The sequence below is a fragment of the Cornus florida genome, unplaced genomic scaffold (assembly GCF_030987335.1).
Source record: "Cornus florida cultivar Cherokee Brave unplaced genomic scaffold, ASM3098733v1 CherokeeBrave_3.0.0_Hap2_Chr05, whole genome shotgun sequence".
NCBI lineage: Eukaryota > Viridiplantae > Streptophyta > Magnoliopsida > Cornales > Cornaceae > Cornus > Cornus florida.
Genome location: NW_026775575.1, coordinates 65,817,654 through 65,878,601, shown reverse-complemented (window position 1 = coordinate 65,878,601; position 60,948 = coordinate 65,817,654). Strand labels below are relative to the sequence as shown.

At 34.8% G+C, this 60,948-nt stretch overlaps 3 protein-coding genes and 1 pseudogene across 3 annotated transcripts; 3 read left to right on the top strand and 1 right to left on the bottom strand.

Moving 5' to 3' along the window:
* Nucleotides 1-7,518: 7,518 nt before the first annotated feature.
* On the bottom strand, nucleotides 7,519-8,346 carry LOC132309392 (uncharacterized). The gene is made up of 2 exons (XM_059807706.1): nucleotides 8,036-8,346; nucleotides 7,519-7,618 (listed from the first exon to the last, which is right to left on the bottom strand). The coding sequence occupies exons 1-2, from the start codon at nucleotides 8,344-8,346 to the stop codon at nucleotides 7,519-7,521; spliced, it is 411 nt and encodes a 136-aa protein (XP_059663689.1).
* A 13,799-nt stretch (nucleotides 8,347-22,145) lies between these two features.
* On the top strand, nucleotides 22,146-23,936 carry LOC132309391 (protein FAR1-RELATED SEQUENCE 5-like). Its single transcript, XM_059807704.1, has 3 exons — nucleotides 22,146-22,218; nucleotides 22,605-22,638; nucleotides 23,135-23,936. The coding sequence occupies exons 1-3, from the start codon at nucleotides 22,146-22,148 to the stop codon at nucleotides 23,934-23,936; spliced, it is 909 nt and encodes a 302-aa protein (XP_059663687.1).
* Nucleotides 23,937-24,258: 322 nt separating this feature from the next.
* On the top strand, nucleotides 24,259-25,355 carry LOC132309390 (protein FAR-RED IMPAIRED RESPONSE 1-like). Its single transcript, XM_059807703.1, has 2 exons — nucleotides 24,259-25,200; nucleotides 25,302-25,355. Exons 1-2 carry the CDS (start codon nucleotides 24,259-24,261, stop codon nucleotides 25,353-25,355), a joined length of 996 nt encoding a protein of 331 aa, XP_059663686.1.
* A 10,332-nt stretch (nucleotides 25,356-35,687) lies between these two features.
* On the top strand, nucleotides 35,688-35,786 carry LOC132310734 (small nucleolar RNA R71; annotated as a pseudogene).
* The last annotated feature ends 25,162 nt before the right edge of the window (nucleotides 35,787-60,948 follow it).

Sequence of the window (60,948 nt, the reverse complement as noted above, 5' to 3'; positions counted from 1 at the left end):
ATCTCTATAAATAGTGGGCCAAAAGAGCCCACTTTGAAGAACCTTCAAGGTGGTCTTCTTTGCACTAAAATGCCCACCATATGCAAGAGTGTGACAAAACACTAGAACACTTGGAATTTCACTCTCTGGAATGCATCTCCTCACAATTTGATCCGGACAATATCGGTACAAGACAGGGTCTTCCCAATAGTAATTTCGGATGTTGGCAAAGAAACGATTCTTTTCGTTCTTCGACCAAGAAGTTGGTAGCTTTCCTATTGCCAAATAATTCACAATGTCGGCAAACCAAGGCATTTTTCTATTGGAAATTTGAAAGAGTTGTTCATCCGGAAAAGAGTCACAAATTGGTAGACTAGGGAAATGCTCTATCGATAACCTAGAAAGATGATCGACAACCACATTTTCGGTGCCTTTCTTGTCCTTAATTTCAAAATCGAATTCCTGAAGAAGCAAAATCCATCTAATTAACCTAGGTTTTGTTTCCCTTTTTGTCAATAGATGTCTCAAGGTGGCATGATCAGAATAAACAATAACCTTGGACCCTAAGAGATAGGAACGAAATTTATCAAGAGCACACACTACGGCAAGTAATTCTTTCTCGGTAGTGGAGTAATTCAATTGAGCTCCTGAGAAAGTTTTACTTGCATAGTAGATGGCACAAGGAAGCTTACCCACTCTTTGTCCCAAAACTGCTCCCATGGCATAATCAGAAGTATCACACATAATTTCAAATGGCAATGACCAATTGAGAGGTTGCATAATAGGAGCAGATGATAATAATTCACGCAATTTATGAAAAGCGTCTAAGCATGCTTGATCAAAGACAAAAGGAGTTTCCTTGGCAAGAAGATTGCACAAGGGTCGAGCAATTTTGCTAAAGTCTTTGATAAAACGGCGATAAAAGCCAGCATGACCTAGAAAGGAGCGAACCTCTCTCACCGTTGAAGGTGGAAGCAATTCAGAAATAAGCTCAACCTTCGCTTTATCTACCTCTATTCCTCTCTTTGAGATAACGTGACCCAAAACAATACCCTCTTGAACTATGAAATGGCTCTTTTCCCAACTAAGTACAAGGTTAGTTTCACGACATCTCTTAAGCACTAGATCTAAAATTTTGAGGCATGCATTAAATGAAGACCAAAAAACAGAAAAATCATCTATGAAAATCTCTAGATACTCTTCCACCATATCCGAGAAAATTGACATCATACACCTTTGGAATGTGGCGGGTGCATTGTACAAACCAAAAGGCATCCGTCTATAAGTAAATGTGCCGAATGGACATGTAAATGTGGTTTTCTCTTGGTCTAATGGGTCGATGGCTACTTGATTGTACCCCGAATAGTCATCAAGGAAGCAATAATATTGTTGCCCGGCCAATCTCACTAGAATTTGATCAATGAATGGCAAGGGGAAGTGATCCTTTCTAGTGGCGACATTCAATTTACAGTAATCAATGCATACACGCCATGAATTGGCGGTACGCTTAGAGATTTCCTTACCCTTTGCATTCTCAACCACCGTAATCCCCAACTTTTTGGGAACTACTTGAGTTGGACTCACCCATTTGCTATCGGAGATTGGGTAAATGATTCCGGCATCTAAGAGTTTGACAACTTTTTTCTTAACTACCTCTTTCATGTTTGGATTAAGTCTCCTTTGGCCATCCCTAAAGGGTTTTGCATCATCTTCCATAAGTATGCGATGCATACAAATAGAAGGGTCAATTCCCTTAAGATTCGCTACACTCCATCCTATGGCTTCCTTATTTTCTTTAAGTATACTTAAGAGAGCATCTTCTTGGTCTTTTTCAAGACTTGAAGAAATGATAACTGGAAGAGTCTCTTTTGGTCCTAAGAATGCATACTTGAGATTGGAAGGTAGAGTTTTAAACTCAAGAGTTGGTGGAGAAACTAAAGATGAGACCGGTGGAGTGCTAGAGAGTGGAGGAAGAGGTTCTATTGGAGTTTTCCAAGATGGAAAATCTAAGCTTGCAATAGATTCCATGAGATTGCTTATTTCATTTATTGATCTTTCATCATCAAACCCACAATTTCCATACATTTCAAGAAGACAAGAAGCAAGAGGATCATTGGATAAAAGAGATGAAAGACTATCCTCAATTAGTTGTTTCATTACCATCGTTGGAATTGATTCCTCAAGAACCTCATCTAACACATCAACAAGACAACACTCATCTTCATCTATAGGATGTCGACTTGCATGGAAAACATTAAGTTTGACCATCATATTGCCAAAAGAAAGGTCCATAATCCCGGATCTACAATTAATTGTTGCATTTGCAGTGGCAAGGAATGGTCTTCCCAAGATGATTGGGATGTGGTTGGTAGGATTAGCAACCGGTTCGGTATCAAGAACTACAAAGTCAACCAGAAAGTAGAATTTATCCACTTTGATGAGGATGTCTTCAACCATGCCCCTAGGTGTTGTGATGAATCTATCGGCCATTTGAAGCACCACCGAGGTTGGCTTTAACTCATTCAACCCTAATTGGACATATACGGAATAAGGAATCAAATTAACACTTGCACCTAAGTCAAGAAGAGCTCTACGAATTTCATGGTTTCCAATTACACAAGAAATAGTCGGAGCACCGGGATCTTTAAACTTAAGTGGAGTGTGTTGTTGAAGAATAGAGCTCACTTGCTTCGTGAGGAACACTTTTTTAGGGCTTGGTCCCTTGCTCCTTCTCTTTTATGTGCAAAGATCTTTTAGAAATTTTGCATAAGGTGGAATTTGCTTAATGGCATCCAAAAGAGGAAGATTTATGTTGACTTACTTAAAAACTTCCATCATGTCATGTATTTTCCCTTCTTGCCTCCCATAAGACGAAGTTTCTTTTAAAGCATAAGGGAATGGAGTTTTTGGCTCACAAGACTTTGTAATTTGAGAGGATGATGGAGACGATTGAGAATTTCGGTTAGGAACCTTTTCATTTAAGGAAGTAGGAATAGAATCGGGAATTGAATGGGTAACAACTTTTGGTTGCACCGGTTCACTATCTTCTTTTGGTAGATCAACCCTATTATCCACTTGTTTGCCACTTCTCAAAGTGGTGATGGCTTGCACTTGAGCTTGGGAAGAACATCCCGATGTAGGGTTTGCTTTCGACACAAAATTGGGCTTTTGGATTCCTTTCAGGTTGACTAGTTAATTTCCCATTTTCTCTTGCATTCAATGCATTAGCTATGGTCCCAATTTGGGATTCAAGCTTTGATATGGATTGAGAGTGGGAATGCAACAAGTTAGTATCCTTCTTTAAGCTACCCAAGGCCATCAAAACCTTATCTTCAAATGTAGAATTATTAGAAAATGCTTGAGGATAATGAAAGCCAACTTGGGAATCATACATTTGAGGATGTGAGAAGTCATTCATTCTTTGATGATGGAAAGAAGAAGAAACAAACCCTTGAGAACTTTCATTTCTTTTATGAGGTGGAATGTATTTTCTTTGAAAATTTTTAGCTTGATAAGGGCTTGAGCTTTCATTCCACAATGGAACATATGCATTTGAATAAGGGTGAGCAAATGTAGCATTAACTTGTTCAAAGTGTTCATTAACAATATGTCCATGGGGACAATCAAAAGTAGTATGCAAAACACTTGAACATGCCATGCAAGGCTCACAAAGATGAGTTGTATGATGAAAAGGAGATGAATTGATAGCCGGTTTTTGATTCAACAAGAATTGATCAAGTTTTTGAGAAAGAGTTTTAACCTCGGCTACAATTTTCCTTGAACTTTCAATTTGACACACCATTACACTTTTTTTTTTTTTTTTTTTAAAACCATGATCAAGCCGAGAAGTGTAATATTTATGTAAAGAGTTTTCACTCAATTTTTCAAAAAGGTGCCAAATGTCATCTTCATGTTTCCAAAATACGAACCTCCACATGAGGTATCAACTATGTCCTTTTGCATGTCAGATAGGCTTCCATAGAAGTATTGGACAACTTGCCATTTTGGAATACCATGACGTGGACACTTTCTTAGCAAGTCATTCAATCTCTCCCAAGCCTCATGCAACAACTCTCCTTCTCTTTGAGAATATTCTCTAATTGAAGCACGCATTACATTGGTCAAACTTACGGGTTAAATTTTTTTTAAAAACTCATTTTACATTTGTGCTCAAGATGTTATTGAATTTACCCCTGAAGTATTGAATCAATGCTTTGCTTTATTTTTAAGCGTGAAAGGGAAGAAAAGTAATTTAAAAACTTCCCCTGGGACATCCATGTACCTTACGGTGGAACATAGTTCAAGAAATTCATTAAGATGCCTATATGGTTTCTCTTTATCTAAGCCATAAAAGAGTGGACACATTTGAATGGTCTCGGGCTTGATTTCATATTGATTAGCCTCAAAATTAGGCAACATGATGCAATTAGGTGCATGGTATGCATGAAGATTATAATGATCATGAAGGACCATTGGAGGAATTGGAGCTTGAACTCCGGGGCCATGTTGATTAAGAGGGGGATTTTGCATGAAACGTGGGTCTAAGTAGCCAAGATTACCCTTTAGATTTTCCATGCGAATGCCTAGAATGAATGATATGACAAGGTCTATACAAGACTACAAGCGACACACAAATCACAACAAAGCAAGCACTCTTCCTTCGCAACAAGTCAAAATTCAACAAGCTTCCTCCACATATAATGATCCCATACTCTCATTCTTTGATAACAATGCAAAGAATAATTAAAATGCCTCCACGCGGGCTTACGATTTAACTAAGAATTGAAATACAAGCCTCCATGTGGGCTGACGATTTAACTAAGGGATTGAGTAAAGAAAACCTCACAAAGGTTCTTTAGCACTTCAACTCCAAATTTTTAGCTTAGCTTAGCAAATTTTTTAGATTTTTAGCATTTTTCCTTGCTTGCTTAGCTCCTTTGCTTGAATGCTCCTTTGCTTGATTCCTAGCTCAATGCACCTTGTCAAAGATGAACAAACACAATAAGTAATCAAAAGAAAAATAAAAACAAAGTAAAGACACGATCAAAAGAGTACTAATTCCTAATTGATTCCATAAATACGACGTTGCCAATCAATCAATCCCCGGCAACGGCTCCAAAAACTATGGTGTCTTCACGGGCATGTGCACAAATGGACGCATAAAACTTTGAGTTTGGAAATTAGTGTCAAGTGGGCACCATAATTTAAATTTATAAACCGCTTAACACCTATACTATGTAGTATGAGTGAGAATGGATCGTCCCAAGGGATTGCATTGTCGTACTAGCTTGAGGAATCAAAATTAGGGTTAGTAGGGCGAGTGATCAAATAAATAATTGGTTGTTTGATTAAACTAGAGAACAAATTAAACTAAATAATTGAATGCAATAAAGAGTAAGTAAGAGAGAGAGATCTTGGGGTTTAGAGGTCACCACCAAACAATACTTTTTTACACCCTTAACAAGTGACTCATGAGGGAAATGTGTGTTGTAATATTTATGTGTGTGTGTGTTTGGTTGATTCAATTAGTAAGGATGACCAATTAAGTATATATTGTCTAAGCAATATGTGAAAAACACAATATATCTAGCAATTAACTATATATTGTCTAAGTAGCATGTGAAAAACATAATATATCTAGCAAGTCATTAATTCTTTCATTAAGCTCACAAGCCAAATACACCATAAGGTTAGAGACATATGCTACTTGCATTCAAAAGTATGGAACATCAAACAACAAGCATGGATTGTCCTCCCATCTAACAACTATACTACAATTAAGCTAATGACATGAAATTAAACTAAGGTAGAGGCACAATCCATCAAGAAATAAGCATGAACCATCAAGAAAATTACAAGAACATTCTATTAAGCACTATGTTTTGACAATCTCTAGATCTATGACATCAATACACATAGACATGCATCAATAACACAAGAAATAGAGACAAACACATGAACATCTATTCTAGTATACATAGACATATGGATAGAATGAAATGGTCAATTGGAAGCATTAAACCACATAAATCATTGAATAAACAAGATATATATATATATATATATATATATATATATATAAGTGCCAAAACATGTATTACAACACTAATCCCTCAATAATACACAAAATCAAGATGTAGAAAGCATTCTTGGGGCTAACTCTAGCCCCAAGAGGATGTCTAGCCACTCATGGTAATGCTTCTCCAACCCTCAAGGGCAAACTCAATGGAAGAAATCTACTCCTTGGTTGATGAAGAGCTCCCAAGCTTGTGTCTTTAGCCTTCTCCTCCTTTCTTCCTCCCTAATAATAGCCTCTATTGTGATGGATGGATCTCCCTCAAAAAGTGTATCATATTCTATATATAGGTAAGTCAAGTGACATACAAAATGAGCTGGGGTCGTGCACAAAATATTCCCCAATGATTAGATAATGACAGCTTTCAATGAGCTGGAAATTTAACTTTTTCGCACTGGAGGAAGTTCGATCGATCGAACCTTGGACTTGGATTGATCGAACATAGTTGAGATCTATCGAACTGAAGTTGGATCAATCCTCAATGGTGGCGCCGTTTTGGATAAAAACAAATCTGAGATATTTCGAAGATATTTTTGGGAAAAGGACAAAAGTGGTTGGTAGGGTGGTACAACTGGATAAGATCAATCATTTGGATAAGGACAAGGTAGTTCGATCAATCGAAGAATGATGTTGGATTGATCGAAGATGTTGAATTCCACCTTTTGCTTCCTTTTGTTTCCACTTGGGTCCTTTCTTTGATTCATCCCAGAAGTGATTTATTTCTGCTCTGATTTGGCTAAGTTAGCTTATTTTCGGGATAAGTGCTTGAAAATGGAAATAACACGAAATCAATCTAAAACGGTAAAGTAAGATAGATAAAGGTACTAGAATACCTAAGCTTAAGGGGTTTAAATACGCACTTTTTAGCGCTCATCATTCATTAAGTCTATGAATACCGCTGGCGTATTAGTCAAGCCAAAGGGCATAACAAGGAACTCATAATATCCATACTGTGTACGGAATGCTGTCTTTGGGATATCTTTATCTCTAACCCGCAACTGATAGTAGCCTGATCTCAAGTCAATCTTCGAAAAACAACTGGCTCTTCTTAACTTATCAAACAAATCATCTATCCTTGGTAAATGATATTTGTTCTTGATTGTGGTATGATTCAACTTCCGGTAATCAATGTACAACCTCAAAGAACCATCTTTTTTCTTAGCAAACGAGACAGGTACGCCCCACGGTAACACACTCGGTCGGATGAAACCTTTCATCCTCAAATCATCGAGCTGCCTTTTCAATTCTTCCAACTCAACTGTTGCCATACGATACGGTGTCATAAAAATCAGCGCGGTACTGGGCATCAAATCAATAATAAACTCCACCTCTCGATGTGGAGGCAACTCTGTTAAATCCTCCGGAAACACATCCAGAAAATCACGAACAACTGCCGGATAAACCCTTTCTGCAACACCATCTTCTTCAGCTAAAAGACTAGCCAAGAAGTAATCACTACGACTTCATCCACTAATTCCATACATTGATGAAGGTTGGAAATCACTTCGATCTCCCATGAAAAAGAAGCAATCTCCCTCGGGAGTGCAAACTGTGACTCTTCCTCTGAAACAATCGATAGTAGCACGAAATGAAGCTAACCAATCCATCCAGAGAATGACATCAAAGCTAGTCATCTCTAGGAGGATAAGGTCAAATACAAAAGTCCGCCCGGTTATCACGATGGAGCAATCCCTCACAATTCTGCTCAAAGACACTGAAACCCCAACTAGCGTATCAACACATAACGCCTGATCCATAAAACTAACCTTTAACCCCGAGGCAAGTGCAAATGATGATGAAATGAATGAATGAGATGCACCAGAGTCAAACAAAACATGGGCCCAAAAACCAAACATTGGAAATATACCTCAAAGAACTAATGGACCAGAAGAAGCATCGGCCTGTGCAAGTGCAAAGACACGTCCCTGTGGTGCCTATGCTTGAGAACTGCCAACCTGAACACTTGACTGCTGCACTGACATAGTAGGAGTATCCCTCCTAACTGGCCGTGAACCCTGAGAGGACATGGCAGACTGTGGTGGTGGTGGCGGTCTAAAACCTGATTGAGCTGTAGCCGACTGCGACAGCCTCTGCTGTGACCCTCTGCCACTACCCATTTCTATTCCCCGATTCGGGTAATCCCGAATCAAATGATCTGGCTGGCCACACCCATAACAAGCTCTCGATGCTGTAGGAACTGCAGATGATTTCATAGGACAGTTGGACTTGTAATGTCCAGGTTGCTGATATTGAAAACAAACAACTCCACTCTTCTCTGACCCAGCTGGCATAGGAGTAGTAGGACCGGATCGTGCAGACTGCCACCACTGAAACTGAGATGAACTACCCCTGTTCCTCTTCTATGACTGTCCTTCTGAAGATGATCCTGCATTTCTATCTTTAGCTTCTGCCTCTAGCATCAATGCTCTTTCCACTGCCTCTGAATAAACTTTGAATTACTGTGCCATTATCAACGGCCTAATTTTGTAATCAAGACCAGAAACAAACTTTCGAGTCTTTTCAACCTCATTTCTCACTAACTCAGGAACAAAGCGAGAAAGAGAAGTGAACTTGTTCTTGTATTCCGTAACTGACATATTGCCTTGGATAAGGCCATTAAACTATTCCCTTAGCTCTCACCTCTTAGTAACTGGAAAATACTTCTACCTCTTGATTAGTGACTGACTTCCACCAAAGCTTAGCATCCTTTGAAAAATTGTAAGTGGCTAGGATGATTTTCACATGATCATCCGTCACATCCATAGAAGTCAAATGGGTTTCTACTTGAACCAAGTAGTTGTCCGTTACCATTGGATCTGCACCACCCTCAAACATCACTGGCATCAACTTAGAAAACCCTAAAATCAACTTGAGACACTTCTGTGCTGGCGTCTCTTCTACCTGAACTACTGGTTGCGGAATAATAGCAATTGTAGCCCTCAAGGCACTCTGTAGCAAACGGTTCAGTACCAGCTCAACTGAGCCTTCACCCGCTTCAACGGGTGCGTCAATATTGCGCCTTAGTGTGGAGACACCTCTAGGGGGAATCAAGTCCTTTTCAACTTGCTCCGCTAGATTGGAGCTAGAAATTTCACCAACATCGCCTCTTGTCGGCCTAGGGCCAACTCCCCTTGGTTCCTTTCGTGGTGGCATCGTGTTATAAAACAAGAAAACGGTTTAATAACGATAACACTAAGGTCCAACCGTGAACAACTCAACACAAAAGGATACTCCACAAACACTTAGCATGCAAGACTATGCAATTAACACATTAATATAAGCATATAAGCACGTAAGCATGTAAGCAAATAAATAGTTAAGCATGTTTTTTTACATAGCAAAACACTTTAACAATAATCACATAAACTATGCAAATGACTTCCCATGCAACCCTATGTAGGCCTCTACCTGTCGTCCTAATGGTTTTTGAACCGTAACTCTGATACCAAATTTGTAACGACCCTAAAATGATACCAATTAAAAAAAAAATTCGGCATGACCTCTACTAAAAAGGGTCCTACAGCAACCTGCTTAAATGCATAAAAATGTAATAGCGTCTCTTGGACCTTTAAAATTTATCTAACCTGTTCTAACACACAATGCAAATAATATAAAACATTCTCAAAACAACAACATCAACAACCTCCTCAAAATAGCCCATCATTATCATCTCATTCATCCAGAACAAAGGAGTACCTGTCTTATACATAGTCCCATGCTCACATACTAGAATTTTACTCCAATTATATCAACTTACAGTCCATGAAGCAAAATTACAATAACAAGAGTTCATAAGTCTCTATACCGAATATAACAAATTAAGGTTTTACAAAAAAAATGATGGGACTTAGATACAAAAATAGCAAAATGATCCTCTAATCTAAATTAGGTCTATGGTAGAACGTCATTCGCCACTTCTTTCCCATGTCTTGAAAAATGTTAAATAATAGGGTGAGCATAAAGATCAGTAGGTAGTGCCTAAGACACACCTCTTGTGACCTCGTGAATCCAAACAATAAATAGAAATATAGAAATCGGGATTATGCTATGCCAGGAGAGAATACAACAAATTACAAGGCCAAAATGGGCAATGTGATGCTATGGAATGCTATGCCATGCTATGTTGCTCCCCATTTTCAAAATCACTCCTATTATCCACTTTTCAAACCGTTAACATAACCCGTCCCTCGGTAACTCCTTGGTGACACGAGAGAAGGATTGGCTATTGTCCCTGACCCTTAGTAACCCCGCGACGTCATTTGGGACCCAGTTAGCTCAACCATGCTAGGGTGATTTTCCTAATTCTCTTTAGGTTATATTAACGCCATGGCCCTTCGGTAACTCCTCGGTGACCGGGTTTTTCAAAAAAAATTCTTTAATCAAAACTTTATCGCAAACCCCCTTTTTCATTCACTTCAAATCATTTTGCCCTTTTTCATGCCCAATGCTATGCATGAATATCATTTGCTTTACCAATACTATGAACATGAAGAATTTATACTACACAAATTAACATGCTTTCTTATAACAATTTCCAACAAGTTAATAAACACTATAGGCATGGAAATTTAATACTTGGACATGCTTTACAACATAAAAATTTCTAAAATTTTATTTTATACTTTCTAATCACCAAACTAGCACTAAAGGCACCAAGGACTTGAATTAATCAACAATGAACATACTTCGTAAGAATTTTTTATTTTTATTTTTTATATATATGTATTTTTATATAATTCATGTTTTATTATTACAAACATAATAATTTAATACCATGGATATGAAAATTCATCAATTAAGCATGCTTTCATGATCATATATCACATGAAACATAACCACACCTTTTCACATAGCAAGTAAGTAAAATTTACATGGAATTTCACAATTTAAGCATGCTAAACCACAAATTTTTAGAAATTAACTCACAAAAGCCCAAGAATATGTGGATTAGAGACCCTTACCTCTTAATGGATCAAAATCCCCAATTTTGTGCCTTAAATTTGAAATCCAAGGGTTGGCCAAAATAGTGAATTGCTCCTATCAAATCGACAGTCTCGACGAGCTCTCTGACTTTGCTTCACAAGGTTGTAACAAATTCCAAAGGGATAAAGCTAGATCAAGCCTAAAATATGAAGGAAAAGAAAAAAAAAACTGAACTGCCGAGAGAAAGAGAGAAAGAGCTATTGACAAGAGGGAGAGATGAATTGTGTTTATTTGATGGCGCCTTAAGGCCATTAGTAAAAACATAAAAAGGGTGGGTCCCATTGGCCACCAAATATCTCATTTTACCATAATATATATATATATATATATATATATATATATATATATATATAAACATTACAAACATTAAGACGATCTCAAAGAGAAAGGAGATCTGCAATTCCAGATGACTATGTGATATATCTGCAAGAATCTGATTTTGATATATAGTGAGATATATACGGATCCGGTTACATATTCACAAGCTATTAACAATAATAATTTTACTAAATGGATTAGTGCCATGAATGAAGAGATAATAAAGAAACCTTCTTTCCAGTAACTAAGAAGAAATCTTTTAAAATGTTATGGTATTAGTAGCTTATTATGATTTAGAGTTATATCAAATGGATGTGAATATAACTTTTATGAATGGGAGTTTATAAGAGGAAGTCCATATGGAACAACCTGAAGGCTTCACATTAGAGAGTAAATGTAATACCCCTAATTTAACAAGGATAATTCTGAAATTTATTTAATTATTTAAATTGTGTTTTATTGATTTAGTTGTGAATTTGTTGATTTCATTATGAATTATTTAAATGACTTGTTTTTGTTTGATTATTTTATTTAATTGTTTATTTAATTGGGTTTTAATTATTGGATGAAATTGTTTTCTTTAAATAGAATTAATTATTAAATGATTTAATTAAGTAAATGAGTTTTTACGTTAGTAGGATTAACTAGGGTTTTGGTTTTAGAAGTCACGTATGTAACCGACATAATTAAGCATTAATTAGGTTTCATATGGGCCGACAAAGGATTTAGTTTAGGGTTTAAATTAAACTAGGGTTTTGTGTAAACTTATAAACCTATAAATATATCTGTATAAGGCGGTCAAGGGTTTAGAACCCTAACCACGTTGTGGAGACAGAAGAAACAGAGAGGAGGAAAACCAAAGGGGCGTCGGGAAAACTTAGAAGAAAGACGTTGAGATTTCTGAACCGAGTCTCACAGGCAAGTTTTATAACTAGCTCTACCTCTTTGACCTGTGTTCTTTGCATCTCTAACACAATCTCAGGATGAAATAAGGATTAAAACAAATCTGGTTCGCATGCTTGCATTGTTTAATAGACATATGTTTATGATCTGTTAAATTGTTTGTTTTACAGTGTTGTTGTTTTACTGTTTTGTTTTACTTAATTCATGATTTTAATGATGTCAATTGATGGATTAAGAATTTTAATAGTTCTAAAACATAATGGGAAATCTTAAAATTAATCTGGGACGCAGGGCTAGATACCTGAAACAGTATGTGTTCTTGTATGGATTTTAATCCACTTAGGAGCTGTTTTGTGTAACTCTTGTTCCAATTGAATTCAATTAATGAATGATGAATTTAAATTACTCTAGAATACCCTAAATTACTCTGGAATACCCTAGGACTTAGTTTTAAATCAACAAGAAACTTGGGTTGGAAGAACAAAGTTGCCGGAGTTGGAGAAGAAGTTGAACAGTATGTTTTCTTTTAGGTGCATGTTAATCGTTTTTAAATTATTTTGTTTAATTCTTGTTCCCACTGAATGTGATTATTAATCAAGGAAGTTAATTAACTTTTGAACACCCAAGGACTTAATTTTAATCAGCAAGAAATTTGGTTTGGAGGATCAACACAGCCGGACACCGCCGGAATTGGAAAAACGACGCACAGGGGAAGGAGCCTGCTCTATTTCAAGTAGAGCAGGCTCAATTAAAAAGTGGAGCAGGCTCTACTTTGTAGTAGAGCCTGCTCTACTTGGTGATGAAGGCGGCTCCACTTTGGGTGGAGACGGCTCCTTTGTGGGTTTTCATTTTTTTTGGTTTTCTGTGAGACTGCTAGCTACTGTGCTTGGGTTAATGGGTTTCCAGGGGCAACTGAGAGTTTAATTAGAGGTTCTCAGTGATGTTTAAATTCTACTAAAACTTCAAAAGGCATGGAAATACATATTATACCATAGAAGGTTAGTAGAAAGGATGTTATGAAACTGTTAAGAAAGTTTATATGGTTGCCTTGTGCGGATGATTCAAGTTGTTTAATTTTAATTTAGCAATTGAATTAGGAGTTTGATATGTAAATCATATAACAGGGGTATGGGATTAAGCCTATTAACTAATATAAATTCAGTTAATACTTAATAAGGAACTAGTTGATGGTTACCAAAACAATTGTTTATGTCAACTTGTGGGATGTTGTGGAGTAATTACAAGTAAGCATGTAGATATTGTTAATGTAATTATTATGCTTATTGTGAGTTACAGGATGGTTATATTTATTCTCTGCATTTAAAATTCGTTAGAGAATCAGGTACTGGATGTATTGAACAAGCATGCTAATTAAACATTCTTGTTATGCTTATGGTTGGGTATGTTGATATTGATATGTTATGCTGTCATATATATATTATCAATTCGGGATGGATGTTTTTGTATGCACCGGTATGGGACGGTGACATACTAGGGGGATTAGCTTAAAAATGCTAAGTCCTACCTACTCTGGAATAAAGGATGGATTAACTATAAAAGTTAAGTCCTACCTGTCTTCTGTGTCAGATCAATAAATAATTGAGTGACACTTTGGTTTGGAATAGAATTTAATTATATTTTTATGATGCCACGATATGAGCCTGAGTCTTAGAGTCGTTGGTTAGGGAGCGTATATGCATTGGGATGCATAGCTGGCTATGATGGTTGGATGTGTACCCTGCTAGGACTTGGTAGTCATGCCCACCTTTGGGTGCGCTTTCGCATGGTGCCTACTAGTCAGGTTGAGACGGGCCTGTAATCCAGTGAGAGTCCTGTAGTGTGATTATATATATATATTTATCTACGGACTATTAGCTATTGTTGGATTGGTTAGGATGTACATGCGTATCGGGTCTCTGCTTGGGTAGTAGTAATATAGAACTAACATGTGGGCCTGACCCACTCATCATTTTTTAGGTATCGGACATTTCCAGTCTAGAGCTTGTTCGTGCTGAGCAGGGATGATCTTCCATTCTACCGATGACGTAGGACTTCTTTCCAAATATTAGATTTGGATTTTATTTTCAGTTTTTACTTTCATGCAGTTTGGGATTTTTATTAGGGGTCCACTAGAGATGGATTCCCGAGTTGTTAAACTGATGGAGTTTTGGATTATCAGATTCTAAGTATTTAATTATAAAGGATTTTACTTTTAGTTTCTTCCAGCTTAAACTTTATTTATTAAATTCATTTTGTCATCTGTGTTCGTATTACATATAAATTGTTTGATATCCCTCGGATCTGTGCTCGGACTTGATCACCCGTGGCTTTAGAATCGAGGGGTATTACAGTAAAGAATTCATGGTCTGTAAACTTAAGATGTCAATATATGGATTTATATAAGCTTCTTAACAATAGTATATTAAGTTTAATGATACCATTATTTCTTTTAATTTTAAGAAAAATACTGTTGATCAGTGTATATACTGTAAGGTTAGTGGGAGTAAGTTTACATTTCTGTATCTATATATATTGATGATATTTTATTTGGTAATAGTATCTTAGTTTATTATATGAAACTAGAAGTTATCTCTAAGAATTTTGAAATAAAATATATGGATAAGGTATCTTACATGATAGGAATAGATCATGTGAATTTTAGAATTGTCTCAGAAAGCATATATTGAAAGAGTTCTAGAAAGATTTAGTATGGAACATTGTTCAACTAGTATTGCTTCATACATAAAAGGGGATAAATTCAGTCTAATGTAATCCCAAAGAATGAGTTAGCTAGAAGGTAAAAAAACGAAAAATATTCCTTATGCATATATTGTGGAGTTTGATGTATATACAAGTTGGTAGGGGATAAAAAATTATATGCTCACACTTAAGGAAGACATTTTTATGAATATGTGGATAATTATTAATTCTCAATTGGTTATTTGTTCCTTTTGGCAAGATGAACAATATTATGAAAAAGTGTAAAGTAATTTATTATTATTTTGTCTATTATGAATTTTTAATTTGTAGCATGCTTTGAGGCTACAATTTGTGGTTGCAGAATTTATTTCAGGATTTGGAGTTATGGGTACCATTTTCAGATTGCTAAAAATTTATGCTGTAATTGTTGATCTTCTTGTATGAAAAATGATAGGTATTCTAAAGTTGAAATACTTTATCATTAAAGAAGATATTTAGAAATAACGAATGTCTATTGAACATATAAGTACACAACTTATGATTGCAATTCATTAATGAATGGACTACCAAGAATGGGTCTTGAATGTAGTCAATGATGATTATTTTTTAATTGTAGATTGCTTAAACAGTGCTTATATATATTTGACATTTTGCACTAATTAAATGTGTTTATGATATTTCCTATTAATTAATGTAAATGTACGTATTGCTTTAATAAATGCTAATAGGAATAGTATTGGAAAAGACATTATTGTTAGATCATTATTGATACTTCTCATTTATAGACTATGTTGAATAGGTTACTAGTGTTGTGGTACATGGAAGAGATTGTGTCATTTAGGGACATATAACTGCCATGACTTGCATTGATAGTTTATTTACGATGGCATTTATGATGACCAACTTAATGAGTCAATTTGATTTATGGTGTACACTAATGACTATTTTACTAAATCACTACAGAAGTGATCATATGGGCCAAGTGAGAGACTGTAAGATATTTTCTTATATTTGTGACCCACATGATTTGAACACATGATTTACTTCTACTATTTGGTGGTTAAATAAAATAGGTATTAGATTAATATTATATTATTTGGACTTATAAATTACCTTTTTGGTAATTAATTATTAGAGAAGTGTTTTCCTATTTATTCCTTACTTTAAAAAACTGATCCTCTCTGCCTTTATAAAAGAAATTACAGAAAAGTGGAATTAAAGTTACTAAAAGAAAAACTGATCCTCTCTACCTTTATAAAAGTGCATATTTCCATCAGTTATGTACGCTAATGAAATAACACGTACAATGTTTATGTGCAAAAGGGCAAGAGAGAGAAATCAGTTTCCTTACACTTTGCTATTGTTTATATTTGAAGTGAAAAAAATATATAAAGGATTAAAAATATATAAGAATTATTTTATGTACTTTTAAACTTTATTAATCAAATCACGATGAAATCAAATGGTCCATATAGTGTATCTATACAATTAAAGCTGCAATGTGAGTCAACATTGATTAAATTCTTAATTTGTAGAGTGGCAGTGATCATAAATAAATATAATGAGATCATTTATGAATTTGAGTTACTGCAGAAGTCGGAGACTTATATATATACTAGTAAAATGCACGTGTGATGTACGTGAACAAAATTGTTTGTATAACCATAGTGAAAAAATTACATAAGAATTTTTTGCATACTTTTAAACTTTATTAATCAAATTATGATGAAAGTAGACCGTCCATATAGTATATCTGTATGATTGGTGAATTTACATGATTACCTAACCCAAAAAAGAATACTCAAAACACATTCTTACCATAATATGGGTGTATTTTTCGAATTTTTAGATAAGACACAATCTAATGGAGGGCAATTTCAATAACTTGTGCTTCAATGAGCTTTTAAATTCACCACACAATCCTAAATTCTTAAATAAGAGAAATGAAATGGGTATTAGAATAACCAAAAAAATCAGGTATAGGTGGTGGCACAAATAGGGGTATATGTAGTGAATTATATGTATTTATTTATATAAATATGGCTTGGTGGCCTCCACAATCTCACACAATCTAGATATACTTTCTCTTAAGGTTAGTACACAGCTCTAAAAACTATTAGGGTTTCATTTTTTTAAAAGGCTATTAAGGTTTCATTTCCTTTCTAATAAAGTTAAAAATTGCTTTGTTGATTATTTTGCAGTTGATCGGATGAGGAAGAAATGGAAATTTTCTAGTATTTTTATATATATTTTTAAAAATTTATTTGATTTATTTTCCTGTATTTTTGGAAAATTATATATACAAACTGTTTGTATATACACTGGAGGCAGCTTAACAAAAATAACAATGCCTTGCGTTGCCTTTGTACCATAAAAAGCCTCCCATTGTTGGCAAACTTTTGCCATGATATATCCATCAGACCTTCCCTGCCCATTGCTTCACATGATGCCTGGAGGAAATGTTTGAATATGTTTCAAAATATTATTATAATGTTTTTGAAAATATATAGGTATATAATTAAAGTCTAATTATTTTGATTCATTCCCCTTGAGTAATTAAGTTTTAAGTGTGTTCACATATATATGCATGTAGTTGGTTGGTTTATGCATCAACAAATGAGATATATTTAGATTTATTCATACTTGACATTTAGTATTCTTAGTGATTATAATTGACTCAGCTAATTCTATGATAAACTATGTTAAGTTCATTTCATCACATTTATGGGATACATTTTGATTAATGTAATACATGAATGTATTTATCTAAATTAATTGTCTTGAAACATGAATCTTCTTAATTCATCTACCTTGAAGGTTGTCCACGTCTATATGGGTCATCTTGAGAGGTCCTATATAAGGACTATATTTCTCTCACTTAAATATGGATCAAGTATGGCCAAGTTCAATCATATCTCATATTCAATTTTTCTTAAGTCTAAGTTTAGAAGTTTTCTCTTTTGTTTATCATATTTGGGCATTCTGTAAAGAGATTAAGTGTTGCACCCAATAGTTTATCATGCAAAAATGTTGTAATTGGATCGAGTCCAGTCTTGGTTTAATCTCGGAGATAGAGCTACCACAATTCTTTGCACTTTATGGGTGGGTTCGACTATCTTCAAGAAATGATTACACGCCTCCAAGCTATATTGTGGGTTTTTGAAAATTTTATTTTCGCATATATGTAAGTGCAAGTGATTTTCATGATTTGTCAAAATCATCTTTCCAACTAGAAACCCTACTTGCCCAACCATGGTGGGGCCTAAAGCAATGGAACCAAGCCTTATATGCAACCATTTAATGGCAAAAGCAATCCTCCTCCTCTAGATGATAAGAACATGATATTCACAATTTGACGTAAGCAGAAGCAATAAATTTATTCACAAGGAACAATTTACTTTGAATACACAAAGTATATGTTTTGAATCCATAAAACGAAGAGATAATTAAGAGAAATATGATATATTATTGATAATTGAATGAATAAAAGTTTTTTCTGTACTTGGGAGTACACATATTTATAATAAAAGAAAACCTAACTTTATAAGAAAAGTAAAACATAAAGAAACCTAATATCAAAAGGAAAACAATTTGGTGCTCCTGGAGGGGGTCCGTAAGGGTCTTGTCTTGGGAAGTTCTGGGTTATAAAAAAAAAAAAGAAAAAAAAAGGAAAACAATTTCAAGAAAAATAATTAAAACTAAACTTCCAATAAAAATTATAAAAAATAATAATGAGAAGAAGTCTAAAATAAAAATAAAAGTGTCCTACATCAATTCTATCCACTTCAAAAAAAAAAAAAAAGAACCTCAGTTTTGTATCATATATTAATATGAACAAAATTGTATACCATTTAATACTGAATCTTAACCTTGCATAAACTTGTACCTTAATTATCTAATTCCAAAAGAACACCAATGGTGACACATCTCTTATCTTCCTTGGAGGCTCAAAAGTAAAGAAAATTTCGGAGTCATAATACCCCATCTTATTCAAGCCTAATTTATTAAATTCTAAAATCAGCAAAATCAACTTAGAACAACTCCCTGGTCAATTAAGGATAAAATGTTGGAAACTCATGGAGAAGGAAAAGGTAATGGAATTGATAAAGAAATTCATAAATAGTGTCCACCTGTGCAATCTCTTCCTGTGTAATTGCCACCACTGGGTAGCAATCATCACGTACGTAGCTTTTAAATAGAACAAGACTAGTACTAGTAATATGGGTTAAGGGTGTTTAAAAAATTCGGTAAACTAAAAAATTGGATCAGATCGAACTGAATTGGGCAGTTTGATTCAGTTGTATAGCGGTTTAGTCTGATCTTGGATCCAAACTTATGGAACCGTAATTTTTCGGTTTGGTCCTAGTTTAGAGTCGTGCTAGACCGGACCAACCCGGACCGAACCGTTACTATATTATATAATATATATATATATATATATATATATATATATATATATTTATATATGTATATCGTATCCTAAACCTAAATCAAGTAAAGTTCTCACGTGTCCCATTTATTTCTTTTTATTCTTTAAATTTCTTTTAAAAAAAGTCAAATTTCTCTTTTCAAATATATCTCAATTTTCTTTCTTTTATTTCTTCTTAATTTTATTATTATTTTATTTTTATTATTATTATTATTATTTTTTTTGCGTGTTATATCAATGTTAGTTGATTTTTTTTTTTTTTTTTTTTTCAAAAAACTTTGCCCCCTCTGAATTAAAATAAAATAAAAAGGAAATCGACTTAAACTAACAAACCCAACCAACCAAACCGGTTTTTTGCACTTTGGTTTGGTTTGGTTCCATGGACATTATGGTTCGGTTTGGTTTGAAAAATAGTGGAACCATTATAAATGGTTTAGTCCCAAAATACTCCTAATTCGGTCCAAAGCGGACCGTGTGCACCCCTACTATGGGTTATCTTGAGGACACCTGGTGTTGCCAAGATGATCTATGCTCTCAACCTTAAACATAAATAATTGTTACATCTACCATTCTTTGAAAGGTCTTTTTCTCCTGTTTCCACATAATTGACTGCGCATTCAACACATGAACTGACTGTCTTGCCAACAAAGGAGTCCCCATACTTGGACGATGCAATTGAGTAAATTTTTTATTTATTTTTATTATGGGTAGTTTCTGGTTTTTGGGGGGTGGGGTGGGGTGGTGCTGCCTAAACTCGTCCACTGGGTCTTGGACATGCAACATGGAAATATCAATGACCATATCATCAACTGATTTATATTGGTCACTTTCAACATCAAAAATTACTAAACATGGTAAAAGTAAATTTATATGTATATATGGAGTTTGGTGGTGTCAAGAATTTTGTTGTTGAAAGTGACCAATATAAATCAGTTGATGATATGGTCATTGATATTTCCATGTTGCATGTCCAATATTCTAAATTTATTTTATTGTTGAGCCACATTATGATGCATTTATTATGAGGATATGTATGTGGATGGAATTTGCTATATATATATATATATATATATATATATATATATATATACACACACACGTGGATGAAATGTTTTTGTTGTTGGTCCACTTTTTGGGATAATGCCATGGGACCAGAATCCTCTCCTGTGGAATAGTATAATCTGTTCCCGCCTGTTCGCACTGTTCAGCCATTATAGCAGTGGTAAAAAGGTCCAAACAGGACTTTGGGTAAAAAAAGTATATACACACATAGATACATATACAAACAATACACACACAGACGAAATTATACATACACACAGATATGAAATTGCAGAAATTGAAACTCATGTTTAAGCGGCAAATTGAAAATTCTAGAACAAATTTAGCGCCTCTTCTTCTAAGCTTCTTTCTTGTTTCTTCTTCTTCTCTCCCAATTTTTCTTTCTTCTTTCCAAATCTACAATTTCCGCGCCTCTTCTTCTAATCTTCTTTCTTTTTCTTCTCTCCCAAATTTTCTTTCTTCTTTCCAAATTTACAATTTATTTCCAAAGGTTTGGTTTGGTTGGTTTGGTTGAACGTCAGAGAAGAGGAATCTACAGTGACGAATCACCTCTTCTAAATATTTAATTTTATTTATTGTTTTTCTCTCCTGATTTTTCTTCCTTGTTTCCAAATTGACAATTTTTTTCAAAGGTTTGATTCAAGGGCGGAGAAGAGGAAGCTACAGTGACAAAGGTATAGCGCCTGTTCTAAATCTTCTTTCTTCTTCTCTCCCAAAATATAGAAAGAAATAAATTGGTCTTTCCTACATTGTCCCAACTTTCTTTAATTTTGGTCTTTCCAAAATTACAATTTCTTTGAAAGGATTGATTGAACGGTGGGGAAGAGGAAGGTGCAGTGTCGTGTGGTTGATTTATGGCCGAGGAAGACGAAGCTACAGTTTACTGGTTTTGTAAGTGAATTTGTGGATCGTATAACGTTGTGTTTCATTAGTTTTGTTTGGTTATTATTGAAGTATTATTAAATTGTGAAAAATTGAATCAGAAATTGTGAAAATTATATCATGAAATTGTGAAAAAGTTGTTATATTCTGTATTATATGTTATGTTTTAAACTTCCAATTAAAGATGTTAGAATAAAATTTCCATTGTATTCCTGTAATGCAGTGTTTCATTCGTGATAAGTAGTACAATATATTTGGGATATTCTGTATAATAAGAAATGGAGGTTTTACACTTCTAATTGAATATGTTAGAATAAAGTTTCCAGTGTATGACATGTAAGTTTCCATTGAGAGTTATGATTGTTCATTATAAATAACTTAACATGGTTGTAATGTTTTTCAAAATAAGCCGAAGACCTTCCCATCATTTCCCACAAACTAATGCTCCCACATTTCATCATTGTCAGTTATACAAGTGGGAAAAGTAAGGAAACAAATAAACAATGAAGTAAAAAAAAACCTATTGAGTAAATAAGATATATGAAAGAGTGAAGGAGAACTAATGCAGATTCTTTTCACCACAATGTTCTGTTGTTGTTGGTGGTAACAGTGATTTGGATTTCAAAGCGCCCATCTTTTCATGTGTATTGACATTGATAGTTGGCTTGTTCATGTCCTTTTGACCCTTTATTTCTATGTTCCCCTGTTTCTGCATGTTTGTGAAGAAGTGAGCAGTGGGTTAGGAATTAAAGTCACTGTGTTTGTGTGTGTGTGTGTGTGTGTGAGAGAGAGAGAGAGAGAGAGAGAAAGACAATGGGTTCTCTGGGACTTGAAGTTGCAAAGAAGGCAATGTGGCTTTATCCAAAGGTCATGGGTTTTAATCCTTGTGAGAGATGAGGGCACTATGATTGCTACTCCAATGGATTTGTCTATATCTTTGGGGTATGTATCTTTCTTTAAAATAAGAGAAATGAACTTGTTAGTTTATTTTTTTGCTTCTCATTATTCATTAATAATAATGCTATTTGGAGTGTATTTTCTTTGATCATGATATTTGGATTCCTTCTCTTATTTTACTTAATTAACTTTGTTACTATCTGTGTGGTAGCTTTCATGATGTTCTCTTGTTATTCTTATTATTAGTATTATTATTATTAATTTTTATCTATTTAGTTTTTAGTTTTGGGTAAAAATTTATGCTCTTTTTTGTTCTAGTCTGTTGGTATAGTTATCTTTGGCTAATAACATGTTAACTTTCTACAAATGTTATAGTTCCTGTTCTTTCTCAAATATTTGATTCTTGTTGGTTTGTCTTTGTTTTAATTTGTCAAATTAGTTGGGATGTTGATTGGTTGCATGATTAGCTGCATCACACTACTACTCTTGGTTTGTTGACATGGAAATGTTTTTTCAATTCTTATTGTTGTTTCTTCTTGGACCCCTAAGTTAACATGGTTGTAATGTTTCTCAAAATAAGCTAAAAAAAGTTTGCAAGTCTATGTTTGATTTGGAAAAAGTTAAATGAATACTTGAACATAGTTGTAATTAGTTTGAAAATAGGAGGCCCAAAAAGGTTGGAAGTGCATGTTTGAGATGGAAAAAGTGAAATAAATCATTTATTTTGTTAGTCGTAGCAAAATTATGATGAGTGCAGTTGAGGAAGTTGGTTCCCTGATACATTATACTATCTTGAATTATGTTAATGGGTCAAAATATTTCGAATTAATAATTCATACTTGCAACACAGGCCTTCGTTGAAACGTTTTTTTTATTTTTATTTTTATTTATTTTTTATTTTTTAGTAAGAGCAAGAAGACTGGTAAACTGTCATCGAGATTGTTAACATGCTGCAAGGAGGGTTTCAGGGGTGATGACATTTGGGACAGTAATACAAAGACTCCCAGGGCCGAAACACAAACTGGTTGCCTTACTCGAATGCTTATTCAAGTTTGCAAGTATACACATAAGTTTGAAGTTACAAAATTTGTTGAAAGCCACAACCATCCATTGATGATTGATGAATGCATGCACATGCTGCTGTCGCAGCGTAGAATTAGCCGCGTTCAGGCCATTGATTTGGAATTGGCTTCTGATTCAGGAATAAGCCCTCACAATTCATATGACTTGATGGGAAGGCAAGCTGGTGGAAAAGAATCAGTCGGGTACATGAAGTTGGATTTGCTAAACTATATAAGGACCCGAAGACAAACTGAGCTCGAATATGGAGAGGCAGCATGGCTAATGAATTATTTTGAGACTCAGTCTTGTGAAGATCTATCTTTCTTTTATGCATTCCAATTGGATAGTGATCAAATGATTACTAACATATTCTGGGCTGATTCAAAAATGGTAGTTGATTATTGCAATTTTGGAGATGTTGTAAGTTTTGACACAATACACAAAGTTGTACATGGCAACAGTCCATTTGGAAGTTTCTTGGGGTTGAATCATCACCGGGAGACCGCTGTGTTTGGAGCAGCGTTCATGTATGATGAGACTGCAGAGTCGTTTGTCTGGTTGTTTGAAACATTTTTGAAAGCAATGTCTGGTAAAGCGCCAAAGACGATTTCACTGATCAAGATGCTGCAATGGGAAAGGCATTGATGCAGGTGATTTCAATTTAGATCTTCACTCTTTGCATTTCCTATTGCATTATTATGTAGTTATATTACAGAAAATAATTATGCAGGTGATGCCAGGGACAAAACATTATTTGTGTGTTTGGCACCTAATGCAAAATGCACAAAAGCATCTAGGGTTCTTGTTTAGACGTGTGCAAGGCTTTAAGAAGGTGTTATCAAAATTAATGTTTCAAATTGAGGAGGAGGAAGAATTTACCAGGGAATGGAATTTAATGATAACGGAATATAGTGTTGTTGGTAACACGTGGCTTACAAATCTGTTAGGTTTAAAACATAGATGGGCCATGGCATTTATTAAACATGCCTGGTTCGCGGGTATCCACAGCACACAACTGAGTGAAAACTTCAATGGTTGCTTGAAGGCATACTTATCCAGGCAACTAATTCTTCCAGATTTTTTCACACACTTTGAAAGGCTGTTGTCTGACAAACATTACAAGGAGTGTGTAGCCAAGTATGGGTTGCTCCACAATCTACCTCAACTGAAAATAAACTGTAACATATTAGTAAAGGCGGCAAACCTGTACACAAAGGTTATATTTAATTGTTTCCAGGAGGAGTTCTTAGCAGCTGGTGCCAGTCAGAGGATCATTGGTTGCAGTCCTATCGAGGGCAACGGAGGCCATGTTTACAAAGTTGTTGGTGAGGATGGAATGCAACGCGATGTCACGAGGACATCAAAAGATGAATTGTTTTGTTCTTGTTGTAAATTTGAAAGGGAGGGTATTATGTGCAGGCATAGTTTGAAAATCCTAAAGGACTCCATGTTTGCCAATACATTGTCTCGTCGATATATATTAAGAAGGTGGACTAGAAGTGCAAGAGATGGCAGCTTGGAGGAAAATCTTTCCGGTGAAGTGATTGCTGATGCTGATCCAAAAATTGAGGTTAGGAGACGGCACAGGGTACTTTGTCGTATTCTAACTGAAATTTCGTCCATTGTATCGGAGGATAAGGACAGATACAATGATTTGTTAGTGAAAGCCATGGAGTGGAAAAAAATTGCCCAATCAAGTTGTAGGCATAGGTTTGCTGAGAGGAATGCAATTTATATTGCTGGTAAAGGCAAAAACCAATATCACGGGAGCAATATAAATACTGACAAAATCCCCAATGGCCTCAAGCGTAAAGATACACGGAAAGGAAAATTTAAGAGGTTAAAACCGACCATGGAGCTAAAGAGTCTCGATAAGAGAAAATCACTTAAACGAACAGTTCAGCTTCAGGTACTTTTATCCCTTTACTGTTTTCCAAGTAGTTTCATAAGTAATACCAGTTGTGTGTATTAAATTATGTATACGTAATACTTCTCATAATTGTGTTGTAGAATTGCAATGAAGCCCTTCAATCCGGAGATGCAGGTGCCAGTAGTCATAGTTGAACAATCCCCTACCACGTGTTAGTGAATGTGAGTATTGTTGCATAACTATTTTCAGCACATTACTTAACATTCGTTTTTTTTTTTTTTCCCCTAAATGATAGGAGTGTATTGAATATAAACAAAACCTTTGTCATATAAAATAAACAGGGGAGGGGTGAAATGGTCTAATTAAAAACTTTTTTCTTTGAAAACAAAACCAATCAATCACAACTCAAGCACATAACACAAAATTACAAAGGAAACCCTCTCAATAGGGAAAAACCTTGGTTCTTGGCCTCAGCCAAAAAAGCATCCACTAGCTGCAAGTATCTTGTTACACACTCAGATGTCTCACTCTCTGCATACACCCTTGTACAAGAATAGACACTAGTTTTCACAACCAATACTCACACACTAGCTCACTAATGTGCACAGATGTACTCCCCCTGTCCAAAGCAACCCTGCTTGGACTTACAAGCTCTCAGTAGCTAAATCACCAATAGAGTAAGATATCAATACATATAGAACATACTACTTCAGCTGTAACAACAATAACAGAATGCAATACACAGCCTCAAGTAGAACAATGTACAACCTTAGTTTTCACTTTTTTGCAATTAAAGGATAGAATTGTTAAAACACAATGCAGCTTCAGTTGATGCTCAAGCTAGGTTCCCATAGCCTTGTCTCAATTTAACATACTTGCACAAATACGTATTTGACAGTGAATAGCAACTTCCGTCAACCATTCAGCTTAAATACACTTTAATCCCTCTTCAAAGGGTAAATCTGTCAACTTACAGAGTATCTTCTGTAAGAACCCTTTTCAATGTCATCACACCTTTATAATCTCAGTATACAGTTGGTAAAATGATGAACACATTAATCACAGTGGTGCGTCGCCGCACAACAAACTTAAGAGCGTGCAATAAGGCGAGGGCCAAGTGTTACATTTATAAAAGCCACTACTAGCTTCACTAAAAATATAATTAGGGTGAGTAGGGATTGTCCTAAGGGATTGGAGTCAAATTTGGTTATGGAATCACTATTAGGGTTAGTAGGTCGAGTGATCAAACAAATAGTTGGTTGGTTGATTAAACTAGAGAACAAATTAAACTAAATAATTGAATGCAACAAAGAGTAAGTAAGAGAGAGAGATCTTGGGGTTTAGAGGTCACCACCAAACAATACTTTTCTACACCCTTAACAAGTAACTAACGAGGGAAATGTGTGTTGCAATAGTGATGTGTGTGTGTGTGTTTGGTTGATTCAACTAGCAAGAGTGACCAATTAAGTATACATTGTTTAATCAACATGTGAAAAGTATAATATATCTAACAATTAAGCATATATTGTCTAAATAACAAGTGAAAAACACAATATATCTAGCAAGTCATTAATCCTTTCATTAAGCTCACAAGCCAAATACACCACAAGGTTAGAGACATATGCTACTTGCATTTAAAAGTATGGAACATCAAACAACAAGCATGGATTGCCCTCCCATCTAACAACTATGCTACCACTACAATACAATTAAGCTAATGACATGAAATTAAACTAATTAAGCTAAGGGAGAGGCACAATCCATCAAGAAATGAGCATGGACCATCTAGAAATTACAATAGCATTCCTTTAAGCACAATGTTTTGACAATCTCTAGATTTAAGGCATTAATACACATAGACATGCATCAATAACACAACAAATAGAGACAAACACATGAACATTTATTCTAGCATATATAGACATATGGATAGAATGAAATGATCAATTGGAAGCATTAAACCACATAAATCATTGAACAAACAAGATCTATATATATAAAAGTGCCAAAACATGTATTACAACATTAATCCCTCAATAATACACAAAATCAAGATGTAGAAAGCATGCTTGGGGCTAACTCTAGCCCCAAGAGGATGTCTAGCCACTTATGGTAGTGCTTCTCTAACCCTCAAGGGCTAACTCCATGGTAGAGATTTGCTCCTTGGTTGATGAAGAGTCTCCAATGGTGTCTCTAGCCTCCTCCTCCTCTAAGCTTGCTCTCTAAGAGTTCTTACAAGGTATGAGATGATATGATGTGGTATGAGGTGATATCATGTAAAAAGTAAGCGTTATCCTTATATAGGTAGGTCAAATGACACACAAAATCAGCTGGGGTCGTGCACAAAATATTCCCCAATGATTGGATAAAGGGTAACTTTTTGTGAGCTGGAGATTTAACTTTTTTGCACTGGAGGAAGTTCGATCGATCGAACCTTGGACTTGGATCGATCGAACATAGTTGAGATTTATCGAACTTAGGTTGGATTGATCTTCAATGGCGGCGCTTTTTAGATAAAGACAAATCTGAGATATTTTGAAGATATTTTTCGGAAAAGAACAAAAGTGGTTGGTAGGGTGGTACAACTAGATAAGATCAATTATTTGGATAAGGACAAGGCAGTTCGATCGATCGAAGAATGATGTTGGATCGATCGAACTTTTGAGATCTCTGAAAATTTCATCATGGCTCTGATCCATCTTAAAGTGCTGAGATCGATCATGTTGGATCGATCAAACTTTGATCTGAGATCGATCGAAGATGTTGATTTCCACCTTTTTCTTCCTTTTGCTTCCACTTGGCTCATTTCTTTGATTCATCTCAGAATTGCTTCATTTTTGCTCTTGTTTGGCTGAGTTAGCTTATTTTCGGGATAAGTGCTTGAAAATGAAAATAATATGAAATCAATCTAAAATGGTAAAGTAAGATAGATAAAGGTACTAGAATGCCTAAGCTTAAGGGGTTTAAATACACACTTTTCAGCGTTCATCACACCCCCAAACTTAAATATTGCTAGTCCCTAGTAATGAACTGGAAAGTAAAGGAATGAAATGAACAACTATACAACTATGAACTAGAAAGCAATAAATGGATAACGCCACTTTCGTAGGGAACACGATTGCACTTAGTATATGCAACAAGTCTTTTAAAACCCCTAGGTTACCCCTAGTGGACGAGTGAAGTCTCGTAAGGGTTTCTAGAAATGATACCCACAAACATTAAGCTCATTCTCACAAAAGAGGTACCAATATTGCAAACAAGTATCGGGAGAAAACTACCTCAAGTATGTAATTTTTCAATCCTTTCCAAGCAATCTCCCAAAATTTCAACATCAAGCAAACAAGTATGGTCCTCCACACATCATGAGAATGATCATGCAAATCAAAACAACTCTAGAATCTTTTTTGAGTGGACCGGCATCAAATATGTTGCTATCTTACCCAACTAAAGAAATGATCACATCCTTACCCTCAAACTAGCACAAAAATCTAGTACCGATCATCAAGACAAAAAGCGGCCCTTTTATTAAATCTTTATTGTTCTAGGTGCACTTATTCTTTTCACTCAATTTTTTTTTTTTTTAGGATCAAAGATGGAAACATAGTGCAATGTGTTGATCTCTTAAGCTTTCTAGCGATTCATGAGGTCGAGTGTTAGGTCAATGACTCCCAAACCAGACGGCTTTAGGGCATTAGGTGTTCAAACATCCCTACGAACTTACAAGCTCAAATCAACTAGTTTACAAATCAAAACAACCTCCATCTAATCATTTCCAACTTTTCACCATTTGGGAGAAGTCCTCACTTTTTTATTGCTTTTGTAACTTCTTTTTTTTTCTTTTTTTTTTTTTCTTTTTTTTTTTTTTTTAATCAAGTTCAATTATTAACCTAGAGTTTGGGCCCTCCACCTTTCGGCGCGAGAAGTTCAGTGCTTGATGAAGCTAGAATCCCTGCTACTTAGTGAAAAGGGGTTGTTATCCACTTATATCAAGAATGAAAACTTTCAATGCACTACTAGCTTAATTAGGATATAACCAATTCAATAATCAACAAAGCATGTACCCCACAAATGAATGCTAGTGTGCGCTTGTACTAGTGTAGAATACTAGAGTGAATCTCAAAACAATCATAAAATCAAGATGATGTGGACCACAAGTGCAAGCAAGATATCAATCTTTCAAAAAATTTACTCTTAAATGGCATCCATAAGGCATAGAAGGAGTATTGGACTCTCAAGTCAAGCAATTTTTAAATTTTAAGCAATATACTCCTCAAAAGATCAAAATCATAGCTAGATATGGACCAATCATAGAAAATCTCTCAAATACACAAGTCATGCTCAAAATTTTGAATTTAAAAGCAAACACTGTAACATACACCGTTACCCCCAAACTTAAACGGTATAATGTCCTCAATGTGCAAAGAGAACAAAAGGATAGAGTATACCGGAGCAATTAAGGCAAAGAATGGCTGGGACTGAAGTATCCAAAGTGGGTGGCATGGCCCCCTCAAACTTGGGATTAACTATGGTCCTGAAATTCGGCACTCGGATAAACTCATCAGATAACAAAAAGGGATAATCAGTGCATAATGGACATGTAAGTGTAAATGAAATAAAACAGTGAGAGAGGTATAAGGGTGGTCCTGAAAATTGTGTAGCATTCTCTCTCACTGTAGTTACTGTGATGCACCTGATGGAGTCAAACAGACAGATATAAGAATATAACACATGACATCCATAACAAAAACATATATAAAGAAAATAAAGTACTGGATACATCAAAAGATGAAAGCCGACAGACCGGCTGCAAATAATATACAGTGACAAAAATGAAGTATAGAGCACAGATGTGTAGTTTAAAAAGATAGAAGAACTGGAAGTCTCATGTGGATGAGGCAGGACGGGTAGGGCGATCTCCGCGGATATCGCGAGATAAGTCTCGGAGTGCAGCCAAGACATTCGTGCGGATTGTAGCAAAATTAGCTCGGTGGGCTACAGTATCGGCTCGAATGGCAGCAGTATTAGCTCTGATAGCAACCACTACATCCTCAAGAGCCTGAAGACGCTCTCCAAAGCCGGGGGTCTGACTAGGAGCCTCAGGTATGGATGAATCAGAAGAAAGATCCTGAGTCTACTCCTCCTCATGTACTAGTGACCTGGTTGGAGAGTGCTGCTTTGCGTTATCTGCTGGTTACTCTAAATCAATATCTATATACTTGGCAACTGGACCTACTGGTACATCGTCCGCTGCAGGGTCTGTTGCTACTGCCTCAGCTACTGCCTCTACTGCTGCCTCTGCCTCCTCAGCCTCAAGCTCCTCTGTAGCCACTACTGCATAGTCCTGCAGTCTAGTGGTGATAGCATTATAGCTCTTGTCCTAGTCCTTCTTTAAGAAGTGACAGGAACCTCTCTCAGGGTGCTCCCGAGGATGGAAAGGCTAGCACTGATCAATAAGTATCTGAGTGATGAGGTGGCCAAAAGGGAGAGACTTAGCCCTTTCGGGCTTTTCCTTGCTGATATACTCGTCGAAGAGTTTCCTTATCACGCTCCAGATGAGCGCGGGGATAGATACCCAGTGGCCTGTATAAAATGCGTAGAGGGCTGTCAGATAGTCTCCTCGCCGCTGAATCTTGTGCCTGGCTATGTATATGTTCTGAAAAAGAACGGAATCAAAGAACCATAGGTCATTTGGAAGAAAGGTGCAGGTGGCGAAAGTCTCGCCATCGGCATGGTGACCTGTCAGAAATACTGCCATGTCGGCATAAGAAGGCCTGTATAGCCTCGGATATAGCTCTTGTAGCTCCGGAGGGCATTGGTGTGGACAATGGCATGAGCGGGCTAGCGAGTCCACAGTAATAGTGATCTGATGGCCATCTATAGTAGTGAACAGCTCTGCCGTGGTACGCGGGGACGGTTAGAGGTTCTGGGAGAACATCCGTACCAACCGCGGGTAGACTGCTCTATAACTGGGGTAAGAATAGCTGCAAGGCCCCTCTGGATAATATCATGGTAAGTTGATCGGGTCAGCATTGATCTGGAGAAGAAATCTGTGTCGAACACCGACTCATGGTCTACTACCATATGCGCATATCTAGGCATGGGCCTATCACGCTCTTGAGTTGGTGGAGTTGGCTGGTGTGGTGGAGATGGTAATGGTGAATGCTCAGCTCCAGTATGTGATGGAGATAGGGACAGTGTAAACGCAGGTTGAGCCGCAGAAGTGGATGGAATATGATCATCCTTAGCCTCATGAGTAGGTGACTGAGGTGGAGTAGGCTGTAAAGGCTCCTCCTATGCATGAGAGGGCTCTGCTGGCTCCTCTATCCTCGGTCTGATATGTCTCTGAGGTCCGTGTTGCCTCTTGGCAATAGTCTTGTGCTTAGTCATAGCCTGAAAAATAATTTAAAAACTTACAAGGGGAGTCAGTGCTAAAATAAAGAATTGAAGGCACGAAATAGAAACATGCATGTCAAATAAGATAGACAAAATATATAAATGACATGAATCTATGTAAGTGACAGGATATAAAACATGCTAAACAATGTAAGTACGAAATGCATCTAATATGGAATATCACAGGCATTGGGCATATATGAGGTAGCATGAACAAAATAAATGATGAATGAAGTGTGTGTATGAGATCTGTGAAGTTTGATCGATCATAAAAAGGTTTGAGATCAATCTTAAAACTTCAATCAATCTGAAATATGAGTTCGATCGATCTTAAGAGATCGATCTGAGATATAAGTTCGATCGATCGAACTATGCGAAGGTGAGAACTGAAAGGTCACAGATTTGTGACTTTGGAAGCACGGGGGCCATACGAACAATGTCGTAGGCCCGTCAACACAACAATTCAATCAATTCTAGCCACTTTACAAAGCCCATACTCCCATAATCAATTCAAAACTCAAAAATATACAACTATACATACATATCTATATGCATATATACACAACATGCTTCAAGCTCATCAATAAAGGATATCATCAACAAAATATCATGGATTCAACATTTAAAACATGTATTGAACAAGTGGAGGCTTGAAATCATGAGATGTGGTTCGGATCTTTGCCCTAGTCGCGAGAGAAAATGAGAGGAAAATGGAGATGAAAATCCGAGAGGAGAGAGAGAAAATCAAAGTTTGGATCTCGCTGAAGAAGATGATGAAGATGGATGAGTGCAGTGGTGATGGGAATGAGGGACAAGGGTTTGGAGGGTTGGATCGATCTAATGAATCGATCTTGAGACCCTCCAGGTCTATTTTTAAAAACATTTCCCGATTAGTTCGATAAATCGAACTGAGATTTCAGATCGATCGAACTTTGATGATCTCTCTTCAAAGTGTTTTTAGAATTTTTGAAATTTTTGAAAAATTAAAAACTAAAATTAAAAATTAAAAATTAAAATTGAAAATTAGGAAATATTTTTGAGTTTTTGAAAAATAAAATAAAATAAAAATAAAAATATTTTTAGATTTTTTAAAAAATAGAATAAAATAAAATAAAGAAAATAAAATATTTTTTTGGATTTTTGAAATAAATAAAGTAAAAATCATTTTTTTTTTTTGGAAAATAAAATAAAATAAAGTAAAATAAAATAAAATAAATATTTTTGGATTTTTGAAAATTAAAAAGTCAAAAAAAGTCAAACAAAGGTCAAAATAGAGAAGTGAAGAACTGAGATTGATCTGAACAAAATGTTTGATCGATCAGATAGAGAGCAAAAATATGCAGGTTTTTGGTTCAAAAATTTGGTTAAGTATTGGAACTTGCAGATCGATCGAACTTTGAAGTTGGATCGATTGAAGAACTTTAGATCGATCTTGAAATGTTTTCGATCAATGAGATAGAGAGCTGAAATATGCAAGTTGATGCAGGCTCAAAATTTTTTAAGTGTTGGATCTCAAGATCGATCGAACTTTGAAGTTGGATCGATCTAAGGTCTTCTGATCGATCTGAGAATTAGTTCGGACGATGGGATAGAGAGGTGATTTGAATGCAAGTGGATGCAGGTCGAAAATTTTTCTAAGTGTTGGATGCAGGTAGAAGTTCGATCGATCGAACTCTCATTTGAGATCGATCGAACTTATGCAGAATGCTCAATCACAACATAAAAATTCATGCAATCCTAATCACAGTTCCTAGCAATGCATATGAACCCAAAGCCAATATCTAGACTTCGCAAGAAATGAAATTTAAGATAGAAATGAGGGAGGAATAGGGTTTTGACACCCTACGAAATGTTTTCGCTAGTCTTTAACGTCTCTAGCAAAACATTGGGCTCTTTTAGCCCGGATCAAAGATCTTGTAATGCATCTCCTCCTTGTTGGGGTGATAGATGCTTTGAACTCCATCCAACAAATGGTTCTTTGAAGAACTTGTTGGATTAAGCTTAAAAGAAATTTTTGATCACTTGTCAATGCAATCATAACCTTTGGGCTTCCATGCCCTTTCAAAGCAAGAATTTGAAACAAGACTTTGAGAATGCAAGGTTGAAGATGATCCCTTTGAAGTTTTGGTCTTACACAAAAGCTCACTTCCTTGACATTGAAGATCATGACATTTATCTACAATATTAACCTCTCTTTCATATTTGTCAAATGAATTGGGTGTGGGATTAAAGATATTCAACTTCACCTTCATGTGGCCGAATGAGATCGTCATTATCCCCGTCCTACAATTGATGTTGGCATTAGCGGTTGTTAGAAAAGGACGGCCAAGGATAACGGGAATTTGGCTTTTAGGATTGGGGACCGGTTCTGTGTCAATGACAACGAAATCAATAGGGAAGAAGAATTTGTCAATCTTAATTAATATATCCTCAATTATACCCCTAGGCTTTTTAATTGATCGGTCGGCAAGTTGTAAAACTACCGACGTCGGTTTCAATTCACCTAGGCCCAATTTGACATAAACCGAGTATGGAAGAAGGTTAACACTTGCTCCTAAGTTAAGAAGCACCCGATTAATGATATGATCACCAATGATGCGTGAAGTAGTAGGTGAACCGGGGTCCTTAAACTTTGGTAAAGTGTTATGTTGCAAAATTGAGCTTACTTGCTCGGTCAAAACCACTTTTCTTGGTGCTTGGCTCTTGTTCTTCCGCTTTTGGGTGCACAAGTCTTTCACGAATTTAGCATAAGTTGGAATTTGCTTGATTGCATCCAATAGTGAAAGATTGAATTTCACTTGCCTAAATATTTCCATGATTTCATTGGTTTTTGCCTTTTGCTTATCTTTTGAAATGGATCCTTTTAAGGCATCCGGAAATGGAACTTTTGGCTCAAAACTCTTTTCAAAATTTTTCTTTAAAGTCTCTTCAACACAAGAATTTTTCAAATCATTTTGTTTCAAATCATTTTTCAACAAAACCTTTTCAAATTCATTTTTTGGCAAATCTTTCTTCAAATCATTTTCAAAATCACTCTTCAAATCACATTTTGAAGTTTTTTCATTCACAAGATCATGTATATGCAATGAAGGAGGAATGGGATGTGAAACGGGACGGGTGACAACTTGAGGTTGCACCGGTTCACTCTCTTCATTGGACATTTCAACTTTATTGTCTACAATCCTACCACTCCGCAAGGTAGTCACCGCATTAACATGTTCAATGGTGTGGCCTTCCGATGAGGAATGGGTTTCCACAACACATTAATGTGTTGCTTAGGTGGGGCATTCATAGGCATCTTTCCCATCTCTCTTGCATTAAGAGTGCTTGCTATTTTCTCTACTTGGGTCTCTAACTTCGCAATAGATTGAGAGTGGGAATGAAACAATTATGTGTTAGCCTCAAAAGTGCCCAAAGCATTTAAAACTTTTTCTTCAAAGGTGGGACTTCTAGCATTTCCTTGGGAATAAGATTGGTTGGGAAAATGAGAGTTAGCAAATTGATTTCCTTGTGATTGATAAGGTCTATAACCTTGGGATCCTTGGTTTTGAAGTGGAGGTGGAATGTACTTCCCTTAAAAACCGCATTGGGAAGGGGTTGAGCCCTTTCCTTGGTTTTTCCAAGAGAAATTCGGATGATTTCTCCAACTTGGATTATAATGAGTACTATAAGGATTGTTCCCTTGGTTCACGAAAGCTGCATTGACTTGTTTATTAGGTTCTTTTTGCACTTGTCCGTGAGGACAATGAGAAGTAGAATGAAGAACACTAGAACAAGTCATACATGTTTCATTTGATGCACGATGAGAATGGTTAGGGAAGGAAGATACTTGGTTCGCCGAGTTTTGGTTAATCAAAAATTGATCAAACCTTTGAGATAAAGACTTCATTTCGGCGGCTATTTTATTTGAATGGTCGACTTGATATAAGCCAACACTCTTCCTGCCTTGTGAATTTCTACCATTCTTGGATGATAATGTTCTATGCAAAGAATTTTCACTCATGCTCTCATAAAGACGCCACACGTCATCCTCATGCCTATTAATGTATGAGCCACCCATGGAAGCATCAACCATGCCTTTGTAATTGTCCGATAAGCTCTCAAAGAAATATTGAACTAATTGCCATTTGGGCATGTCATAATGTGGACACTTCCTAAATAATTCATTAAAGCGTTCCCATGCCTCATGAAACGTTTCTCCATCCCTATGTGAAAATTCTCGAATTGAGGTTCTCATGGCATTGGTCTTAGAAACCGGATAGTACTTCTTCAAGAACTCTTGTTGCATTTCTGCCCAAGAAGTGATTGAAAAAGGCCTAAGATTGTTAAACCAATACTTTGCCTTGTCTTTTAAGGTGAATGGAAAAAGTTTGAGTCTTAAGACCTCTTCCGGCATGTCGGTATATTTTACGGTGGAACATACTTCTAGAAACTCAACCAAATGCTTGTAAGGTTCTTCACTTGGAAATCCATGATAGTTAGGAAGCATTTGAATGGTTTGTGGCTTAATTTCATAGTGATGTGCTCTAAATGGTGGCAGTTGAATGCATGTGGGTGCATTGTATTCATTAGGCACATAGTGATCTCTTAAAGCAAGTGGAGGATTAGCAATTTGAGGTGCAATGTGGGCACCTTGATTTTGATTTCCTTGAATGATGGGAGGTTGTAGAGCATACATTGGCATTGGCATTCCAAATGGAACTTAGCCTTGTTGTTGTTGTGGTTGGTGAATGAATGGCCTAGGCATGTCTAATGGTGCTTGAATGTTCTTATGATGCACATTTGGATGAAGGATACCTTGTTGGTCTATGTGACTAAGGTCCTCTACATGCTCTTCATTATGGCCTTCCATTGATGTAATGGATTGGGTAGAACTAGAACTTCCTCTTCCTCTAGTATTTCTAACTACGGATTCAAGATGCAAATCAAGAGGGACAATAATTGGTCTTAGTGATCTATGACCATGCATGCACAATGTGAAAACACATAAACACAATGAATGAACAAACACTTCAACTTCACAACAATTTCAATGAAACTTCCTCCACAAACACTTAACCTATACTCTTATGCTTTAACAACAATGATGCAAAGAATAATTAAAAATTCCTCCACGCGGGCTCACGATTTATCTAAAAAATTAAAAAACAAGCCCCCACGCGGGCCAACGATTTAACTAAGGGATTGAGTAAGAAAAAGCTCACAAAGGTCCTATAGCACTTCAACTCCAAATTTATAGCTTAGCTTAGCAATTTTTTTAAAATTTTTAGAATTTTTTCTTGCCTGCTTAGCTCCTTTGCTTGGTGGCTCCTTTGTTTGCCTCCTAGCTCAATGCTCCTTGTAAAAAATGAACAAACACAATAAGTAATCAAAAGAAAGATAAAAAAAAGTAAAGACACGATCAAAAGAGTACTAATTCCTAATTGATTCCACAAATACAACGTTGCCTATTCCTAGGCAACGGCGCCAAAAAAACTATGGTGTGTCGCCGCACCACAAGCTTAAGAGTGTGCATTAAGGCGAGGGCCAAGTTTTACATTTATAAAAGCCACTACTACCTTCACTAAAAATATAGTTAGGGTGAGTAAGGATCGTCCCAAGGAATTGGAGTCGAATTTGGTTGTGGAATCACTATTAGGGTTAGTAGGTCGAGTGATCAAACAAATGGTTGGTTGGTTGATTAAACTAGAGAACAAATTAAACTAAATAATTGAACGCAACAAAGAGTAAGTAAGAGAGAGAGATCTTGGGGTTTAGAGGTCACCACCAAACAATACTTTTCTACACCCTTAACAAGTGACTAACGAGGGAAATGTGTGTTGCAATAGTGATGTGTGTGTGTGTGTTTGGTTGATTCAACTAGCAAGAGTGACCAATTAAGTATACATTGTCTAATCAACATGTGAAAAGCATAATATATCTAACAATTAAGCATATATTGTCTAAATAGCATGTGAAAAGTACAATATATCTAGCATGTCATTAATCCTTTCATTAAGCTCACAAGCCAAATACACTACAAGGTTAGAGACATATGCTACTTGCATTCAAAAGGATGGAACATTAAATAACAAGCATGGATTGTCCTCCCATCTAACAACTATGCTACCACTACACTACAATTAAGCTAATGACATGAAATTAAACTAATTAAGCTAAGGGAGAGGCACAATCCATCAAGAAATGAGCATGGACCATTTAGAAAATTACAATAGCATTCCTTTAAGCACAATGTTTTGACAATCTCTAGATCTAAGGCATTAATACACATAGACATGCATCAATAACACAAGAAATAGAGACAAACACATGAACATCTATTCTAGCATACATAGACATATGGATAGAATGAAATGATCAATTGGAAGCATTAAACCACATAAATCATTGAACAAATAAGATCTATATATATAAAAGTGCCAAAACATGTATTACAACACTAATCCCTCAATAATACACAAAATCAAGATGTAGAAAGCATGCTTGGGGCTAACTCTAGCCCCAAGAGGATGTCTAGCCACTCATGGTAGTGCTTCTCTAACCCTCAAGGGCTAACTCCATGGTAGAGATTTGCTCCTTGGTTGATGAAGAGTCTCCAATGGTGTCTCTAGCCTCCACCTCCTCTAAGCTTTCTCTCCAAGAGTTCTTACAAGGTATGAGATGATATGATGTGGTATGAGGTGATATCATGTAAAAAGTAATCCTTATCCTTATATAGATAGGTCAAATGACACACAAAATGAGCTGGGGTCGTGCACAAAATATTCCCCAATGATTGGATAAAGGACAACTTTTTGTGAGCTGGAGATTTAACTTTTTCGCACTGGAGGAAGTTCGATCGATCGAACCTTGGACTTGGACCGATTGAACATGGCTGAGATCTATCGAACTTAGGCTGGATCGATTTTCAATGGCGGCGTTTTTTGGATAAAGACAAATCTGAGATATTTTGAAGATATTTTTGGGAAAAGGATAAAAGTGGTTGGTAGGGTGGTATAACTAAATAAGATCAATCATTTGGATACGGACAAGGTAGTTCGATCGATTGAAGAATGATGTTGGATCGATCGAACTTTTGAGATCTCTAAAAATGTCATCATGGCTCTGATCCATCTTGAAGTGCTGAGATCGATCATGTTGGATCGATCAAACTTTGATCTGAGATCGATCGAAGATGTTGATTTCCACCTTTTTCTTCCTTTTGCTTCCACTTGGCTCCTTTCTTTGATTCATCCTAGAATTACTTCATTTCTACTCTTATTTGGCTGAGTTAGCTTATTTTCGGGATAAGTGCCTGAAAATGAAAATAATATGAAATCAATCTAAAATGGTAAAGTAAGATAGATAAAGGTACTAGAATGCCTAAGCTTAAGAGGTTTAAATACGCACTTTTTAGCACTCATCACACAGCAAGATAAAACACTTTCAGCCTCAAAATAGATTGTTTTTTGCAGAAACACTTCAGCTGGCAGCAATAGCTTTACACAGATAATGTACCACCTTTATTCATCTTAAACTTGTGTAATCTCAGCTGCCAAACAATACCCTACACTTGCTTAACATATATGATTGATGAACCAAGCAAGTTAAAACACTTCAATGTATATTTCAACAGATCTCATCTCACAAGAAGCAAGATTAGGCTTAAATCAATAGTAACATTGCTTAAAGGGTAGAACTGGAATTTTGACTTTTGTCAAGACTTGTCCAGGTTCTCACAGTCTTATATAAGCATTCTACTTATGTTCAAATGAAGATAACAATGATAGCAGCATGATATCTTATATTCAGTTCTCAGTTCACAACAATGAGGTTGAAACCCTAGGTAATTGAGGTTTACAAGGCCAACACAAAGACTTGTCCATTTTCTAAATTTAATCCAACTTTAACAGCTTCAAATCATCAAGTTATACATGCTCAGATGGTTACCACAACTTTCATAGCAGGTTAAATCATTATATATCAGTACAGCAGGAATTTTACTTCAAAATATTCAAACAACACGCTCAGATGTATCAAATTCTGTATATGTGTGTCTTTAAGGTAATACCTGAGTTCAGCAGATGTAAATAAGTGTATTCAACTTGATTCAACCTTATTCCAACTCGTTCAACCTCTAGAGCAACATTTGATACCTCAGTCCAACAGTTTGAATAGCAGCTGAATTACACCAGCAGCACTTAATTCTTTGCAGGTCTTGAAGAGATATTGCACACACAGTTAATTTTTGAGATTTAAACTGACTTTACATGGTTAAATCACTGCCTAGAATTAATCATTTAGGTCCTCTTCACATTTCACTCAAGAACAACCTCTAACACATATGAAAATCTATTCTTAGGGCTTAAGTCTTGCAACAGCTATAACCTTCCATTTATACTCAAAACCTTTACTGATATAGGCCTAAAATGGATGGATAGATATGAGCTAAGGTCCTCCAATCCGTGAGGGAAGCAAATCTGACATTGTAGAGGTGATAGTACCTTTATACCCTTGCCAACACACCTTCTTTTGGCCTGCAGCTAACATCATTGATATTCCACCAATATATATATATATATATATATATATATATATATATATATATATATATATATATATGTAAATACATTAGCTGTAATGTAACATACACACACTGTGTAGCTATCAATACACTCTCTCATAAGGACCACATTATACGTGTCCAAACCTGGTAGCCTCTCACAGAATTACAAACAAAATGTCCCTATAATTGCCTTTTGACAGACCAGTAACAAACACCTTACTGTATCATTTTTAGACCATGTGATTGATCTATTACATTATAAAAATGAGCTCAAACCAGCAATGTAGCTCTACAAAAAATAATGTAATATTGATATTAGGATGTGTGTAAAGAAAAAAATACCCTTCGTAGTGGCTGTAGACAAAATGAGTGTGCTGTCACAGAATTCACATTCACTAAACTGAATATAGCTGCTGTGACTTATTTGTAAGTTCTGTGAGCTATTTGCTTGGATCAATTAATTAGAAATTCATTGAGTGAGCCTCCACCCTATGCTAACATGTTCGTTATGGTTACAAGTTATTATCTGGTGAAATGTTTTACAACATTTATTTTCTAGGGCTGTGAAATTCCAATTGAATTTCTCAATGAAGAAAATTATGTGACACCACTAGAACGTGTTATGCATCAGATAAGGTTTTTGCAACCTGGGGAAGCAAGTACTCCATTAACTAACCAGGCAAGTTTTGCTGTTAAGATGGAACCAACATATAAATTACAGTTTACAAAGTCGCATATTTATTTAATTGATTGTTTATAATATATAAGAAAAAATATAAGATGTTGCAGAGCTTTGTTGCTGATTCATGGAATTCCAATACCAATTATTCACATGATGATTGCCTCAGTGATGGTTTCAGAATTGATAAGGTACATAGTTGTCCTCATCAACTCAATTCGTACCACTATAGTTATTTTGCAATTTTTTTTCTGTGTTGTCATGCTATCTAATTTGATTGCATTTTGTGGCATGATCATATTGAAAGATAGCAGATTTAAACAATTGCAAATGGAGTGTCAGGCGAACGTTGGAAATGCCAATCGCAGAGCTGGACCGACCAATTCAACGACTCTTTCCTACTTGACAATCATTACATTATGTATTGCACATTATTTTTATAATTTTGTTTATTTAACTCTGCTTAATTGTTGTTCGCTTTTATAACAATATCGGGGGGTTGGTGAACTTTGTATAATTTTCTATATTATTAAAGTTATATTAAGTGGTTTTGATCATTTATTATGAAATTGAGCATACTGTTGACATATGAGTGTAACTCAAGTATTTGAATTGGTGTAAATGTTATCTAATTTGATTGCATTTTGTGGCATGATCATATTGAAAGATAGCAGATTTAAGCAATTGCAAATGGAGTGTCAGGCGAACGTTGGAAATGCCAATCGCGGAACTGGACCGACCAATTCAACGACTCTTTCCTACTTGACAATCATTACATTATGTATTGCACATTATTTTTATAATGTTGTTTATTTAACTCTGCTTAATTGTTGTTCGCTTTTATAACAATATCGGGGGGTTGGTGAACTTTGTATAATTTTCTGTATTATTAAAGTTATATTAAGTGGTTTTGATCATTTATTATGAAATTGAGCATACTGTTGACATATGAGTGTAACTCAAGTATTTGAATTGGTACAAATGCTATCTAATTTAATTGCATTTTGTGGCATGATCATATTGAAAGATAGCATATTTAAACTATTGTAAATGAAGTGTCAGGCGAACGTCCGAAATGCCAATCGCGGAGCTGGACCGACCAATTCAATGACTCTTCCCTACTTGACAATCATTACATTATGTATTGCACATTGTTTTTATAATGTTGTTTATTTAACTCTACTTAATTGTTGTTCGCTTTTATAACAATATCGGGGGGTTGGTGAACTTTGTATAATTTTCTGTATTATCAAAGTTATATTAAGTGGTTTTGATCATTTATTATGAAATTGAGCATACTGTTGACATATGAGTGTAACTTAAGTATTTGAATTGGTGCAAATGCATTGAAAATATTTGCAAGGGCCAAATTAGTAGAATACAAATGCAACAACATTATGATCCACTTATGCAATTACATATGTAGTAGTTATCGTAATACTTATATACGTATATGCATTATACTTTATAGGAAACCTCGTAATAAATTTGTGAACCACAATTTCGAAGGCCAAAACGAAACTCATCCAAATATAACCGTCAGCTAATAATTTATGCAAATATATATGTTGCATTTATCGTTAAATTTTTATAGGTAATATCTTTAGTAGTTTAATCAAACATCCCAATAAATTTGTAACATAAATTCCAAGGCCTAAAGGAAAATCATGCAAATGTAACTCTCAACTGATCTAGTTATGCAAATATACATGTTTTATGTATCCTTAAATTTTTATAGATAATATCCTATTAATTTATAAGAAACATCCCAACAAATTTGTAAGACCATTTCAATGGCCCAAAGGAAAATCATCCGAATATAACTCCTAACTGATGTTAAATTTATCCTTAAATTTTTATAGATAATATCCTACTAATTTATCGAAAACATCCCAACAAATTTGTAAGACCATTTCCCTGGCCCAAAGGAAAAAATCCGAAAATATCTCCTAATTGACCCATTTATACAAATATATATGTGTAATTTATCCTTAAATTTTTATAGATTATATCCTACTAATTTATACAAAACATCCCAACAAATTTGTTAGACCATTTCCATGGCCCAAAGAAAAATCATCCGAATATAACTCCCGACCGACCCATTTATGCAAATATATATGTTGAATTTATCCTTAAATTTTTATAGATAATATCCTACCAATTTATAGGAAACATCCCAACAAATTTGTAAGACCATTTCCCTGGCCCAAAGGAAAATCATCCAAATATAACTCCCAACTGACCCATTTATAAAAATATATATGTTCAATTTATCCTTAAATTTTTATAGATAATATCCTATGAATTTATAAGAAACATCGTAACAAATTTGTAAGACCATTTCCATGACCCAAAGAAAAATCATCCGAATATAACTCCCAACTGATCCATTTATGCAAATATATATGTTAAATTTATCCTTAAATTTTTATAGATAATATCCTACCAATTTATAGAAAGCATCCTAACAAATTTGTAAGACCATTTCCCTGGCCCAAAGGAAAATATCTGAATATAACTCCCAACTGATCCATTTATGCAAATATATATGTTGGATTTATCCTTAAATTTTTATAGATGATATCCTAATAATTTATAGAAAACATCCCAACAAATTTGTAAGACCATTTCCATGGCCCAAAGGAAAATCATCCGAATATAACTCCCAACTGACCCATTTATGCAAATATATATGTTGAATTTATCCTAAAATTTTTATAGATAATATCCTACCAATTTATAGAAAACATCCCAACAAATTTGTAAGACTATTTCCCTGACCTAAAGGAAAATATCCGTATATAACTTCCAACTGACCCATTTATGCAAATATATATGTTGAATTTATCCTTAAATTTTTATAGATAATATCCTATTAATTTATAAGAAACATCCCAACAAATTTGTAAGACCATTTCCATGGCCCAAAGGAAAATCATCTGATAACTCCCAACTGACCCATTTATGCAAATAAATATGTTGAATTAATCCTTAAATTTTTATAAATAATCCTACCAATTTATAGAAAACATCCCAACAAATTTGTAAGACCATTTCCATGGCCCAAAGGAAAATCATCTGAATATAACTCCCAACTGACCCATTTATGCAAATATATATGTTGAATTTATCTTTAAATTTGTATAGATAATATTCTACCAATTTATAGAAAACATCCTAACAAATTTGTAAGACCATTTCCCTAGCCCAAAGGAAAATCATCCGAATATAACTCCCAACTGACCCATTTATGCAAATATATATGTTGAATTTATCCTTGAATTTTTATAGATAATATCATACCAATTTATAAAAAACATCCCAACAAATTTGTAAGACCATTTCCTTGGCCCAAAAGAAAATCATCCGAATATAACTCCCAACTGACCCATTTATGCAAATATATATGTTTAATTTATCCTTAAATTTTTATAGAAAATATCCTACTAATTTATCAAAAACATCCCAATAAATTTATAAGACCATTTCTCTAGCCCAAAGGAAAATATCCGAATATAACTCCCAATGACCCATTTATGCAAATATATATGTTGAATATATCCTTATATTTTTATAGATAATATCTTATTAATTTATAGAAAATATCCCAACAAATTTGTAAGACCATTTCCATGGCCCAAAGGAAAATCATCCGAATATAAATCCCAACTGACCCATTTATGCAAATATATATGTTCTATTTATCCTCAAATATTTATAGATAATATTTTACCAATTTATAGAAGACATCCCCACAAATTTGTAAGACTATTTCCCTGGCCCAAAGGAAAATCATCTGAATATAACTCACAACTGATCCATTTATGCAAATATAGATGTAATAGTTATCCTTAGATATAATTAGATAATATCATTACTAGTTTATAAAAAACATCCCAATAAATTTGTAATACTATTTCCAAGGCTCAAAGGAAAATCATCCGTGTATAAGTCTCAACTGAGTTATTTATGCAAATACATATGTTCTATTTATCCTAATAGTTTTATAGAAACTATCCCAATATATTTTTGCAAATACATATGTTGTATGTGTCCTTAAATTTGTAAGACATTTGCGAAGGTCAAAAGTAATATAATCGAAATACAATTCTCAACTGATCCACTAATGCAAATACATTGATGACATAACAATATTTCCTTTGGAAGCTAATTTGAAAACTTCACCAGCACACTACATTTATGACATGTCAATATTTTCTTTGGAAGCTTCAGCATCACACTACATTGATGACATGGTGTCATCAATGTAGTGTGATGCTGAAGCTTCCAAATTAGCTTCCAAAGGAAACTTTTATTGAGCTCTCTGATCCTTTGGCTTAGTTTGTTTTGTAGTTCTTCGGATATGTAAAATATAAATCCGCAGTAATGGTTAAGTTACATATATATGAAGTGTTAACTCTATCCAAATGTGTGATACTTTCTCTTTAATTATGTATGATAGTATCAAAATATGAATTGTGTGATACTTTCAGTACATGACAATACGCAGGTTCTTATTTTATGAATTGTGTGAATCATAATATGTTCTTTAGATGACTGACAATTAATTAAGTATAGTGGGTGCTGAATTGGTGCCAGTGTGACAGTTTCCACTTAAAGGTTGAAAAAAGGATATATTCTTCAAATACATGCATGCATCAAGCAAATGAATAACACTGTCTACAATTAATTGCGAATCGACTGGGTAATGAATTTCTGTAATTTACCATTTTTAATGGATTACATATATGGCGGTTACCATTTAAAGTTTCCAAGTTCAAGGAAGGGTTACCATTTCAAGGAATGGTTACCATTTGAAGGGCGGGTTACCATTTAAAAGAAGGGCTACATATTTAGACGGTTAGTGTGAGAGGCTGTCATACCAATTTGTAGGAGGCACTCAATATAAAGAAGCAGAACATACACACAACTTTTATTTAAAACTCTCAATTCTGATATATTTTCTTTCTCACTTTTTGCTTACAAAATATATTAAGAATATAGTTTTATAGGCACAAATACATGACTTTAGAAATACACAAATTACAAGACAATAAATAAACCACTAAGTTTAACACAATTGTTTCATCTCCCAATGCCCAAGTGCATGAATTCAACACATGAGTTGGTTCATGAATTCAACCTTTCATATTTCCAACATTTGGTTTAATCTTCCAACAGTTAGATTTAACTTGTATTTAAATGGGACTCCTCTAACATGTATTGTAAGATTATTTTGAACAACTCTTATGGAGATGAAGCTGCAATTCATGATTGATGAAGTGGTTGGCCAAATTGATGCCATATGTTTCAAGTCTTACCACGACAAGTTTGAGTGGTGAGTTATTTGTAAAATATTGCATTTGAAGTTTTGATGCATTACTGGTTTTTTACCATTCCGAGATTTAATTTATTTAGGGAACTACAACAACTTGGGAATGCACCTTGGAGCACTTCATGGGACCATTATGATGTAGCAGAGCAAATACTAGCAACTGAGGGCCCACAACATGTACTCAGAGAGAGGTGTATCTACTTGTAACATTGTATGGAGTGTAGGAATAATGATGCAAGGTTTATAAGGGGTGTGGTACGATTTATACCATTTTATATAAAATTTTAATTTACATAAATCAATACTTTAGAAATATAAATGCAAATATATGTTTGTGTGGTTGTTATAGGTTGAATGGATTATGTACAACCAAATCAAAGGGTTGGCATTCCTGTGCGGAGGTGGACTTGAGTGTACATATGTCATGTGTATTGCGTTACTGTTTAGAGATGAAGAAAATAAGGAGGCCGGAATTAATTTATTAAATATGCTATGGACAAATGAACAAATCAGGGGAGCGGTGAAATCTGCACGGAAAAAAATGGTTACAGTGATTCAAAAGGGGAAATGTTTCAATATTCGATTCTTTGAACATATCCCTCAATGCTGTGACGAAGGCAACCACGTAAACTAGCGGTGCTGGATTCTTAACGAAGAAGAAATTACTTACCATCGTTGTTGGTGTGATTTCAATGTCATGGTGTTGCAAGGAAAGCTTTCAAGTACTTATGTTCTCTCATAAAATTCGTTTTAATTTCCCTTGAATGGTTTAGGTTCATGAAATGGATTGTATTACACATATTTACAAGTTATGGTGTTTTTTTACACATATTTTTTTATATTTTTATGTAATATTTTTTTTTTTTGGTTTTTATCCGAAATTTTAATGTAATGGAATAACACTTATTTTATCATTATTATTGTTTGTATTCGGTTGTCTTATTGTTTGCCTCAACTTTACTCATCAAATTGTCCAATAAATTTGTAAAGCCCAAAGGAAAATCATCCAAATATAACTCTCAACTGAGCCATTTATGCAAATATATATTTTATTTTATCCTATATTTTTATAAATAATATCATAGTAGTTTATAGAAAATATCCCAATAAATTTGTAAGACAAGTTCAAAGCCCAAAGGAAAATCATCCGAATATAACTCTCAACTGATCATTTATGCAAATATATATGTTCTAGTATCCTTGTATTTTTATAAATAATATCGTCACTTGTTTATAGAAAACAATCCCAATAAATTTGTAAGACAATTTCCAAGGCCCAAAGCAAAATCATCCAAATATAACTCTCAACTGAGTCATTTATGCAAATAAATATGTTAACTTTATCCTAAGGTTTTTATATACTATATCCTTACTAGTTTATAGAAATCTTCCCAAAAACTTTGTAAGACAATTTCCAAGGCCTAAAGCAAAATCATCCGAATATAACTCTCAACTGATCGACTAATGCAAATACATTAATGACGTAGCAATAATGTATTGCCATGTCATCAATGTAGTGGGATGGTGAAGCTTCCAAATTACTTTCCAAAGGAAGCTTTGAAATAGTTTGTCAACAACAATTATTCTTGGCCAACCACCTATTTAGCTTCCAAAAGAAGCTTTGTAATATACTCGGACACCAAGTATAGTTTTTGGCTATAAATAGCCTTACAGTCATTCCATGAAAAAGATCCGACCAAGAGACAATATCTATGCAGCTGAAAAGAGTATATTGGTTATGTGTTTGTAAGAAAATCCGTTTGTCTGTGCAATCTTCAAGTGTCAGTTGAAGCTTGTGTTTGGGTGGGTTTTTTCCGTTTATGTAAAACATATACTGTTTGGGTATTTTACTTCTAATTATTTTTTATTCTATTTTTTTGTTGTCTTTATATTTTACTTCAAATATTTTTTATAGTAATTAATTTTCCAAAGTAATTAGTTTTTCTCATTTTCTCATGAATTGAACCATTTTCCTTCTAACGGACTTTGTACCTAGTTTCGTAGACTGAACAATACGTCACGTCCTAATAAACTAGTTGTATGTGTATGTTTTCAAATTATTTTTATTCTATATATTTGTTGTAAAATACATATTTTACTTGTAATTATTTTTATGGTAATTATTTTTCCATAGAAATTAGTTTATATATTCTATTCTCATGAATTGAACCACTTTCCTTCTAACCTGGTTTGTACCTAGTTTCATGGATTGAATTGCATGTCACGTCCTAATTATCTACTATATTTTGAATTGGTGTCACATTTCAATAACATCCAAATAACTTCAACTGACCTACTCATTTACTGCATTTAAGAAACGTCCTCCCTCTATGCCGGATTGTAGTTCAGATTTTAAATACAATTTACTCTTCTCACAGCAAACAAATTAACAAGTATTTAATATGTGGTCCACAGTCACCTGTTTTTTTACTATAAATAGCACGAACTCGTCTAAAACCACTAGGCAACCAAATATGTCATCAAGGCAGCATGCCCAAAGTAGTTCTGGCTCACGAGGTCCCCGGAGAGGAAGAAGAGTGAACCCGAATCCTCTTCCTCCTCCAGTGAACCCTCCCCGTCCTCCTTCTCCTCCTCCAACACCCTATCATATTGCCCTTGATCCAGAGTATCTACTCATGAGGGTCAATAACCTATCGATTGAATTGAATCAGCTTTGGCGGTTATGCCGCGCCATGAGATGAAGGATCCACCGCCTAGAGAGGGATTTCCCAGACGAATCCGACTCTGCCATAATGGAGGTGTTGGGGGAAGCAAGTGATTCGACCGCCTCCTAACCTAAATAATTGATCATTCTGTGGTTGTTTTGTGCTTCTCTCATGGTGCTCTCTGTGTGTGATATTCTGCTTAGTTTATGTATGGATGACATGTTCTATGTCTACTATATCCCAACTTTTGGTCATTCTGTGGTTGTTGTGTGGATCGCTGATGGTGCTATCTATTTTTCAGTGGTTATGGGGGAGATGGTTGGCTATTTTATTCAGCTCTATAAGCCATTCAGGTCCTTTGGTTTAGGTTATTTTTTACTTCTTCGGATATGTAAAATATAAATCCGCAGTATTGGTTGACTTACATATATATGAAGTGTGAACTTTATCATTATGTGTGATACTTTCTCTTTCATTATGCGTGATACTTTTAGAACATGAGTTTACGTAGGTTCTTATATTCTGAATTGTGTAAATCATAATATGTTTTTTAGATGCCAGACAATTAAGTAGAATGGGTAATGAATTGCTATCAGTGTGGTAGTTTCCATTTAAAGGTTGGAAAAAAGGAATATATTCTTGAAATACTGTGTACAATTAATTGCGAATCGACTGGGTAATGAATTTCTGTCAGTTACCATTTAATTGATTACATATATGGCGGTTACCATTTAAAGTTTCCAAGATGGAAGAAGGGTTACCATTTAAAGGGAATGTTACCATTTCAAGGAAGGGTTACCATTTAAAGGAAGAGCTACATATTTAGACGGTTTGATTAAACTTGTATTCAAATCAGACTCCTCTAAAAAAACATAACAGAATGAACAACTCTTATGGAGATAATGCTGTAAAATACGATTGATGACATGGTTGGCCGAATTGATGCCATATGTTTCAACTCTTACCATGACAAGTATGAGTGGTGAGTTATTTGTAAAATATTGCATTGAAGTAAATCATATGTTTAGAAATAATGATCGGTTTTGTGTGTTTTGAGTGTAGGAATAATGATGCAAGGTTTATAAGGGGTGTGATACGATTTTTACCAATTTATATTAAATATTAATTTTCATAAATTAATACTTTACAAATGTAAATTATAATATATGTTTGTATAGTTGTTGTAAGTTGAATGGATTGTGTACAACCAAAGCAAAGGGTTGGCATTCCTGTGTAGAGGTGGACTTAAGTGTACATATGTCATGTGTATTGCGTTATTATTTGGAGACGAAGTACATAAGGAGACCGGAATTAATTTATTAAATGTGCTATGGAGAAATGAACAACTCAGGGGAGCATTGAAAACTGCGTGAAAAAAAATGCTTATAGCGATTCACAAGGGGAAATGCTGCAATAGTTGATTCTTTGAACATATCCCTCAATGTTGTGAAGAAGGCAACCACATGAATTGGCGATGTTGGATTCTTAACGAAGAAGTCATTACTTGCCATCGTTGTTGGTGTGATTTCAATGTCATGGTGTTGCAAAGAAAGCTTTCAAGTAATTATATAGAATCATAAAATTCGTACTAAAAGCCCTTGAATGGTTAATGTGAAATAAATGTCATGTATTAGACTTAACGTAAACGTTATAGTGTTGTTAAAATAAGTTAGGGTTTGGAAGACGACATATTTATTTTGGGTTATTGTTTGTATTCGATATACATATTGTTTGCCTCTACTCTATTCACTACTCATCAAAATGTCCATATGTCCTTATTATCCTCACTCAATACTGCAACCCGACGTATATGTAGAAATTGCAAAATTTGTTTAAATTGTCAACTGATCAAATTATGAGATTTTGAAATACAAAACTTCAAATGGGTTACCGTTGCCTGACGGCTGTCAGTGACCGTTTTGGTACTTTTGTAATGTTACAAATACAACCCCTATAAATTTAGACTTTCTTACATTGCAATTCCTAATTTCTCGGGCCATCCATCTTCATCATGGAAGCGTCTTAGTCAAATACACCTTCTCAGGTATTGGAACCTGTAATCAGGAAGGTACAATGGCTTTCTCATCCAACAGTCGTGCAAGTCGAAGAAATTTCAGGCCAACGAATGTATGTATTGCGGATCGATAATCTTCTTCTTTGTTTGCAGGCGTGTTTTTTATTTTTATTTTTTTCCATTCTTTTTGCTATTTTTTTTTTTTTTTTTCTGATGTTGAACTAATATTGCAGCCCATTAAATTCCTTTTAATTTCTTCTTATGTTTTCTTTTCGACTTCCAGGTGCCATCTTTCACCCAACCACCCAACCACCTACAAGACTTAAGGTATATGAATAAAAATTGTTGGTGTCGAGATGAACGTAATATGGTAGACATTAAAATCACAGGGAAAGAAGGCAAAAACAAAGGAAAGCTGTATTATGTATGTCCGAAGGAACGCCACGAACGTTGCGGCTCCTGGGAATGGTGATACCCTATTTCAACCAACATTGTTCAAAATGCAACTTCAACTGACCCACATGAATCACCATTTTCTCAGTCTATGGGACAAGACATAAATTTGGTGGATGATGTAGAGGATCTACATTATGAACGTCCAATGTATGCTTCAACTATGAGACTTCTCGAAGCCAGCAATGTAAATGTGAAGTTACTAGCAAAGTTTGGGTTTTTTATGACAGCCTTATGTTTTTTGTTAATTGTAATAATTTTTCTTCAGCTGTGATGTGATTATGAATTTCTGGGTTTTACACTAATGGATGATGTGGATGTTCCCTATAAATTTGTAACCACATTTTGTACTAGTTTATCAAGCTATATGAATAGTTGTCCTTCTTAAGTTTTACCAAACAACAATTATATAAAATTATTTCCATTATACTCATTAGAGAAGTAAACCCTAAAGTCAACAAAATTACAAATTCATTGGGATGCTTCTTAGAAATGAAATGATGAACGATAATGTCTATATAACTATCAGCATAAGTTACACATATGTATTTGCATAAGTGGATCCCTTAGTGAGGTATTTCAATTGTAATAGGAATATTAAATTTATCCTTATATTTTTATAGATAATTTCAATAACAATTTTATTCAAAATCCCAATAAATTTGTAAGACAATTTCCAAGGCCCAAATGAAAATCATCGACATACAACTCTTAAGTGATCCATTTATTTTTCCATATGTAATATTTATCCTTATATTTTTATAAATAATTTCTTACTACTGTGGAAGCTTAACCATCACAGTACATTGATGAATCAGTTGAGTTATATTTGGATATTTTCTTTTGGGCCTTGGACATTGTCTTATAAATTTATTGTGATGTTTTATATAAACTATTACGACATTTATGTATAAAAATTTAAGGATAAATCAAATAGCTATATTTGCATAAATTATCAGTTGAGAGTTATATTTGGATTGTTTTCCTTTGGGCCTTGGAAATTGTCTTAGAAAATATTCCGCTTTTTATGACACATTTATGTTTTTTTTAACTTGTAATTATCTTTATTCACCAGTGATGTGATTATGAATGTCTGGGTTTTACCCGAATGGATGATGTGAATGTTCCCTATAACATATTTAGAACATTAATTTTAAGGATCAAACATTGAGAACAATATATTAAACAAGATATAACATGCAAATTGTTTTGAAGCAATTAACAACAATGACATAAAGGATTGCAGGTTCAAATTTTAAACATGCTCAAACTCATAGTTCTAAGCTTTCTTTATTGCTCTTGTTACTTCATGGAATCATGGATGAATAGATACATGAATATTATAAATTTGAAATTTTATATCATCATATTAAAACAATCAAGTTCATACACCTAAATGTTCACTTAATTAGTGTTAGAAAAATAAAATTTAAATACTAATAGATTTTGGTGACTAAATTTAAAAAAAAAAAATTGCTATATCGTGACCTTAAAATTGAGAAAATATGAATAGTCACTAATTTTAAAACTTAATTGCTAGCAACTTAATTGCTACCAAGTGACCATCTGATGTGATGAGTACCTTATTACATGGGTAGTTATATAATAAATAGTACACATATAGGATTAGCACATAAAGATAATCAAACGGGGTATGGAACACAACAGTAGCTAAACAACAAAGAATTGGATAATCAAAAACCAATAACAATTAACTAGCTTCCAAGTAAACCACAAAGAAGAGGTGGGAATTTCGAACCCTCATTTACAAAAAATTTTAAGTACAAACATATCCTGGTCTATAAAAGAGATAATAGACATGTTCCAAAACTATGAACTGAAGCAAACATCCTTGGATTTTTGTCCGTATACAACACAAATAAAGTCTAATGATACTTTGGAGCTAACCCCCAATATTTTGGGACTTGTTCAGGATAACTCCCTCATATTTGACTTCAAACCACTTCATGGCATCCTCCTTTGTGACCTTGTGATGGATTCCAATGGTAGACTTGCACCTATGACGACGCCCACACTCGATAACCTGGCAGTTCCACGACAACATAGAAATCCATACCGTAAATGGCAGTTGAAGGATCGTACTTGAAAGTTGAAGGTAGAATAGCAAACAAGAATCAAAGATACAAACAAGTTGGTACATCTCTATTTCATAACAAAGCATGGTTCTATATATAATGAGGCAGAAAAACTCAACCAACCCAACGATGAACTTGAAAAAGTCCTAGCATGTTTCAATCTGATTCAGATTAAAGAATATGGTCCCAAATTGAGGAGAATGAGGAAGGGAGATAAGATCATACTATCCTTCAAGATGATGATGAAATAAAACTAAAAATATATGCATAAGTACAGAAATCTTAGATATAAAAAGTGAACAAGCGAAGATACACATAAAACTGTAATTATATTAGGATAGTGAATCCACAAGTTCATCCAAATTAAATTAGCGCTAGACTAATATTAGTGAAAGTAGACTAAGTTTGTATGGACATATTGAACGTAGACCCAATGTTGCGTCTGTTAAAAGAGGAAGAGTTGTTTGCCTAAAAGGCAAGCGACACAGACGCAGACCAAAGCTTTTGCAGATTGTGCAATTCTACAATCTAGATTGCAACTTTCACACTATAATGGCTGCCAGACTCAATATAATAGTAGAAGACAACAAAAACAGCTTCTTATCTAACTGTCAACACTCCCAAAAAAAATACCTTCCATTATTCTGTCACCTGAACCCCTTTTCTTAGATTTCTATATTAAAATGGTCTACCATCAAAAGACGTGTTGTAATTAACAGACATTCCATGGAAATAAGATGTCTAATAATCACACAACTCTTATGGATATGGATTAACAGAAAGGGAGAGGTGATGAGGAGATATGCATCTTACAAAGCACCTTAACTATTGAATTATGTCATAGTCCATTTTGGCATACAATAACACACACCTATACATAATCATCTGAAATTGAGCATATAATGTATGCCTTTAAGTTGATCAAGACATGCTCATATAACACTGTCAAGTACTGATGAAAAAAAAAACCTTGCATATAACACTGTCAAGTACTAATGCAACATAATATGTCATTGATTGAAATGAAGTAAAGTTATGAAGAAAGATCTGTTACTTGATTCCAAAACTAGGTGGTAACAGCGTGCACCATTCCCTCAATAACCAGGAACCCCTAACTCTCATATGTAGTTGGCAACACCATGCACCATGACGCCATAACTTCTTTTGATTACTTCAATAAAATCAATTTCATTTAGGACACCGTAGTAGTTTTATTTCCTTCATGGATAAGATCAAAATCTGCCTCATACTCCAAAAAAATGGTCACCTTGTGCATTTTGACAAATGAACAAACAATTAATTACCATGAAAGGCTGGTAGCATCTATACTGTCAAATAAATTAATAAAACATGTAATCCACTCATCAATGTTGTTCTATTCATTCCAAAAGCACAGATATATTAAGAGGCAGATGGTGCATATGACCCGAGACTCATATATCATTGTTTTATAGTTAAAAGTTCTTTGTTCACAAATAAAAGAAATTCAACCTTGTCTTTGTTCATGCAAAACAATGCTTAGTTCACAAAAATCATAATTATCTGTGTTCAGGAAATATTCATTAGGGTAAGCCAATCTTTAGGTCTATTAATTTAATTTTTCCTATTATATGTTCATCTATACTTAAACCGGAATCAAATTTATTAAGGCAGTACCTGTGAAAGATGCTTTCTTTTCATGGACAGTGTCATTTGTGTTTACCTAGTTTCATTCCAAGTAAGGCCTAAGTGACCCACTCTCAAAATCTTCCTTATAAATACAGCATTAACATCAATCATCTCCTTCAACTTTGACAGCCTTATACAACTCCTCTCGGACTCTATTCCTAGGATGATCCAATAGTTCCACAAGGACCTCAGAACGCATTGGCTTGCAGTCTACCTGTAATATTACAAAATGTAACTGCCAAACAATACTACAACTTGTACCTTATATATTTTACACATACATAGAAATAATAATGATAATACTATTTACACAAAATTTTTGATTGAAGTTAATGCCATTCCAGAACTGCATGTACCTCATAACCAACACACCACAACTATTCCTGATATGCAAACAGTATTTAACTGATCTACTCAACAAGGGATAGTATTGGATTTATGATATGGTGAAAAAAAAAATTATTATGCACTTGTATTGAAATATATGTTTATGTATGGATCATCCTGGAGAGGGATTTTATGGTTTATCTTTGTTATTAAGCTGGCCAGTTGTCTTCCCTCAGGGCAACCGCAACAAACTCATTCTGTAATACACATGAACCTGAAGTAAGTATGCATTTTTGATAAACCAAACTTGAACAAATGGGGTTGATTTCATTAGATAGATGTCTACCACACAATCCCCAAATGCTTTGTATCTGTACGGTCGTCCAATTCCATATAGGTAGTCCACTACTTTGTTGGGTCGGTTGACAACAAGTAGAAACCAATGTTTGTCAATGATTGTAGGGAAGAATAACTATACGGTAATGACTATAAAGTTAGAGACAACAAAACATATTGGTCAAAAATAGGACGATTCAATCATTCGTACTTAAAACATCTTCTACTTTACTGTAATGCACAACAAATTACTCCAAAATTAGTAAACTAACTAGCTCGGAATCCTTGAAGACCGTCGAATCTTGAAGCTTACATACTCATTTGTATTGTTCCCAGACTTTTTTTATGAAAGGCCTGTGCTTCTCTGCAGTGTCATATTTAATGACATTGTGTTGATTCATAAACTGGACAGCGCAACTATCAAAATAGTAGTGCTTCACATTCCCTTCTTGGTCTTGGTTCAACAGCATTGCCCAGAATTTGACAATCTAATTTCACAAATGCAATTATAATAAGTTCATCATATCATAACCGTACACAACTGTATCAATTAATTGAAAATTAACAAACCAAGTTCGAGATCCAGTTCGGGTGAAACAACTCGTGTATGTCCGTCCTTGTAAGATGCATATCGTACATGGAAACCAGAATTTCACTAACAAATGTACAGAGTATTTACAAATTAGTATACGTGCACTAATACAATGGTTCTTCGTAAATAATAAGGCCCAAACAACAATACAATGAACAACAATATATGGACTTAGGAAATTCACAAATGTGGGTTACACTTACCCTTTATCTTGATTATCAGCTTGCGTAGCAGCATAACTCAACAATTTCTTCTATTTTGGAGTCAATTTAATTTTCTTACTATCCCTCAATACCCATGGAGAGAAGCAATATGGTGCGGGTTTTCTGCTCCTAGTACCTCTTTTGACTTGTTTCACCGCATGCTTCCTTTTACCATGTAAACTTTCAGACGCAATATCAATGACTGAAGAATTGCGAGTTATATGTGATGCTCCTAGGTTCTCCTCCAAAGCCATGCCCACAACTTCATTCAACTCTATCCTCTCATTCTCATTCAGTATATCTTTGCTGGTAGGACTAAAGTGGCCATGATATGTACCACAACATTCTGCTTCCTCACCTCTGTCAACCGGAGATTCAAATGTTTCCCTCTCAACTTCATTTCCAGAATTGAGTGCCGCATCTTTGTCCTCAACGGACACTCCCCCATCTCCTGTAGAAACACTTGGTTTTCCTCTAGGCCCTTTCGACTTTTTTCTGACCAATCTCTTCATTTTCTTCACCTTCCTCTTCAACATTTTCCTGTTTTCTGCTTCTCTTTCTATTTCGTTGCAAATTTCTTTAACGTAACGCTGCATACAAAATTGTAATTGCTGTCACTGATCAATTGCATATTCATAATTTTTTGATACTCATTAACCGTAAAGTAATATATGGTTACCTTAACCTCACTTTCCGAAGAACTACCATTGTCTTTTTCACCTCCAGACCACGACGATGACGGAGACTGGGACACATTCACCTTGAGAGGAATTAACTGTTCCAGATAAATATTTCGAACCAAATGCACGTCAGCAAGGAAACGGTATCATATACAACAAAAATTGGGAACTTGCAAATACTTGTACAATTTAGTGTCATACCTGACCCATTCCAAAACCTACCATTTTCAACTCCCATTTTAAGCATTCCAGTACTAAGGATGTGTCCCAAAAAGCAAGACTGTTTTTTTCGCCCGTGGTCGGATAACAGGGGTATTCCATTTTACACCTCATCAGATATAGCAGCTGAATTAAAATGCAACAACTTTAATCAGTTATGATTCATACTAATCACATAAATGATAAAGTTTTTTGCAAAATATAAGTACGTTATGTTATTTACCTGCAAGAAGAACACGCATCCGATATACTCGTGCTTCGTTTTCCCACGTCCTTCAGATTCACCCAAGTGAGCCATCAAAGTTTTAAGCACGTACGTACACCAGTTGTACGACTTGATTTAATGCACATTATGCACAGCCTTTAATTCTTTGACATGCGCACTATAAATTCTATTGGGCGTTAGAAACATAGCACATGCAAAAAGAACAAACGCTCTTTTCAAATCATCACCAGCCTCACATTGCTCTACCCTTTCCATCAGCTCATTTACATGCAGCCCACTTCGATATCCACATTCAGTTACCCAATCGGTTTTAAAAAGCTGACATGTAGGAACGTCCATGATTCCAGCAGGTAACCCAAAGATTTTGTGGACATCGATTGCATTTATTGGCAGATATTGATTATCTTTAAGTTGAATGCGCCGTTTCTTTATGCCCAAATGGCCAATTATGTAATCAAAGAGTGCGGTAGACAAATGCTCACATTGTAGGTTCAGCAAATAGCTAAAACCTATATTTGTCACATCCTTCCTCTTTTTGTCTCCAAGTTTCGCTACTGTGTTAATGAATTTCGCGATTGAGCATTTGTTCCACCCACTTTTCACCTTGTATTCAACCTACAACATCCCAATAAATTTCATGTCACATTCAAAATTTCATTTAACTACCAGCACGAAAACATCAATTGCATTCTTTTGTACTTCATATTATGTTATCAACACAATAACAAATTAAATTAATAATTTAATTGAACTCCCCAACTTACCTTCTCCTTCTTCTTTTTGTTGACTGGTAAGCCTCCACGGCTTTTGAACTCAGCATCACGCAATCTTTTATCATCATAATATGGATCCTTCTCCACCATGGTCATACCATTCCAAGCATCCTTGGATTTCAATTCCAATATTTTTTTTATCTCCCCACTTTATTGGCCCATGCACGTGTTGATAGTTCTTCATAAAAACAGCCCTCATAGACACAATATCATATACAATATCACCAACTCAACATTAGACTTATCGATTCAAACATAAACATGTTGAACCAAATGTTTCCTAAATGTTCATATTTACCAAACTAACACATCAGTAAAACATCAATTCCATTTCAAAGGCATGCAGAAATTATGTTCTACCATTATTGATAATTCATCCTAAACAATCAATTTCCATATGAACGTAACTATCAGACAAATGAAAAATAATTCATAGAAATGCTATTCTTAACATTAATACTAAAATGAACGTATACTTACTTCAACAAAAGGTAAACTCCTTCTCCACGCCACATATTATTAACTGATGCGCTGCTGCTTGGCTGTGGATCATAATTCTCTTCCTCCACCTCAACATTGTAATCCTCATCACCAAGGTCAGATGATTTACGGATACGACTACGCCTACGAGTAGATGATTTAGGCGGGGGAAGTGTACATTCTGCAGAAGAAGATTGACTACGCATGGTTTGTATCATACATTGGAGAGTAGGAGAAGGAGGCTGATCAACGATATTGTCCGCATTTTTTTCCCGTATAGGTAATTTTTTTCGTACAGGACCTTTTTTTTGAGCTATTGACTTCTTCCGACAACCACTCTTTACAGTACAGCAAAGCACACTCTATTATGCACAAACAACCTTTCCACCAATTGTCAGTCAACAAAATTTTAACCACAAATAGATAAAACAAACACACACACAATTAACTGCAAAAATGGTGCAACAACAAAATCGTACCACCAAACAACAGATACAACACACCAATTACCATTACAAATTGTATAAAACATTGTATTCCCCTATACAAATAATATTTTTCATAATTTGCAATTTTTTTTTCCACAATTTAATAATAACAAATAACTTCTATCATGATTTATACTGGACTATCTGGGCCACATATCGGAACCGGCGGGAACAGGCACAGGAGAGGATTTCTGCCCGTGTAAACGACTAGAGTAGACTGCAGAATTAAACAATTGAATAGACCTTTAATTTAAACAACTAGGAACCATTCCCTTGCATACTATTTTGTATGGTCTAAAGTGCATAACATGTAAATACATCCTCTTAATCATATGATTAGTTAAATGCTTTATGAATTATGATTATTAAGTAAAAAACACAGTTTGTAGTTACAATTTTCTAGGCCATTGTGTTGTATGGTATAAACATGTTTTATGAATTGCTATAGCACAATTATAAATTAGAGTTTGAAAATTTTGCAATGTATCTCATTTTGATGATTTAAAGAATTTAATACATATACTATCATTTTCTTCAAATTTAATCTAAATTACATTACTGGAAGAGATTCCACTGCAAAATTCTAACAAACCACTATCTATCTACCCTTTGACTATTGAGATGTGCATAATTTAGACGATGATCTTTCACATTTCAAATTAATCAAACATAACTAATAAAACAAAATTTAATATACTATATTCAATCAAATTAAACCTCTGACTTTGGAAAGGGATGGACAGAATTTAATAGGGTTCAATCAATTTATACTGTATTCTTTATCACATAATAACTTTTTCAGGATTTCACAAATAATCAAACAAAACTAATAACACACAATTTAATATAGTGTAATAGCACATAAGTTATTTATCATGAATAACTTTTTCAGGATTTCACAAATAATCAAACAAAACTAAAAACACATAATTTAATATAGTGTATTCAACGAAATTAAAACCTCTGCATTTCCGAATAGAATTTAATATAGTTAATTCAAAGAAATTAAAACCTCTGCGTTTCTGAAAACCTTTCGCTCCACAAACCTAACTTCGACCACTATCACAACAGTCCGACAACTGTAACAATAACAATAACAACCTCTTCTCGTGACCTTCTTCCACTTCCACCTCCACTTCCGAAAACCTAAGTCCGACCTTGACCTTCTTCCACCTCCACTTCTGAAACCTAATCGCCTCTACTCCACTCCACTTCAGAAAACCTAATTCCGACAACCTCTTCTCGCGACCTTTACTCTACTGCACTTCCAAAAACCTAATTCCGACAACTTCTTCTCGCGATCTTCTTCTAAGTCCTTCTCAATCGCTCCTCAATCGCCTTTTTTCGCCTTTTGAAAGTACTTCTCCTTCCGACCTAGAAAAATGAAGGATAATTTGGGGAATTTTTTAATGTCAAGGATATTTCAGTAAATTCCTCTACATATACACAATATATCATAAACATACACTAACATATACACTACAATGTATAAAAGTAAAGGTAAGTAAACGCGGATGGTAACTTTTTCGGCTCCAATTTGTTTTAACCGACATGGCGCAATCTGGGCCACACATCGGAACGGGCGGGAACAAGAACGGGAGATGATTTCTT

What these genes read in the sequence shown, in the direction of transcription:
- LOC132309392 (XM_059807706.1), bottom strand. Translation starts at nt 8,346, where the DNA reads ATGCCAGCTGGGTCAGAGAAGAGTGGAGTTGTTTGTTTTCAATATCAG. An exon ending in AGGAGGGATACTCCTACTAT is followed by an intron (nt 7,619 to 8,035) that starts GTCAGTGCAGCA and finishes CGATTGTTTCAG; the next exon opens with AGGAAGAGTCACAGTTTGCA.
- LOC132309391 (XM_059807704.1), top strand. Translation starts at nt 22,146, where the DNA reads ATGGGTTCTCTGGGACTTGAAGTTGCAAAGAAGGCAATGTGGCTTTAT. An exon ending in GGTCATGGGTTTTAATCCTT is followed by an intron (nt 22,219 to 22,604) that starts GTGAGAGATGAG and finishes CAAATGTTATAG; the next exon opens with TTCCTGTTCTTTCTCAAATA. An exon ending in CAAATATTTGATTCTTGTTG is followed by an intron (nt 22,639 to 23,134) that starts GTTTGTCTTTGT and finishes TTTATTTTTTAG; the next exon opens with TAAGAGCAAGAAGACTGGTA.
- LOC132309390 (XM_059807703.1), top strand. Translation starts at nt 24,259, where the DNA reads ATGGCATTTATTAAACATGCCTGGTTCGCGGGTATCCACAGCACACAA. An exon ending in AACGAACAGTTCAGCTTCAG is followed by an intron (nt 25,201 to 25,301) that starts GTACTTTTATCC and finishes ATTGTGTTGTAG; the next exon opens with AATTGCAATGAAGCCCTTCA.